The 72089-nt window shown below is 36.8% G+C and overlaps 2 protein-coding genes across 2 annotated transcripts in view; one reads left to right on the top strand and one right to left on the bottom strand.

Moving 5' to 3' along the window:
* The window catches only part of LOC120778789 (muscle M-line assembly protein unc-89), an 8003-nt gene extending 4078 nt beyond the window's left edge, over positions 1–3925 (bottom strand). The window contains exons 1-2 of the mRNA XM_040110788.1: positions 3373–3925; positions 1–1105 (exon numbers count right to left, since the gene is read on the bottom strand). The exon at positions 1–1105 is cut by the window's left edge and continues 1379 nt beyond it. Of these exons, the coding sequence (XP_039966722.1) occupies positions 1–1105; positions 3373–3451 (1184 nt within the window). The 5' untranslated portion in view covers positions 3452–3925. The remainder of the gene's footprint in view (positions 1106–3372) is intronic.
* Positions 3926–31364: 27439 nt separating this feature from the next.
* LOC120777078 (SEC14 domain and spectrin repeat-containing protein 1-B) lies at positions 31365–66046 on the top strand. The gene is made up of 9 exons (XM_040108207.1): positions 31365–31531; positions 36029–36224; positions 36448–36561; positions 38804–38978; positions 44036–44845; positions 48132–48496; positions 51826–52439; positions 62625–62937; positions 64792–66046. The coding sequence occupies exons 1-9, from the start codon at positions 31365–31367 to the stop codon at positions 65572–65574; spliced, it is 3537 nt and encodes a 1178-aa protein (XP_039964141.1). The 3' UTR covers positions 65575–66046.
* Positions 66047–72089: the final 6043 nt, after the last annotated feature.

Raw genomic sequence — 72089 nt, 5'->3', positions numbered from 1 at the left:
AATTTATACTCGGAACCTTCGATTAAGTCATGTAATGTGGTGCTGAGGGACCTGGTGGTGGCCGCTTTAAGCCAAACGTTCCAACCAACACGAAAATATTCGACAATATAATAGCCGATTTTGCAACCACCATCGTCGAGTGGCGATGTCCACGACAATGTCGCCGACTTGCCAAACGACATGTTGAGCTGTACTTTGCCCGGCGGATTCGGACGCGCGGTTACTGTGACCAGAAATGAGGTCACATCTTCGCCCAACCGATTCCACGCGCGCACACTGTACTCGCCACGATCATCGCGCTGTATACTGTCGATTTTAAGCAATGAATTACGGTCGGTGTTTGAAATTTCAAAGCGTCCACTATTAGGTACTACCTCGCCTTCATGCAACCATGTAACAGCCGGTGGTGGCTGCCCAGCCACGCCAACCTTCAAACGCAATACCTCACCCGACTCAACGATTAAACCATCTTCATAGGTGCGTGGTAGACGTATTTTCGGTGGTGCTTGCACCATTAGTTGAGACTTGGTGGCCACGTGGCCAGCTCGGTTTGTCGCCGTGCACTTGATTTCACCCTCATCGGTGAGCGCCACCTGGTGAATAATCAAGACACTGACGTCGTTGTCGTTTAAAATTTTCGTTCGTCGACTACTGAATATTTCGTAACCGTCTTTGAACCAATTGATTTCGGGTGCTGGTTGTCCAACTACACGCACACGAAATTCAATGCGTTCGTCTTCGACGGCCTGGCGATCTTGCAGCTCCTCGATAAAACTCGGTACACAGATGGCGGTGCGCTGAAGTGTGACAGTAAGTGCATCTGACAAATCACTGGGATCTGAGCGACCCACAATATTCTCGGCAAATACGCGAAATTGGTAACGCCAACCAGGCTCTAAACCGCTAATGGATACCTCGCATTGTGGCACTGCTACAGGTGTGGCGCGTACCCAATGTGGTGAACCCATACGACGATGTTCGACAACGTAGCCTGTAATAGGAGAACCGCCATCCAGCTTCGGACGCTCCCAGCGCAAGTTGACGACATCCGGTTGCTGTTCGGAAAGTGGTATTAGCACGGGACGTCCAGGTGGAGAGGGTCGTTCTGAAACAAAGTGTTGTATTAGTATATATAAAAAAATGTTTTATGGTGTCAGAGAAGAGTGTCAGACTAGCACAGATGTAAGTACGAAGACCTGCGTATTTTCGATCTGGAAAGTAAAATCTTTAATTGTTGGAAAAGAAGCTGATAAGTGAAAAGAAAGAAAAGAACATGTGAAACGCCCAGAAAATGTCTCTGGCATTAAAATTTGTAAGGCGAATAAAGAAGGGCATATATGTAGTATATCCCCTATGAAGCAAACTGTATGGGGAGCAATTAAAAAAAACTATGGATAAAAATCTACAATGTAAATGGTTACTTTAGAGAAAGCTAAAGGTATCTGGTAGATGTTATGAAAGAAATGGAAAGTTTATGTTCCAGTTACTTTCTGTTAGCTGGGCCCAAATATCGAAAACAATGAAGAAATTCCAGTGCTTATCTTTTAAAATGGCTATTATTGGGTTATGAACTTTTAAGGGGTTACAAACTGAATATAATTTTTTTCAATGGTGGATCTATGTATGTGGGAACTGTGATGAAAATATATAAAAATCAGATCGCACTGCCACAGTTGGGGTATAGGTCACTAACAAACCTCAGCTTCTTCAATGGTGGCCTGTAGTGAAACACATTCAGGTCTTGAGTCAAATCTCAAAAAGAAATTAGTTAGATAAGCCTGAAGAAAATCAGGATCTACTTCAGTCATATTAGCAACCCTTACATACGTGGGACTTCTTGTGCAGAAAACCTTAATTAGAAATGCCGCCTAAACGCTACAAAAATAATTAGTTTTTGCATTGGATTGTGATTGGTAATGGAAAATCATATGTGAAACCTGGCCAACCGACCTGAAGCGGCTCGACCTTCTCAAGCGACATCGTTTCACTCTATAAGCTCTTAAAAGTTCCAAAAAGATCCGATGGTTTCGAGCCAATAAAGAACGTTGAGGCCTATTTCCGGCTCAATAGGTGTGTAAACAAGCAAAATTGTCGCGTTTGGGACAAAGAGCAACTTGAAGAGAATTAAGAGCTGGTATTTAATACAGAAAAAATAAGGGTTTGGTGTGGTTTGTGCGCCGGTGGAATCTTCGGTCCATATTTCTTTAAAAATGAAGTCGGTGGGAACCATCAATGGCGATCGCTATCCCGACATGATAACCGATGCCTGAAATGGAAGTTGTTGAGCCCGACGAAATTTGGTTTCAACAAGACGGCCCATTTCCCACACATCGCAACAATCAATGCATTTATTGAGAGAACACTGCGATGAGCAGATAATTTCACGTTTTGGGCCTGTTGATTGGCCACCAAGACTACACCGTTAGACTTTGTCCTGTGGGAATATGTAAAGTCTAAAATCTATGCGGACAATCCCGCCTTGATTCAGGCCTTGGAGCAAAACATTACGCATGTCATTCGTTAGTTACTAGTCGAAACGCTTGACCGAGTCATCGAAAAATGTACTCAACGGATGGACCATCTGAGACGTAGTCTCGGAAAACTTTTGAAAAAAATAAGATTCAACAAATAAATGGCAAAGAATGATTTTTCGAAAAAAAAACTATAACAATGTCAAAGTACTTATCATCCAATTTGAAATATACGAAGTCCCTATTCGAAAATATTTTTCATTGAAGTCTCAGCAAATTTTTTGATACAAACATACATCGAAACAATTTGCAGCACTTAAACAAGCTTATTGCACTCATTGCCGTTACTTTTGCAAAATGCGCGTGCAACTTGTTGCACATCCGACACGGTCTCGTTACTTTTGAAACTCGTGTCCACTCGTGTCAAGCATCGGTTGGTTACTTTGTATTTTCACATTCTGAAGCGCCTTCAAACAATAGAATTCCTTTATTTTCGAAAAATATTCTGTGGCACCTTTTTGTGTTTGTACGCTTTATACACAATATAGGCTGTGGAAGAGCGCCACAAAGCAATAAAGCGCATTCATAAACACCCCAAAACGATGTCAACACAACCAAACATACATGCGTTACAGGCCGACGAATAAAGGAATTAGCCGAAAGAAAGCAGGCTGACAGGCAGCAAGCAACCAGCCAGCCAGCCAACCACTTGAGAATGAAATTTCTAAAAATAACCTCAATTCTAGCGCTCCCACCGTTTGACCCAAGACAAACCGACTGCTGTGCACAAATTTCTTTGCTATGTTATGTGGACTCTGTGCTAGGCTATTTTCTGTATCGAAATATTTTTTTGAAATTATTAAAATAATCGCATATTATTGTTAATTAAACGTTCACTCACCTGCTGATTTCCAAGTAACGACTTTTTTTGGTCTTCCGCTTTGATTTTGATTTTGTAATTTTCCCTGTTGATTGCCCATTTTTTGACTTTTCCGACTTTATTTGACAATTTCGTGGTTTTCCACGGCAGCAACACGCCTCGTAACACTAAATGCCGTTATATCTTGCGTGGAAATACTGATTTATTTTCGCAACGATTTGACGATGACGACGAATTCACGGAAATTGCCAACGCATCAGCATCAATTTTGCAACACCAACAACTATGCCACCGACACCAACACCGAAACGTTAGAGAACGGCTAGTTGAGCCACATCGATTGGAATTTGATTTTCTGCTTTTCAGAAACACCAATTTTCACGCACTTCAACTTTTGTAATGATTTCGCAACACTTGCACTTGCACTAGAGTTTTTAACGGTATTTTTTGTGGTAAGTAAAAAAATAATTTTCAAAGCCTATTATACACTGGACTAACGGCGCAGTCCATTTTCAACGTTAAATAATCCCGTCGAGCGGACATCGCGTACGTAATTCGTAATTGTAGTATCTGCTGTCCGGGATATGCTTCCGAGTAGAAGTGTATGAAAATTTTCAAATGCGACGAACAAATTTTGAAAGTAATTTTTCAAATTTTCTCCTTTGCTCAACACGTTCGTGACACGAATATCAACACGATCGCCTACAACAGCCCACGAGTCTCCGCAAGTGCTTCATACAAACGTAACAAGAGTACGCATTCTGTCACTTACGCTCAATTTTGGCTCTCATTTGCTTAGCATGCACTCATTTCAAATACTAATTCGTTGCGTCTACTCGCTCAGAAAGCTATTTTCAGCTAGGTGGGTGCAGATTAGGGTGTTTCGTGCATGCGGCGGCGACGGTGGGTGGTAAACCGTTATATATAGTATACATATACATACGTTTATAAGGAAAAAATGTAAGGAAAGGCAATAAAAATGCTTGTAATGAGAAAGACGCGAATAAATGTTGAGCAAAACAGAGAATTTGTAATAAAGATCGGTAAAGTTTTTAGGAGAAATGAGCAGAAGAAGATGATAATGTTTGAAATGCCGCTATTTAAAATGAGAGAGCACATACTTTTGTACCACGTGAGAGCGGTAAGCATAAAGTGTGAATTATAAAATGAATGAATGAAATTGAGGAGTGAAAACATTCATAGGAAGTTTATAGGTACATGTACTCATATACATACATACATATGTGTATTTATATGGGCAATATATATTTTTGTTTGCACAACAAATAAAGATTTTAAGAAATTTTAAAATCCTGAACAAAAGAAGAAGAAGAAGTATGATCGGTTTTCCGACTTTCATTTGAGAAGATAAGAAATTTAAATTAAATTTTTGTCAAGTGAAAAATATTTTCTATGATTTAAATTTCGTCTCAAGCAGAGGAATTTTCCATGTAATGTAGCATTACATGATCTCTTTAAAAAATCTAGGCTACACTACAGTTTAGAGACACTTGGGACTTTTTTTCTCGATAAGAAAATGGTCAACTAACATATTTAGTCAAAATAAACTCAATAATTAGTGCTTTCACGCACAATACCAATGTAGAAAAAAAACAGGAACAAGCAAGTAAAGGCTAAGGTCGGGTGTTAACGAACAAAGCCAGAGAAATAACTTCAAGTGCAGAAGGTTTGTAAGTTATATTTGGGGTCTAGGATAAGTTTTTACCTGATTTTATTCATTTTAGGCACAAAGAAAAACAGCTCTATAAATTTTATTAAGATAACTCATATATTGGCCAATATATGCGGTATAAAGTCAGCCGGAAGTTCGAAAATCTTTTTATTGGATATTTGACGGCTAAGTAAACTACAGAATCTATTCAACGAGTTCTAGACTTTCAGACATATTATTATCAGGAAAGGATTCTCTCGGAATTTGTATAGCATATCTCATAGATTGGCCAATATTCTCGATAAAATATTCGTAATTCGGACTTTAATCCACATATTCGGCAGATAGGGGCTTAAAAAGTTTTGGCTCGATTCGGACAAATTCACATACTTCAAAGGCACTGTTCAAATTTGTATTTCGTCATATAATTTCCTTCTTGTCTTTGTTGCCAGAAAGTGTAGAAAACCAGTAGAATTAAAAACTGATGTTCAGGAAGATGTCTTAGCAAACAAAAAAGTTGTCCAAACATAGACTTGATTTGGACCGGTCAACATGTATGGAAGCTATCTGCTGTGGTGATCCGACGATTTCAACAAATGACCAGCCTCTAGTGGAGCACAGGACAGACAGACACACTGACGGGCATGGCTAAATCGATACAGTTCATCATGCTGATCATTATGTATACACATGTTTATGGTTCTAGGTTTTTACAACGAATAGCTAACGACATGCGTATTAGTTATGGGAATGCTGAATGTTTAAAAAGAATTAAGCTTTTCAAACTGAAGAAGACATTAAGAGGGGTATTCTACTCTAGAATTTTGAAAAATTCGATTTTTTATTTAAAGTTTAGACCCTAAAGAACATATCCTCCAAGGGATTTTTAAAAATTAAAATTATTTTAAGAGCTACAGTTACTTTAGTGACGCAGTACCTAGCCCGGTTCGGCCGTATCGAATTTTTTAAACACGTTTTTCTCGAAACTACTTTTTTCCACACGGTACCGGCATTATCTTAAGTTCTATACAACCGATTTACCTGAAATTTTGTGAGAACCTTCTTTATATAATCCTTTATCGTTCCTACCAGCATCGTGTCAAATTTTTTGTTTTTAATATTTCAAAAAAATTTAGGAATTTCAAAAAAAAAGCGTAAAAATGATTTTTATTTTCAGGCAGTCGCCATTTTTCAAAAATTTTTTTTTCGTGTTCCCTGAAATAGGGACTATAACAGCATCCTTACTGATTAAGAATTTCTTTTGATCTTTTTTCAGACCACCAGGAGAGTCAGGATCATTGCCATCAGGATGCGCCATTTTTGTTTACACCTGACCACCGCCCCTTCCAATTCTTTTAATTTTTAATATTTTTTTGTAAATTTTTTTTTCTGTATTCTTAAAATATCAATAAAAACACCATAAAAAATTGATGGTAAAAATTTTAATTGCCTTTTTTTACGACAATTTAAAAATTACCTGAAATTCATGCTTCCAGAGTAGAATATCCCCTTAATTGAATAAACCTATAGAAAGATTCGAAGGAGATGATGCACGAGTCATCGAAAATTGGACTCAACGGATGGACCAGCTGAGACGTAGCCACGGACAACATTTGAAAGAGATAATGCCAAAGAATGTTCCTTCGAATCATAATAAACGTTTCCCATTAATTTTGAAGTTTCTGTGTTTTTTTCTTTATAAAAGTAGGGAACCTCGAAATGGGTTACCCTTTACACAAATATATCTAATAATTGAGACAAAAACTAATTACCAATTCTAACCTCAAATAACCTTATACTTAACATACATACATATATGTATATATATATATATATATATATATATATATATATGTGTGTGTATATATAAAGCATAGGGAAGGTGTAAATATTGATTACCGAAAGAATTCTTTCAATTAACCGTCGCAGTCAATTCAAAAATTATGATAATTTTCATAATCATTCTAACGGGTCTCTACAAATTAAGCTCACGCGAGAGCTTTGTAAGCCGGCTACTCAATTTTATTGTCATCTCAATAAAAGCGGCATCAAACGATTTTTACAGAAGAACGAATCAATTTGTAAATAAACTAAAAATACAAATCCAAGTGAAAATCCGTTGGCAAATGAAAAAGAAAAGCGTTTGGGAAGATTAAGCGTTTTGCATAAAAAAATAAATAAAGCGAAGAAAGAGTGGCTATGGAATAGCTATTGAAGAAATCGAAACATAAAGCACACACACATATATAGATATAAAAAAAAGGAACAAAACAATGCCGCTGATTTGGGTCACACCAAGGGCATCCACTTGCCCGGCCGCCCGTTCGCTAAGCGCAGATGAATCGCCGAGCTATTGAATGAGAGCCAAAGCCGTTGGCAGCAACAAGTGCACGCAAGAATTTGTCTGGTCTCAGGTTCGCTTGGCGCGAGCTGCTGCGCGTCTGCGGCTTGGTTAGGCGGCTAATCGCGATTGTATTATGGCATGGTTGGCAGCGTCGCGCAGTGAAATCGATTCTGGTTTTGTTTGCTTGGCTTTTTTTATTATTTAAACTTTTTTTCGCTTTTTTGTTTAACATAAGAGTCGTGAAAAGTAGGCTTTTCGGTTTTGTTTATTGAAAAGTCGGACCGGTATCTTCGGTTTTGTTTGTTCTCACTGTTTTTTTGGCTATTCGTGGCACTTGTTGTTTTTTTTATAGAAAGTGGGTGTGGTTCGTTCACACTTACAGTAGTAAGGTTTCACCGCAGGTGCTGCAATTAATTTTTATGCTATCATGGGTTTCATAAATATTAAATGACCTAGAGTTCAATATAATTAGATGAGTGTTTAAGATAGTGTCTACCTCGTCTTCTTCCATACAACTTATTGGACTTACAATCATAAAAAAAAATCTTCCAAAAAAGTTTGCGGATTTGACTCTCTCTGGCTTCATATTCTTATTATTCAAAAAGAAAAGTCTAAAGAGGCTCCGTCAGTAAAGATTTCTGGTGAATCTAGCTGAACGTATTGGCTTTGCAAGTCTTATAGAGACTAATCACAATTTTTGAGAAGTTTGATAGTTCCAGAAATACCATCAGAAGTTCTCCCAGTACTTTTATAAAAAAAAACTGATCACAGACAGATTTATTTGGATTTGTCCAATAGGAAGTCTGAAGATCAATTAAGGAAGACCCAAATCAGTCTCTCATACGTCGTTCTCAAGCGTTGGGCATCTCTGTGACTTCGTTGTAACGAATTTTGCGAAAAGATCTTGGCTTACATCCTTACAAGATCTAATTGAGGAAGGAACTGAAGCCGCTTGAGCAGCAGAATCGGCGTATGTTCGTGAATTGGGTTGAGCAACAGCTTGAAAATGATCCGTATTTTCATCGAAAAATCATCTTCAACGATGAGGCTCATTTCTGGCTGAATGGCTTCGTCAATAAGCAAAATATAAGTTATTGGTCAGGCAGCAATCCAAAAATTTAATTTAATTTTGCATCCCGAAAAATTTACAGCTTGGTCCGGTTTATAGATAACCGAATATTTTTGGCCCGAATTGGATGATGTGGATATGGAAAATATATGGTTCCAACAGGACGGCGCCACACGCCACACAGCGAATGTCACAATCGATTTATTGAAAATCAAGTTTGGTGAATGTGTTATCTCTCTAAAAAGTCCAGTCAATTGACCGCCTCGGTCGTACGATTTGACGCCGTTAGACTATTTCCTGTGGGACTACGTCAATGTCTATGGTCCATGCCAACAAGCCAATAACGATTGATGAACTTCGTACGAATATCGAACTTGAAATTGCAGCAGTATCGCTCAATTTTGCTTGAAATCCGTCGAAAATTGGGTTAAGTGTCTGGACTTCTGCAAGCGTGCCCGTGGTGGCCTCGCAAAAGAAATCAAGTTAAGTTCCATACATAATGGCATCGAATGTTCTTTCACAGGAATAAATAATTTCATTGATATCTCAAACCGTAGTCCTGGTTTTGCAAAACCCGTTATATGCATATATGTATATTTTATAGGATCGGGGGCTTACAAACTTAAAATACCCTGGATATAAAAAAAAATTCAGTTTGGATATTTTTGTAGTTTTCTTACTTTGTTTTTTAAGCCTCCAATATATACATTACTCACATAATGGCGCTAATTGATACTTGATTTCAAAATTAAATAAAAAAATATTAATAAACCGGTCTTAAAAGAAAGGCAAATACACTAATAAGCAAAAAAATTATGGATAACACGCATTCTACGTAATTATTGAGCAAATAATGTCACTACAATTACTGCGCCAGTATATCAAAATCGACGGCAATAGAGATTTGAATAATAAAATTGGCCACGGCATGCTCCAAGCGAGCGAGAGGCACTGTAGGTTGGTGGCGCATGCGCATACGAGGTGAGTAGGCGTATGAAGGTATTATTACATATGTATGCATAGATCTAGGTACATACATACATATATGTATATTCATTTATAATGAATGTTTGTTTTTCTTGGCGCGGGCTCAACTAGACGTGGCTTTGGTATGCGAAAAGTGCGCCAAATTACTGTAAGTATAGCTGAAAGCAATAACAAAACAAACTAGCAAACCTTCATAAATATATCTACATTTGTATATATGTACAAAAACACATAATATACATACGTATGTAGCTACAAGAGCGCATTGAAACCCGTATTGCATATGCGAAGGCGACATAAGCTGCGAGAAGGCAGAAAATCTGTGAAAAAAGCTGCTCAAAACAAATAGCTCGAGTGTAATTTCAGTGGAAATGTAAAAAATCAAAGCATGTTTGTGCACATGTGTGTGTAGCGACGTGATTATAGCAACGCTGTCGTCACCATAATGCCTATGTCAGCGCATAGCTTAGCCATATGTGGACACACCATAAAGGTGAATATGTATTGCAAATAAAGCACGTGCATTGTTTGCTAGCTCTGGAATGTTGCCTGCAATGCCAACAACAAAAGCGCACACTTTTATGCACCACATGTACATATGTATGTATGTGTGCAAGTGAGAGCAACAACTAACAGGCAAGACAACAGCAACAATATGCGATGACGAAGCGTCAGCGAGCAACTTTTAAGCGACCAAGGCAGTTGCCAGCAACAAATGTTCGATGAAGTGCAGCGGTGTTTTGGTTGCATGCAACATCGAACCATTGGAGCAGCACACACATACATACAAATGTATGTGTGTTATGCTGGCGCTGTTTGGCTGTCAAACTTGGCTTGGCGCATGGCCAACTGGCGGCGATCGCTCAGTCGTGTTTGAGACTCGGTGCGGTTTTGACGTGCTTTTCTGCTCTTCGTTGAACTCGCGCGAGTGTGTGTGATTTCAGAAAAAATTTCAAGTGTTTGCTGTTGTTGAAAAAAATCAATAAAAACAAAAAATATTTAGCAAAGAATTAAAAGAGTCAGCCTCTCAGTCTGCGCAGAAAACTTGTTACGAATGTCAAACAAGAATATCAAAAAAAAGTACAAAAATCAATTAGAATACAAAAATCAAATAAAATAAAGAAACAAAAATACAAAGTCTATAAAAATCAATAAACAAAAGGTAAAACAAAAAAATACAAAAACAAAAAAAATTTGAAAAATAATTTTAAATCTTACAACTGGTTAACGAAGCATTGCCAAATGCCAGCAAATAAAAGCTAGATGTGTTTGAAGTTGTGTGCGTGTGTGTGTGCGTAGGCAAATTCGGTGCCTTATTTTATCGTTTTTTGTTGCGTTTTGCTTCTACTATTTTATCAATTCAAGCTGCGTTATGATTTTTCACTGTTTGTGACTTAATTAACGCTCTGCGATTTGCATATGCAAAATTATGCGTAATTTCTGCCCATTAAGCATTCTAAATTACATAATTTGCTAATAAAAAAATCATAAAAAATAGAGCAAATTAAATAATAATTACATATATAATTAAGGTGAATGAAAATAAATAAAGTATGGCTAAGTGATTGTGCGTGCATTTTTGAAATTGAACAAAAATATAGAAAAGCATTCATATTCCTATATTAATTGCAGGTATGTTGTTGTAGAAAACAAGCTCAAGGTTCAAAAACCCGTTATTTTGTTGAAAATATTAAAACTTTGATTTTGTGTGTAATATTTTAGCTCTTGACTTTTTTAAGTGCTAACAAGTGCATGGCGAACTTTGAAATATTTCAAGGATAAGAAAAAAATAATATTCAGTGCTCATGCTAAAATATTGGAAAATATTTGTTTTTTATTTCTCGGAAACCGATTACGTTCATAGCTCAAATTATCAACAATTTCTTAAAATTTTAAATGGACTGATAAAACAGCAAAAAATGGTAACATCGGCTGCATCGAAGCTATAAAACCTTTCATAAATAAAAATGTAATAAAAATATTTCCCTACAAGATCGCTCAGTTTGTATGGCAGCTATTTGCTATAGTGATATGGTCTCAACAATTTCTTTGTGAATCATACCGTTTTTTTGTATAACGATGCCTGTGAAATTTCGTGAAGATAACGTCTCAAATAAAAAAGTTTTTCAAACAAGAACTTCATTCCGATCGTTAAGTTTGCTTGACAGCTATATGCTATAGTGTTCCGATATCGTCCATTCTAACAAATGCGCAGCTGTTTGGAGAGAAAAGAACGTGTGCAAAATTTCAGATGGATAGCTCGAAAACTGAGGGACTGTCATAGTTCGTGTATATACAAATAGACAGATGGAATTGACTCGTCACTTTGATCATTTACATACTACATATACTATATATTTTTTAAAGGGTCGCCGATATTTCGTTCTGGGTGTTACAAACTTCATAGCCAACTTAATATACCCTGTTTAGGTTATAAATAATGCCGCTTTAAGGTTTTTCAGTATCGTTCGCGAATTTCCTTCCCTGACGTTTATTATAGGCTATCTAGGGAACAGCTTATCTAATTTTGGAAACAGAAAAAGCCCACAGTGAACCGAATAATGTAAAAAATTTGACTGCTAGAATTTGGTTGGCATGCCTACTATACCTGATACATCTACTCGATGTCTTTTCGTTACAAAAATTTAGAAAGTCTAAAATATTTTGAATGAATCTCTAAGGACTCTTCAGACCTCTGCTATATTTCTGTTGCTGACATGACGATTTTTAATACAATTTCCTTCAATTTTTCTATGCTGTCGTGATGTTGTTGTTGTAAAGGTTACTTAGTACTTGTTAGGGTGCTAAGGCTCAGATAAGTTGTCGTTGCTGTTTCGATGTGGTCGGACGATAGGGAGAGGCTATCATTATTAACAGCGATGAACGCTGAACCATATTAAAAAATAAAGTCTCTCCTTAGAAAACTATCGTAATTGTTCCATAATGAAAACGACAACACTTCTAATAGACAAGTCGTGTAAGACTATATCAGATTTTTTTAACTAGTTAGATAATTTTTGAAAACAATAAAGTCATTGTAGGTTGACACCTATTGGAAACCAAAGCTAAATTACAAACATTAAAGGAAATATAATTAACGTGTTATCTGAGCTGGGGAAGAACAAGGGGAGGTTCGTGGTTGAATTTTTAAGGGTTAAGAATTAATCAAAGCACAAATTTTTTTCTTCACGAAAAAGATATTTTGATTTTGAATTCTAAAGTGGATTTACAGCTGGTTTCGCGTAAATATTTCAATTAAAAGCGATTATAAAAACATACGCTTACAATATACTTATGCAGGTATGTATGCATGTAAATACACCTATAAAGTTGTAGATGAAACCGGCTGCAAATGAAAAAATAATTAAATTTATAACCTTTTCTTAAAACATATGTTCATGCTGGTGTGCGTCAGAGACAACAGACAAAAAGACTTTTAAAAGCAAATTTCTGGAAATGACTTAGTGAAGATCACACCTGATTGAGTTAAATTTTTGCATGTGAAGTTTAAATTACCCGTAGATACTACTCCCTAATGCTTATGCATTTATTGATTTAAAGACGGTTAGAGAATATGTTGCTTTTTTGGTATGAGTTTCAAGAAGAAATAACAATCAAACAATATTTTAATGATTTGGTCAAGCATTTAGCTTTATTTTTCAGATAATGGTCGGCACTGGCTCCAATAAATTCCAGCCGAAGAGCTCTGTGCCAGAATAATGCACCGGATATTATCTCATTGAAAACCACACGACTTAATAATGTTCATATTCCCACAGGAAAAAGTCTAACGGTGTGATAAACAACGATATTGGTGGCCAATTGAGGGCCCAAAACACATATTATCTGCTCACTGATGTGTTCTCTCAATAATCCCATTGATTGATGCGATGTGTGGGAAGTGGCGTCATCTTGTTGAAACCAAATGTCCGCAAAATCACAAGCTTCAATTTCAGCATCAAATAGTTGGTTATCATGGCGCGACAATGGTCGCCATTGACAGTTATGTTCTCAACATTTTTGAAGAAATATTAACCGATGATTCCACCGGCCCACAAACCACACCAAACCGGTGTTTTTTCTGGATGAAGTAGCAGCCCTTGAATCTGTTCAGGTTGCTTTTCGTCCCAAATGCGGCAATTTTGATTGTTTACATATTCATTGGGTCTCATCGCTGAACAAAGTTTGGCTCGAAAACGTCGGATCTTCTTGGAACTCTTCAGGAGCCCATAAAGCAAAGCGATGTCGCTTGGGAAGGTTCTTGCACAAACTGTATTTTGTACGCTTTCAATTCAAGATCGCAACGTAAAATGCGCCAAGTCGATCCATACGAATCCGAGTTGCCGAATTGACTACCCACAGTCTTCGTGAACCCCTCAGCAACTGCTGCTATTTTTTTCACTGCATGCTGGACCTGGTCTATTCGGTCGGATATTATACAATAACGAATGCTGGGTCTCAAGATGGGTGATGGTGTTGCGAATAGAACGATCAGTAGGCCGATTATGTTCACCGTAAGTTGAGTGAAGCGCGCGAAACACATTCTTTACAGAACGTGCATTTTCGAAATAAAGTTGATAGATTTGTAAATGTTATTCACGCCGAAAAATATTGGACAAAAATTGACAGCTTTACACGGCTAACGTGATCTGTCAAAAACCGACGGATTAAACCCGGAATTTTATACAACCAAGGACAGACAGCGTCTACTGAATTCATTAGTGAATTAAGCAATTCGGTTATTATAATTTTCGCTAAAAGTTCTTGGTCATGTCCATTGCCAAAATTTGATTTTCTTTAAAATTGCCCAATTAAAATAGAAGAATAATGTTTACGCTCTCAAAATTCATACCAAAAAGTAACACTTCGATGACATGTAAGCTTCGAATATATATTGTTTCTAGTTGAAGGGAGACATTTCAATATTTTTGAAATGCAAACCTACAAGCTAATGAAAGTTACTGAAATTTTATAATTAAATTTCAACCTTGCGTCTTCTATATCAACTTTCCGTTTTCCAAGGAAGAATAAAATTTTTGGCCTAAATAACCTAAAAGTTTCACTAGAAGTACACCAAATGAATTTTTAAGATTGAATATGGCTCAAATAAGTATTATCGTCTTGTTGCGCCAAATGGACCGAAACAAATAGTGAAACGTGATTCTGTGATAATCACGAAATTAAGCGTAAGTTGGGAGTTTACTGGACAGTCCTAACAACCGATTGGAATGTTTTGGTGTAAAACGTGTGAAATTGCTCAAAAAACACGTACGACGCCAAGACGAACGATGTACGAAAATTCTGCTGAACTCTACACCTATAAATATACGTATGTATGTATGTACATATGCATATAGCCAGCGCGTGCAGTTTTTTTGGCTCGAGGCATGTTTCTTACCTGAAAACAGTATAAATCTACGATCGGCAATTTTGTTTCAGAAAACATTCCTTTTAGCTCTACGCACACATACAAACATATGTAACGTACATATATACATACAGGCAAAGAGTTGTGATTTTTTATAGTCAGTGGAAATTAGGTTAGGCGTGTGCTAGAAATAGGAGTTACTGAACCACAACAACACAAAACTAGCAATAACAACAATGAACAACCACAAACTGCATATTTTCAATATTTTAGTGCCGCACCAAACACGTCAACCGAGTAAGTACACACATACATGCATGCATGCATACAGCGGAGCTCGCTGATATGCAAACAAGCCGAATCGCAATAAAAGCCATCAAACCTCTAAACACAAACAACGAAGTTTGCCATAAAACCCACTTTTAATGAAAGTCAACCTACACACACATAAAAACATACATATTTACGTATACATTCATATATGTACATATGTATGCAGGCATCAACATATCGGCATATTCATTCGCGATTGTATTATGTTCTGTCAGTTCAACGGCTTCAACGTAGTGACATTTAACTAATTGAGCATGCGCGCAATTCTTCGGTTCTTGTTGTTTCTTATTCACCTTTTTTCCGACCATTTAATTTATTTGCGCGTAGGTAGTTGAAGTATCAGCGCAGCACAGCTTTTCAGTCAAACTGAAAAAAAAATGCCGTCAACGGTTTTATTGTAGACCTCTGTCTTCCAGACGATCATATTTGTTTGCGAGAAGGGCATGTGTGTTAGCGAGATGCGAAATCCAATAAAAATGTGTGAGTGAAAAGGCAGTAAAAATAGATGGGTGTGTGCCAAAAGCAGGCCGCAGGCGGTTTAAGTGGAAATCAACAAATAAATTTCAAATATCTTCATAAATTTACGATTAAATGAGATTAAGTTTTTTTTGTCAGCGGTTTTAGTGCTGGAAAAGGGTTAAGGTTTGAAACTTTGTATTAAGAATAACATTTGCACAAACAAGAACAACATTAAATGCGGATTACGAGGTTATCACTTTCAAAGCAATCTTCGGCTTTTAAGACAATCTGAGAAGATGTTTTTTAAGTTTATAAAGCGATCATCTAGTCAGTTCTCAGGGGGTTAAGAGCTGAGTGTGTGAGAGCCAATGTTGAGTAGTGAGTGCAATCAAAGGAATATTTATGGAGGCAATATATAGTATTTAACTTCGATTTTGTAAAAGCTGGATAAGGAAGAAGGAAGTGACTGGGTGTTTCCATCTAACTTTCTTCATACAACTTTCATAATGTGCGACCGACAGTATTTTCAGCATTATAGCATGAATGCTTAATGGACCATATGGAAAAAGAAATCTTACAATTGCGGCAGAATTAACTTTGGTAGGAGCAAGTAGTTCAGTAGATCTCATGCGTTCTACTATAGGTCAGCCGGATCTCGCAATCACACATGAGCCGATGATCGACCAATGACTACTAAGCTCACAAGTGGTTCATAGATCCAGTGCTAGAACGCAAGATGACAATGGAGATTCAACTCGTTCCCACAACGGTGTAAGTAGGCTAAGGGTACTCTTTCACACACAGCACAGTTTACGAGCTCAACTCTAGTATTTTCACTATGTTGTAGGAGTGAATGTTCCTTTCTGGTGCCGAAACATTCAGATTGTTGTATAAGGCCTCCGGTGATAATTGTTTGACGACAGCAAGTGGTTTTGATTGGTACAAATTATTCAAAGAGAATCATGTCCAAGACGGCTATCCATACTTCAAAAAAATCAAGGAATTGGTGCTTGAGGATCGACGATTAACAGTTAGAGATCTTACTGGCATAGTTGGAATATTCGAAGGATCAGTGAAAATCAGTTTGCAAGATCATTTGAGCCAAAGAGAAGCGAATGCACAACTAGTTCCAAAATCACTAATTTTTTTCGAAAAACAGTGTCTCGTAAACGACTGTGAAACAATGCCAGGATGTCACAAAACGTATTTTTACTAGCGATGGGCTTGGGATCTATGCTTATGACCCGCAAACAGATGATCAGTCGGCCGAATATCGTGGCACAGGTGAGCCGAAGCCAAAAAATCTACGCCAATGTAGGTCAAAAATTAAAGTTATGTTAACAGTTTTCTTCGAGTATCGAGGTGTGGTGCACTCCGAGTTCGGTCGGAAAGAGCAAGGGGAAGCGCGGTGGAGTTTTTGAGGGTGAAAACCCGTTTAACTTAGTGCTACAATTATGTTTCATTGTAAAATTAGTGATTAAATAGCCTTATTAAAAGTAATTTTGCGAAAGTCAAAAGCAAACTCGTACAAACAAAAGATTTTATTTAAGTTGCAAGGCAAATAATCTGGAGCTCTCCGCATTTAATACCTTGAATTATTTTTCTTTGCTGCCGTGATGACTTTCAAGTAATTTGCAGCAGTGCGCAGGCGCAGCTTTCCGTATAATTACCAGTAATGACAACAGATTATACGAATAACCGAACCTTATTAAATAGTCATAAATCAAAACAGAAAGTGTGGCAACAAACACTCCTGTTAGACGCGGATTTGAGAATATCATCATTTATAATTTAATTTTACATTTTTTTAAATGTATGTACATATATATATGTGTGTGTATAAGTATTTTTATGCATTGGTTAGCAATTACATAGGGGAACCATTTTTCATGCCTAATTAATACTTCATCATTTAATGTTACGGTCTGCGTGTGCATATCGGAAACAGTTCGTAGTTTTTTGAGCATTTCAGTGACAGATTTAACTTTGCTGTGCCCAGCGGCGAAGTGATGGTCGCGTGAAATGGCAAACAATTGAACAGGAAACGTCTTTGGTTGATCATGACAAATGACAGCAGGAAATGTGTTGGTGGCGAGCACTTTAATGCCGGCACTTACGGTTATGGATTGAACGCAGGTCAAACGGTGACTTAGTTGAAACACATATGAAAATATATACATACACATAAAATATATAAGTGGTGCGTATGCTTAAGACATAAATATATATTATATTTCAAAAGGAATATGTATATAAGGGAAGTGGGAGATTAAATTGCTTATTCTCCGCTATTTAGACCATGACGACATAAATTTCCTATTTTATTTCCTGTTCCACGTATATTTGTTTGAGTTTGCCGCTTATAAAAGTAGCTTTGCTGCTATCAGTTACTGCTAGCAAACTACTAACACAGATTGTATGAATTATCCTAACTAAATTTATTTTAAGTACTATCAATTTCGCCGACGTACTAGCGCTGAACTTACGAACCTCGCGTGAGCTTATCAGGCGTTGGACGATGACCGGTTCCTGTGCGACTGCGAGATCCGTCTAGCTTGGAGTAGATCGCAAGAAATCTACTGAGCTATTTGCTGTAGGCAAAGTTGCAATCTTCGCAGTTCTTATTAAGCAATATCAATCCCCCAGACCGGCAGGCGGCAGAATTTGCCCGCGGTAAGGTAAGCCTGTCGTAAGAGGCGACTAAGATCCAATATGCACTATGTCTGTTTTTTAGCTTGCCTCGAAAGCAAAGTCTTGTTAGAAATAGTGCTATAATAGTAATCAAAAGACATTTGAAGCTCAAGGTACAAATGTCACCAGGTTTGACCTGACGGCCCAAATTGCCAAAAATTGTATGGAGAAAAGTGAGGCAGAAATACTCAAGCACTTTCTTCTCCAGTGTCCAGTTTTTGCAGGACTGAGGTGGAAACATCTCGGCAGTCATACTTTGGGTAAATCAGGAGAGCTGATATTTGCTACCTCAAAAAATTTTAGGGTTTAGGTGTCACAACGGACCGACCTTATAGGGTATCCCTGTTGTAAAATGTTCGAAAACATTTTAAAATACGACTCTTGAAAGCACAGAACACACACACACATTTCTAGAGCTTGAAAAATCTAAACTGAAGTAGCATAAACATATATAATACGAATATTTTAACGTGTAATGAACATTTCTCAATTTTCGTACTCTCAACTTAAAATAGATGTTCGATATTAATATCAAATAGTTCTGCAAACTAATACGGCTGTTTAAACTGACGTTCAGCAATACGAAAAGCAATACGAGGTTTGATACAAGACGACTTCCTAGCGTGTGACTTCTTCAATATACTGCTGTAGAGCTGGATAGAGAAGGTACAGTCTTCAATAAGAGTGTACAACTGCTTGCTTTCGCTGATCGCGTCGATATCATTGGCCATATCAACCGCGCCGTGAGTTCTGCTTTCTCCAGGTTGGGCGAAACAAATGGGTCTGATAGTGAATGAGAGCAAGACGAAAACTCTCCTGGCATCAAACAATCAGTCGTCGTATTGGCGACTTGGCTCCCACGTCACTGTTGATAGTCATAACTTCGAAGTCGTAGATAATTTCGCCTATCTTGAAACAGCATTAACACCAACAACAAAGTTAGTCTCGAAATCCAACGTAGAATATTCTTGCCAACAGTAGCTACTTCGGACTGAATAGGCAATTGAGAAGTGCAGTCCTCTCTCTACAAACAAAGACCAAATTCTACATGTATGACGAGTGACTGATCCGTCCATCTATGTATATGGTGCAGTGGCATGGACGATGACAACATCTGACGAGTTGGCGTTACGATTTTTCGAGAGATAGATTCTACGGAAGACTTATGGTCCTTTATACAGTGGCAACGGTGAATACCGCTGGCGACAGAACGATGAGATGCACGAGATGTACGACGACATTGACATAATTCAGCGCTCTAAGAGACATCGGCTACGCTGGCTAGGTCATGTAGTCTGAATGGATGAAGAAACTCTAGTTCGGAGAGTATTCGACGCAGTACAGGCCGGGGGAAGCAGAGGAAGACTTCCACTCCGTTGGAAAAACCAGATGTAGAAGGATCTGGCTATACTTGGAACCTCCAAATGATGCCAAACAGCGAAAAGGAAGAACGACTGGTGCGCTGCTATGGCTCGCATATAACCGGGTATGAAATGAGGATGAAATAGTCGCTATAATATGCACTTAGAGATATTGTATATGTTTTCTTCAACAAAATATTGACTTTAAATCTCCACCTTAGTACTTTTAGTGGCCATAAATGGCGCAGACAAACCCAAATGCTACCCGACAGTCAAGTGAGTTTGGTTTTTAGATAACCTAGAAGATCGTCGTTTAGTTTCAAAGAAATGAAGGAAGAATGTCAACCGCAACGAATTACTTGTCTCCAGCAATACTTCGTTGCAATAATACACTAGCCACACGCACATACAGTTTGGGGCGCAAGTATAGCTGCAAGTGAAATGCATAATTGTAATCCAATACGGAAGCAATGGATATGTTCGCACGCGCTTACGCACACTTCGCTCTAATAGACACACACACACATACAAACATACTAGACTGCTGGCCGCACTGGTATGCAGTAGGCCCGTTGCAAGCTAAAACCGCTAACCGTCAACTCGTTTTGCCTGCTATTTGTCCATTAAACTGACAAGCCGAGTGCGCACAGCTGGACAATGCCGAAGCTGTGGTTCGCTGGCAATGCCAACTGGAGTGTTTGAGTGCATGTGTGTGTGTGTGGAAAAAATGGTAATAATGAAAAAACCAAGGAAAAACAACAACAGCTTGCTTAGCCAGTGTAGTACCCGCGTACATTGGCCCCGCTTCATCCCGTCGCCAGCGCAAAAAACTCGAGTCATCGCTACGCGGCTTTTATAGTCAATTGACAATTATTACATGTTTTTCATGGTTCGATCTTCTCGGCCAACTTGCCGCACTGGCTGCCATGCACCGGGGCAGCTTGCTTTTTGTATGCTTTTGCAGTAGCCATACACTTGGACGGGCTTTTTGTCTCTACTGCAGCTAGTACTCCATATATGTATGTGTTGTTGTCGCTGTGGCAGCTGACTCGCTGTTGCCCTCTTTTATACGCGCTGCTGCCACATTGCATACTTGCCAGGCACATTCCAATCACTTTGCCTTTAACCACTTTGCTCACTGAATTTCTTTCTTATCATTTACGGTTTTTGCAGCCACCACAATTCATCAAAGTCTGTCCATATGCGCTGGTGTGCCGTTTTTGTTGTTAGCTGTCTGATACGTAATTCCATAAATGTAGTAACTGCTTCTATTGGCATGCACTTCTGCGCATTAGGGCGGATTTTATTTGCCTTTATTTCTGGTAAACCGATTTCTCACGCCTTATAAGTTCCATAAGTCGGAATTTTGGTAATAAATTAGTTGGCTAAAGGACAGAATCAATTAGTCTAGAAGGACTGACGATAGCAGCCTATTATATATTATATAGTTATATTTAGCAGGAACTGGGAATCAATTATAAAGTGTTTACCTACACATTTTCCATTCGTCTGGAGTTGAACATCGAACCCTCTGAGTAACCACTAAACTAACTTTTATATTTCCAATTGTATACTTTCCAAGGATCTTAAGGCTAGGCTTCCTTTCATATTTGAAGCTCTGAATGAATGTTATTACTATAATTTTAATTACCACTTCGTTTATCGTGTGAATGCATTTCTACATGGATTGATGGCTGTCTCTAGATCGAAAGTTCTTTTATCATACACGTAATAATAGTTGAAATACTTTTAACTCTGTGTGAGGATAATTCAATCTGAATAAAGATTAAGAAGGAAAGTTTTTGCGTTATAGACGTATGGTAAGTACCTGACTCGTCGAATAAGATTAGCAAATACTCTCTCATCAAAACTTCTTCTTCTTTACTGGCGTAGACACTGCTTATGCGATTAGGATTATTACCGAGTTAACAACAGCGTGCCAGTCATTATACCTTTTCGCTGTTTGGGTTCAATTAGAGATTCCAAGCGAAGCCAGTTTCTTTCACACCTGGTCTTTCCAACTTGTTGAGGTCTTCCTGTTTTCCCCGGCGGGTACTGCGTCGAATACTCTCACAGCTTGAGGCGAACGTAGCCGCTATTTCTTAATTCGCTGAAATATGTCAATGTTGTTGTATATCTTGTGCAGCTCATTGTTCCAAAGACTGCGATATTCGCCGTTATCAATGCACAAAGGACCACAAATCTTCCGCACAGCTTTCTCTCACAAACTCGTAGCTCCGACTCATCGGATGTTATCATCGTCCATGCCTCTGCACCATATAGCAGGACGAGGATGATGTGTGACCTGTAGTGTTTGGTCTTTGTTCATCGAACTTTACTTTTTAATTGTCCTACTGTCAAGTTCTAAGATAGACGAAATTATGACTGCTAAGTGTGACATGGGAGCAAAGTTGCGAGTTCGACGTCAGTTTGTTAGCAATTACCTCAATATTTTCCTTTCACATAATTTAATTGATCTTCGTATAGCCCATCGTTCCATCGATTGCGATTAGAACTACCTTAACTTAATAACAGAACTTTAAATTATATGTAGTACCGTGAATGATTGAAAAACTTTCAATTTAAATATATTGGGTAGTCGAAAAAGTCGTTTCGTATTTTTAATCAAACTTCAACTTTTTTTTATATTTATACTGCAAATAACTAAACAAATATGTACCATTTTCGTCGACCAATTTTGCCATTTTTTCGATAAAGACATTATTCCATCAGTGTAAATCCAAATTTCGCAAACTTTCGTGGCTCGATGCGATGGTGCATTATCTTAGTATAAATCCATAAATTGTTCTTCCAAATTCCGGCCGTTTTCGACGGGTGGTCTCACAAAACGGCTCAATGCGGCCAAATAGAGCTCGTTATTGACCATCTGGCTGTCTGGAACAAATTCGTGATGCACCAAATCACGAATATCGAAAAAAACAATAAGCATCGCCTTGATTTTTCAGCGGCTTTGGCGGAGTTTTTGGGTTTCATAAGCAGAGAATGCATATTTTGTATGAAAATTGAGAATAAAACTTTTTTCATGGGAACGTGGCAACTCTTGCCGCTATCAGGGGAAGCAAGAGACTAGAAATGCTGTCCACCTTTGAATAATTATCGAGCCTTGGAAAATGTTTTTATACAAAAATTTCAAAATATAGGAATTTCTTCATTATTTTCACTCATTTTTGAATAGCTGTAACTTTTTTTCAACTTCCCCGAATTTAATTTTTCTTTGGTTAAATGAAGCTTAAAGTCTCACCTTTCCAACACTATCTGGTATGACACAATGTGATTAGCAGCACTGGAGATATACGACTGCAAGAACATCTATCGAGAAAATATGAAACGACTTTTTCGACTACCCAATATTGAAAGAAATAAGCGTTATGGGATACCCTTGAAATATCGTTCCTAAAATCGAATTGTGATCATATGTATATATGTATATTTATACATTAGTCTACATTAAGGTTGTCGCCTTAGAAATAGTCACAATTTGCTATTATGTACTATTGCCAGCGTTTTTCCAATCGTCGAAACAGTTCTCAAATTCGATTTTTGGGACAGATTTCTGCTCTTTCAGCTATTATAATCAATCTTGTACAAAGAATGTCCTTTAAGGTTCTCTCTATTTTGGAAATAAGAAAAAGTCACATAGAGCCATGTCTGGCGAAGGCATCGCTATAGTATTTGAGCAAGAATTTGAATATTTGAGCAAGAATTCACGAATAGGCAACGAAGTGCCATACTTCAGAGACATGTATGAATATTAATATAATAAAACATAATTTAGACAATTGGGCTATCCAAAGCCGCGAAATTTCAAATTTAAAAATTCCCATTATTTCTCGAATAATCTACAAGGTCTAACAAAAAGAGATCCATTATTTATTTAGCATCTTTGGAATGAACCGATTTAATTCAAATGTAGAACGTTTTGTTCGATAACTTGTAACATATTTTGAAGGTAATTTATTTTTACTACACATAATATTAAAAATTACCTATTGTTATGAAAGGTATAAAAATTTTAATGTTTGTTTTTTACAACATTTGACACGCGACCAGTTTATGTTCCAGCGTTCATTTTTCGTGGAGTGCAGTCAAATTCCACTTTTCTGCTAACTCAAGTTTATTTTTTCACTTTTTTATTTTCACTCATTTTTTTCAATTTAGCGCGTTGTACACATACAAAAAAGCGATGAATATGCCCACCATAATTCTAAATAGCACACGCTTGCCGCTGAGACTTGACTTGACTTACAGTTACATATATGTACGTACTTAAGTGCAAACTAACCAACTGACAAACATTTTACAAGTGCTTAGCACCGAAAACAACAAATCGTTGGTTTGGTGAGCAAACAAGTATGTATGTATGTAGACGATACTCAAAAGTGTGGCAGAAGGAAATTGTTTAAGCAACGTTGTTGCAGTAGCTGCAGGAGCGCTTAACGGCTTTCAAGCCGAATGGGCTGACCGCTCCAACGAACGAGTCAGCGCACAAATAAACAAACAGCAAAATAACATGCTAAACTGACAGCCCATAATCTTAAAGCAAAACATGAAAGTAACAACAACAACAAACAGTAACGACTACCGAAAACTGCATTTTAATTGAAGTCAAAGCGGCCCACTTAAATACCCTGACCGATGGCCACCGACCGACCGGGCACCGACCAAACGTACAATCCTCCGACCGACCAGTGATGGGTTGCCGGCCTGACATTGCATATACATACATGCATACAAACATACCATAGGTAGACTTGCAGCGTGTAGATGGATTGTGGCACTTTGCAGCTCAAATGGCGGCGAGTTCCAGCTTGACTGCCCAGAGCTGTTCTATTTTACTACGTGATTTGTATTTGTAAAAATGTACTATTTTTAATTTCGACTTGCAACACATTGAGGAATATGTGGAACTATGCAACGTTGTGATATAAAAAGTTATACATATATGTTTGTATGTGTGCCTGCCTGCATTATGCCCCGAATAATTAAAAGCTTTGTTAGCTTCGCCTTATATATTTGCCTTTCTCCGAGGTTGTAATGGATTTTCTCGTAATGCTTTATATGAAATCGTTCGGTATTCTAGGTGCGTTGTTAAAGGGGTCCGGCTGTCAGTCACTTTGACGTTAGAAATGAGTTAATAATGCTTTAAGTAGAAAACAAACAAAGCCTGACTTTTTCGTGCTAATTTGCTTACAGATTAATAAACACTGTGATAATGTGAGAAATAATTTTCAATTTTTTTTTGAGTGCCTAATATGTAATATTTATAGAGCCTGTGAATGTGCTTATAGGACCTTGAGTTTTTGCGGTTAGAACTTCGGCTTAAAAGTAACTAAAAAAGGTAGAGAAGCGGTTTAATATTCATTATTAATATGAACAAAACAATCACCGTTACTACTCAATCGGTGCCCCCAATGAAAATGTGATCAGTTAAAAGTTACATCGAAAATAAGAAAAAGCCTTAACTTCCGCCATAATACCCTTCTGTTAAGGGCATTTTTATAGCATTAAAGGGTATAAGAAATTCTTTATCTGATCTTTATGGCGATCGGTCAGCTTGAATGATAGCAATATGCTATGGTAGTTCGATCTACCTTGGACAATATCCCATGCATAATTTCGTGAAAATATCATGTCAAATTAAAAATTTAAAGCAATCTATACCATATGTAATACACTTATGCCAACGATTTTTCCAGTCCACGAAATACTTTGAGAAAGCCTATATCTCCTTAAGCGAATTCTATTTTATCTCTTCGATCGACTGAAAACGGGTTGTACGGAGCGGAAATTTCATTTTGGGGAACAAGAAAAAATCACACGGAGCTAAATTTGATGACAACGTTTGTTGATCGATGGTATTTAATTCGTTTTTGGCTTAAAATTCGGCCTGAATCGTGGCTCGATGCGATGGTGCATTATCTTAGTGTAAATCCATTAATTGTTCTTCCAAAATTCCGGCCGTTTTCGACGGATATTCTCACGCAAACGGCTCAATGCAGCTAAAAAGAACTCGTTATTGACCGTCTGTCTCTCCGGAATAAATTCGTGAAGCACTAAATCACGAATATCGAACAATGAGCATCGCCTTGATTTTTCAGCGGCTTTGGTTTTTGGGTTTCATAAACATATAAAGCATACATTGTAACTGAGTGTTGTTATCATGTTTTCGTATAACACCGTCTTAAGGGCGATTATGCAGTACCAATCTCCTCAGACTACCAAGGAAAGGGGGTAACAAGTGTCTACATGTCTAAGTTTTTATTCATATTATGATTCGCAGACAGATATTTGGATTATATCCATATTATCATCCTAATTATACGGTGAATTTCGATTAGTTTTTGATGTTATATGCAGAATTTAGGTCAACAAAACAATTATACTGTATGCAGCATGTGGCGAGAGCATAAAAATTCACATCCTTATAGCAATTGCTTCTAAAGCTTACGAACTGCTTAATTAAATATGTATATATTTGGAATAATACTTCACTTACCCCTTAAGAGCTTCCGGTGGATGGTTTCATAGTAGTATAGTTCAGATGATTCTGATATACTCGTCGAATATTGACTTTGTATTCAAGCCGATCTGAAAAAAATTTATTACTTTTAATAAATTTTTTAAGAAACAAAAATAAGACATATATTTGGTAAAGTTATTGTATTATGATCTGAACCACCTAAACCACAGCCTCGTAAATATTATAATTATAGCCGTTATTATCCAAAGAAAAACCGAAATCGGACATATTCACAAAACCAGAAGTATTTGAGGTATATGTAAACAAAGTCACTAATGGAAACGCAGCTTCTTTTTCAAATGTCTAGGTGACTTATATGTAGTCTGAAACATTACTATATTCTAGAGGATATAGAACTAAAGCTAAAGAGAGTCAGACTCGACCATTTCCTCTTCATCAACATTAAATTTCTTTCCAGCGATCATTCTCTTTAGGTCTGAGAAATGAAAAAAGTCTCTGGAGCCAGATTTGGGTAATACAGTAGATGCGTAAGTGAATTGAAGCAAAAGTTCATATATTCGAAATAAGTGCCCATCACGGTCTTTTGATAATTTTAGAGCATTAACCATGTGGTTGATCAGTCATCCGAAATCACCCAAGGGATTTTTTTATGTTTCCATCCATAACAAGCACGGCTAGCTTCATCATGTTCGGTGATCATAAATACTATATCCCATGAATCCATAGAGCGACTGCTTTAGGGTTTATAGCATACACGTCTAGTTGAGAACATATGGACATATGTATTCGATTTTAGTGGTTTTCAAAAATATGAGACGCACTTTTCATCCAAAGTATATAAAGATTTAGAGTTGATCTCCAGCAGGCCATATATCTTCCTAGCTTAAATTGGTTTAACAATTATTAACAGCTTTCACAGTACCTTTAAGAGTGCAATGACGAAAAAGCTACAAAAATCGGTTTGGTCGGGGGAAACTCACAGTTCTAAAGTGTCAGATACAGCGAGCCCATGTCCTTTCTAACAAATAAAAAGTTGGCCTGAACGAGTGACAGTTTATCATGATAATTACTGTATTAAGTTTCACTAAAATGAATTCCAGAGAGCGTCAAAAACGTTAGAAGTTTAGATTTCAGTTCTTTAAGTGGTATATATGCCTATAGAAGGTCTTATATTATATATTCACATATATATTATGTAGATAGAAATCTCGAATTATCGAGGGCTAATCGAATAATCAATAATAAACAAACAATTATCCCAACCATTGTAAAAACAATTGGATTTTCATACCACATGGCAACTCTATTTTCGCTGATCAACTATCGCGTCGATAAACGGGAAAAATGCAATAAAATAGAGAATTAACCAAATATATGTGTCAAATGCAATTTGCATACGCTCCCAAAAGCACAAAAGAAGAAAAACAATAACAACATGTGCAGCTGTTAGGTCATTAAATAGAAAGCTGGAAATGCAAGCGGCAAGGCAACAAGTGGAAAAAGTTGTAAATGAAAATCAGACGCGCGCTCGGGCGCATTTCTTCAATGCAGTCACAGACGCGCAGTGAACTTGTCCGACGAGTTTCATGTCAACACAAGCGCTTACAACAAAAGCAATACAACAATATGATAAGAAAAAAGTGCCGCGCGATTGCAGCGGAGTTGGTGCGAATGCAATTGACAGCGACAAAGTGTGGCGCGCCTGCGCGTATAACTGTGTATGGTAGTCGGATGACTTGCGTATTGACAACTACTATGTGCGTGTGTATAACTTTGTGGTGTGAGAGTATTGAAAATAGGTCTGTACAATATGCATAAATATGTTAATGTGCTTTCATAATACTTTTTGTCGCTTTGATCGCTGGTTTCCAGACTCTTTTCTTATTTATTATTTTTATACCCTGAACAGGGTGTATCAAGTTTTCCACAAAGAAATGTTGGAGGTCTTAAAAAGTATATATGTATGTATACTATACTTATACTATAATATACTGCCTGCCGGTATATGCGAACTCGTTTTTTGGGATATCAGTCTGAAAATTTTCACACGTTGCTTTTGCCCTGCTCATTTGCCGAAATTTGCGTCTATATCGTACCACTATAAGATGTAGCTGTCATACAAACTAAGTAACCAGTCAAAATGAGTTTTTGGTATAGAAAACTTTTTATTTGGCGAGATATTTGCATGAAATATTTCTTGGATAATTCTCCGAGGCAGCGATAAAGTTGTCAACCAAATTATTCAGATCGAACAAGTAGAGCTTATAACTGTCATATAAAGATATCGATCAAAATATATCCATATAATAATATCCTTATGTGGAAAACTTTTGAATTTACGAGATATTTTCACGAAATTTGCCATAAGATTTTATGAAAAGTAGCGCCACAATATCCGAACAAATCAATCAAACCACTAAATCATATAGGTTAGGTTAGGTTAGTGTGGCCGCATGCCTGCCCAGCATACTACTGGCTCATAGAGCAGAATTCGTCTTACTATAGCTGTGTGGCACTAGTGCATAAGAGAGGGAGAGAGCCCCAAGTGTTGAACCCCCAGCTATTGAACATCTGCCTACACGCTTATAAAGGCAGTTTGCTGTCCAAGACTACCCTAAGGTATTTGGTGCGGTCCTTGGGAGAGAGTTGATTTCCATTTATCTATAGACGAATTTTGTACTTTCTTGTGAATAAAAGCAGATCCATTTTCTCCGGGTTCCCAATACAATGGTATGTAGACACCTACCCGTTATTAAGATGGCATAGCTAGGACTTACCGAGCCCTTAAAGCCTGGATAGTACATACTAAGTCTTCTAATGAGTACTGGCAGTTGTCCGTCCACTCTCCGCTACTCTTACGAATAAGACTCGGTGAAGCGTTGCTTTTGTATAATAATATCCTGACTCTCGCCACCTCGTTTGTCTTTTCAAAGTTACTACAAAAGTTCTTCGCCCAGCTGGGCCCAGTTTACAGGGTTTGTCCGGAAAGTAATAGGACTGAGTCGAAAAAATTTATTGAACCAATCGTTACAATCCTTTAAAATAACTAATGTAAAATAAAAAATGGGCTACTCCTACACCGATGCAGCCCCGCCAGCGCGATTTCCAAGCCTTGAGAGCCGAGGTGCATGCTGCTTGGATCCCCTCTGTCGTCTCAAAATACCTCTTTCTCTCGGGATCATACTTAAAGATCCATGACTCATCACCTGTGATTACGATATTTAAAATTTGACACATTTTCTTGGCACACTTCCACTCACCGCACTGTCTGGTAGACAGTTAGCACTTTTGGGACCATCTTCGCGCATATCTTGCGCATGTTCAAGTGCTCCGTCACAATGTCATGTACCAGGACTTGTAATAAATTCAACATCTGAGCAATTAGACGAATACTTAGTCGACGGTCTGAGTGTAAAACTTTGCGCACGCGAGTCACATTGTCGGTGTTTATCGAAGTCCAGGTCTCCCAGCACCGTCTTCATCAGCGACCTCTTTCCGGCCCTCCAAAAAGGCCTGGTGTCGCCGAAGCACACCACTTCTTGCTACAGCAACATCTATGTAGGTGAGCCTGTTTGATCATATCAAACGTCTTTGTCGCAGATTTACAGAGTTTAACACAGAATTTAATCGCCCTTTACCGGATCCACTTGGTGCCCGCACGCTTCGAAGTACAGTCGCCGCGGAAGAAAGCGGTCCTATTACTATCCGGATAAACCCTGAAAACATTCCTGTACTCTGCGTCTGCAAGACCCAAACTCCTTATTTCACCAAGGGGGCTTCGTTTAGTGCTTGAGTCGTAGCGTAGTGAAGAGTTGTATTAAAGGCATTCGTCAATACAGTATTGCCTTTTTCATGCTCTTTATGTGAGTTATACACGCAAGGTCTAAATCTCTTGCCTAATAGTAACTGCCTCTAGAGATCTCAGTTCGTATTTCTGGGCTTTCTCCAAACCTCGTCTCTGATTTTTGCACATACATATATTGCATTACATACAAACCGACCGACCTAAATCAAGTCCTTGAACGGAAAGCGTATTAATTTGACGAGAGATCTTAACAGAATTTGATTATTGAACAAAGGAACCCTATAATCTCCGAACAAATATTTCACATCGAACCAGTGTAGAATATAGCTGCCATACAAACTGACCGTTCAAAATCAAGTTCTTGTATTGAAATTTTATTATTTGTGAAGTGTATTTTATATTGTACCATATGTTTGTGTATATATTTATATGCGGATATGCAATATGCATTTCTAATAGATTTTTTTTTAACTATTCCCATTTTTCTCATCACACCACTTGTATTACTTGAATTTTCTAGCTCAACTTCTCAAAGTGGGCAACGCTGGCTGGACGCGGTCATATGAAGTAACATACACACACACATACAAACAAACACTTGTGACATTGCAGGAGAAATTAATAAACACAACAACAATAACAGCAATAACACCGAGAACAGCATGCAGCACATGGCTGCGCTGGAAAAAATTTAACGATGCCACATATTGTTGCAATTGTTGCAGAATGTGGAATCTGGAATAAAAATGCGCGCATAAATTACCGCGACAACGGCAGACATTGAAAAAAGAGCAATAAATTTGTACGCTGGAATTTGCAGCGACTACCAAATTGAGCGAACTGTGCAGCAAAGAAAAAAAGATAAAATAAAAAGCAACAACAACACATTAAAGTGCACTGCCAACCGCGATATTGCCGCAAGTTGCCACGCATTTAGCATTGGAATGCTAGCCGTTTGCGTCAGCAGCTGTTGCTCTTGCGTTTGTTGTTGTTGTGGCAGTGACTTTTCTGCAGTGCGGCAGTTAAGGTGCGTGGCGCGCATTCGCCATTGACCGGAAAATCAACGTCAACATTATTGACGTGCGCAACATTAAATGGCAGCACTGCAAGCAAACGCCAGCACACACATACATAAACATACATACTATGTGTAACGTCAGCTGCCGGTAGACGTGGCTGAGAGCGTGTCTTTTCGCCAGCCTGGGAACCAGCGTTAAGTGCGCTATGCTGCCCGGAACCAAAGTCACAGCCATAAGCTACGCAAGACGCATGAAAATAAAGCAAAGCAGCAAGCAATAACAAGAAACAGCGAAGAAATAAAAAAAAACTTGTAAACTTGTATGTTTGGAAATCGAATTGTAAAATCAGCAGTTAAGTGCGTCGTCGCGCCTCCCCCACATCAACGCAACCGCCTTCGCCGCGATGGAGGAGGATGTCTTAAATGCGCTGCAGACGCGCACGGCCTACTTGCCCGGCGGCTACGATCGCGCCGGCAAAATTATCGTCGTTGTTAACATCATCAATGATTTACAATTGTGGAATCGCCGTTGTTTGGAGCTATCGATTGCCTACTTAAAAAGTGCGTTGAGGTGAGTGATTTGCGTCTTCTTCTTAATTCTTCAGTTGAAAAATGTTCCCATATCAATTTGGTTTGTATATACATTTATATGTATAAGCACATACATACATATACAAAATAGTAGACATGAATTTTAAGTTGTGATAATACTTGAAAATTGTGAGACTCTTGAAGTGTTTGTTTAAAAGTTTCTCTCTCGAAAAGATGAGAAAAAAGAAAGTTTTGTGTTTTAAGCTTATTCAGGTGTTTAACAAATTTTTATTCAGAGGTTTTATTTATGTAAAAAAATCCTTTATTAGCAGAATATAGCTTCAGCTCTTTTCTAATCCAAGAAATGTTAAATTTTTATACTCTCGCAACAATGTTGCTAACGAGAGTATTATAGTTTTGTTCACATAACGGTTGTTTGTAAGTCCTAAAACTAAAGGAGTCAGATATAGGGTTATGTATACCAAAGTGATCAGGGTGACGAGTAGAGTTGAAATCCGGATGTCTGTCTGTCCGTCCGTCCGTCTGTCCGTCCGTCCGTGCAAGCTGTAACTTGAGTAAAAATTGAGATATCATGATGAAACTTGGTACACGTATTCCTTGGTTCCATAAGAAGGTTAAGTTCGAAGATGGGCAAAATCGGCCTACTGCCACGCCCACAAAATAGCGGAAACCGAAAACCTATAAAGTGTCATAACTAAGCCATAAATAAAGATATTAAAGTGAAATTTGGCACAAAGGATCGCATTACGGAGGGGCATATTTGGACGTAATTTTTTTGGAAAAGTGGGCGTGGTCCCGCCCCCTACTAAGTTTTTGTACATATCTCGGAAACTACTATTGCTATGTCAACCAAAGTCTACAAAGTCGTTTTCTTCAGGCACTTCCATATACAGTTTAAAAATGGAAGAAATCGGATAATAACCACGCCCACCTCCCATACAAAGGTTATGTTCAAAATCACTAAAAGTGCGTTAACCGACTAACAAAAAACGTCAGAAACACTAAATTTTACGGAAGAAATGGCAGCAGGAAGCTGCACCCATGCTTTTTTTAAAAATTGAAAATGGGCGTGGCCTCGCCCACTTATGGACCAAAAACCATATCTCAGGAGTTACTCGACCGATTTCAATGAAATTCGGTATATAATATTTTCTTAACACCCTGATGACATACACGAAATATGGGTGAAATCGGTTCACAACCACGCCTTCTTCCAATATAAAGCTATTTTGAATTCCATCTGATGCCTTCTCTGTATAATATATACATTAGGAACCAATGATGATAGCGGAATAAAACTTTACACAAATACGGTATTGGAAAAATATGTAAATGACGGATAATGAAATCTCGATTATCACTTTACCATGCGAGAGTATAAAATGTTCGGTGACACCCGAACTTAGCCCTTCCTTACTTGTTTTTAATCAAGCGGTCTTTAATCGAAGTGAAAGCATTTAAAAGCTACGCTGCGGTATTTTATTGTTAAGAAAAATGTCTAGAAAGTAGTAAAAAAGGTAAGGAAAAGCGGGTGTAACCGAACATTTTATACTCTTGCAACTTGCAGGCATCAAAGCTGGCGGAAGTCCTTCAGGTGCTGACAAATCTTTGTACATTGCTCGATGAAATCGTGAAAAATAACAATAAAATTTGCTATCTTCTTGATTTATATTGTAGGGCATTAACTTGGTCTTAATTTTATTGCTATATTTTAGTTCGCGTCAGCAAACATTATACTAAAAACAAATGAAGTATATGTATGTAATATAAACTTGACCGAAGAGGCTAAATTTAAAAGCAATTGAGTTAATGTGGAAAACGTCAACCAGAGGATCGGAATTCATTATATTAGGGATATGAGCCAAGGTATATACCAATTCCTTTCTAATTTAGCGCTAAATCATATAATTTTTAAGAAAACTTGTCCATTGAGTTTCATTTAAAATATCTCGCATTTTGACCAAAGTGAACGGTTAAATACAGATGGAAAGGCGAAAATCTTTATATGGCGTATAATGAGGGGAGAGAAAGAGACAAGTTGATTACATTAGACTGAACATTGCTCAGGTATAAGTACTTGAGAACATATTTTGAAGCAATTTTTTTTAATACATAACTAATACACTGGAAATAACGGGCGATATAAGTAGAGGTACTTTTTTCAATAGCCTATTCCGATGTTTTCGAGCTACATTTTGTTCAGCGATGAGGCCCATTTCTGGTTCTATGGGTACATTGCATTTGGAACGAAAAGCTAGCTGAAGAGATTCATGAACTTATATTTCATGCAGAAAAAACATACAAAGGTTGGAAGTGGCGATGATTCCACCGGCTCACTTTTCTTCAAAAATTATGTCGGTGAGAACCTAATCGTTAATGGCGAGCGTTTTCGCGCCATGATAACCGATTATTTGATGGCTGGAATTGAAGCTCCTGATATCGGCGACATTTTGTTTCAACAAGACGATGGCACTTCCCACACATCGCATCAACCAATGGATTTATTGAGAGAATACTTCGGTGAGAAGATAATTTCACGCTTTGTGCCGATCAGTTGGCTATCAAGATCGTGTGATATCACACCATTAGACTTTTTCCTGTAAGGATATGACTGTCTTAAATCTAGGCGGACAATCCTGCTTCGATTCAGGTCTTGAAGCAAAATATCACGCGTGACTTGAACGAGTCATTGAAAATTGGACTCAACGGATGGACCATCTGAGACATAGCCGCGGCCAGTATTTGAAAGAGATAATCTTAAAAAAATAAATGCCACAGAATGTTTTTTTGAAAGTTAAGAAAACATTCTCGATATAAATTGAAGTTTTTGTGGAGTTTTAAAAAAGTAGGGAACCTCGAAATGGTTCAGCTTTTATATGGTCACAAGTACTGCTTTTAGCATTAATGCCAAGCCTAATGTTAAAGAAACATTTTGTTTATAGCAGTTCCCTTGAATAGAGAATATTTTTTGGAATTTTTAAACAATTAATAAAATGCTACCTAACAATTCCGTATCAGTAACTTCTGTTTAAGGGGTCAGTAGGGTAATCTGGCCCATTTTTCTTTTCATAGAAATTTTTATTCCACAAGAGAACTTTATTAACATATTATGAAGTATATTGTGGAGTGTATAAACAAATTTTTTCGGATTTTTTGATGACATCTGTCGGAGATAGGGCTGAGTGAATGAGATGCGTGTTTTCACTGGCGGACACGATTTCTCATGTTTGGATCATCTGAAACACAAAAAACCCCATTATTCTTAAAAGGCACGTGAATGGTTATCGTCCCTAATAGAATCATGAAAAAATTTTGATAAATAAAAAAGCAATTAACGTTTTTATTTTTTTATTTTTCTCAATTTTTTTTACATAAATTTTGTCTTAACATTGTCAATAAATTATAAAAATTGTAGGGACGAAAGCCAGACGTTTTGTGAAGATTTAGAAGAAAAAATTAAGCATTATCGATTGAGTAGTTCGACCGGAATCATGTCCGCCAGTTTAATAAAGTGTGTTTTGAGAAAAACGCGTTGAAAGTTTAAGGTGTGCACTTGCAGCGCTCAGAACGTCGAACGGTATTATTATTTTTGGACCTTTTTCGAAACCTTCCAATAGTAAAGTGGGTTTAAACATTAATTCTAATGGTATAAGGAAACAGAAAATGCAAGAAAAAATTTTTTTTGAAAGAGATTACCCTACTGACCCCTTAACAACTTAAATATAACGTTTTGTAAACATTTTCGTTAATTTGGTGTTGCCGGTTGGTTGAAGATAGAAATGAATCGGCTAATGATTTCAATAAGAATTGTCTCATTTGGGATTTTTGGCTAACCTCTCAAACAAATAAAAGTGTACGTAAATTCGGAGCAAACCTATTTCTTGACGAGTCGGGGTTTAAAATCACGTTAAGATATTTTTTGATGAAACAGAAAGCAGAAAAAACAAATTCAGTTGTTCAGAATGATCCTTAGAACATTTCCCGCATACGAAATTCTTTCGTTTTTTTTGCTCGCAGTAAATCGACCCGCTCTAATGTGCATATCTAGCGATGATTAATCAATTTGATGAGTTCTTATGAATTTTGCTGATTCTAATTGATTGATTTGCGCAACATGTAAACCTATTTTTGGCATTAAAGCGTTGAAGTCTTGCTTGTTCTTGACTTTCAAACTCGAGAACAGCTTTAGAAATAAAATCGACGATAATTGCAAAACTCGCAACGATTTAACGGTTTAAAAATATACAAATCTCAAGACTGACTAATTTTCATTATCCAAGTAGTTGTTGCTGTAGCAGCTAATTATGATAAATATTTTTTTGTTTTAGACTTTACAGAATTATTGTTGCTTTTCTTAACTTTCAATAAGTAAATTGACAACCAGAAGACTCTAATTAAACTTCCAGCAAAGTAACACCAAACAGTAGTGAATTTTGATAAAAAAAAATAAAAATTAAGCACCTCATTCTTGACTTCACTACTAACTGAACACTTTCCACTTGTCTTTTGCTTGCAGCGCCGTCACTTTGCAGCGCGGCGTCACCGTTATCGTGGACGCGCAGAAGAGCACGACACGCATTACACGCACGCATGCGCGCATCATTTACGCGCTCTTCGATGAGATCACAGTCAATTTATTTCTAGTCAGAGCGGAGGGCTTCTGGGAGAAGCATGTGGACACCTGCACGAGCAAGTCGCAGGCGAAGGGCGAGGTGAGCGCAAGCGATTTAGTGTGAGAATAAAAAGCGTTTTAACAATTGGAGAAAGTAGCTTAAAGCGCCAATAAAATGTTTTGAATAATTCTAATGCGCTTAATTTCCCAAGCTTTAATGAAATTATGTGTATACAAGGTTTTTAATTGCATAATTAATATTATGTAAATTTTTATTATTTCAGTTTAATGTAATTTGTGTTTTTTGCTTCACACATTTCCAGCCCATTGTGCTCTCGAAGGCGCGTTTGATAAAATACTTCGACCTGTCGCAGTTGCCAGAGGAGCTGGGCGGCACTTTGTCATTTAACTATGATTTATGGCTGCAACAAAGAAAGGTACAACAGAAATTATGGTGTGTCGCTAAAAATTAATTTAATATTAATTTATGTGCTTTAAATGTATTTGTTATATTTTTTGTGGCAATAATTTACTGAAAATTTAGTTACAAAATGCAAGTTTAAAATTTATGAGGTCAACCCTATTTGTGTATTATGTAAATGGAATGATAAATCATTTCTATTTTAATTGCCTTATATTATGGAACTGTATATACATTAGAGTACATAAAATTTTTGTGAATAAAAAAAAATGTTAAATGCCAATCAAATAGTTTTGAGAGAAAAAACATTTAATATCATATGGCAACTCTGAAACTACATACATTATACATAAGCGTGCATCCATTTTTTGGAAAAAAAATTTAAAAATAGTTTTGACAGAAAAAAGATTTTAATAATATATGGCAGCTCTGAAATTATAACCTGACACACCAATAAAATTATCATAATTTTTAGTAACAAAAATTAATTTTAAAAGATTTTTCGATTTATTACGCATTATAGTGCGAAGTATAATGCTTTTTTCAATAGGGACACTGCAAAAGTAGACCGAAAGGGACAGCAAATGACGCTATATTTTTCCGCTCTTTTGCCATTTTTCTTCCATATGGTCTGTCATTTCATCATGGAAAGATATACGATCCAACAACGTGTCGAAATTATTTGAATTTGCTGCCGAAATTCGAAGGCAGTGGCTTAAACTTTAAGATCGCCACGTCCAATTAATGGTCGTCATAATCGTCCTGTCAAATCAACAATTGAGCGTCTAGTAGAAAAATTTGAATCTACAGGCACAAAACAAAAGATTCCCATCCCAGTGAGACAAAGAAGTGCCCGCAGTGTCGTAAGTTCGTGAATTGGGCTGAGGAACAACTTGAGGCTCATTTCTGGCTGAATGGCTTCGGCAATAACTAAAATATGCGTTACTGCTCAGGTAGCAATCCACACGTACTCTATGAGTCACAGTTTGTTAAAAAAAAAAATAACGGTTTGAAGCAGTTCAAGGACTGGGGGCTTCATGGGCCGTACTTCTTTCTTGATGGCTCAATGATAACTTAATATTTTTGATCCGAATTGGATGATTTGGGCTTGGACAATGGGTGGTTCCAACAATACGGCGCCACAAGCCACACAGCGAATGTCACAATCGATTTATTGAAAATCAAAAATTATCTCACGAAATGGCTCAGTCAATTGGCCACCTCGGTCGTGCGATTAGACTATATCCTGTGGGACTACGTCAAGTCTATGGTCCATGCCAACAAGTCAGCGACGATTGATGAACTTTGTACGAATATCAAACGTGAAATTGCACCGGTGTCGTCCAAATTATGCTTGAAAACCGTCGATAATTGGGGTCAGCGTCTGGACTTCTGGAAGTTCTGGAATCGATTTCCATACATAACTTTTACAACGCTTTTGTAGACATGAGGAGCTGACTAAGTCATATCCGACTGTCTATACGTCGGCCTGTCTGTATATACGGGAACTAGTTTCTCAATTTTGAAATTCCGATCTGAAATTTTGCACACTTCCATTTCTCCCCAAGAAGCTGCTTATTTGTTGAAACCTACGATATCGGACTACCCTAGCATATAGCTGCCATATAAATTGAACGGTCGGCATCTAGTGCTTGTATGGAAAACTTTTTTTATTTGACGAGATGTATTTGCGAAATTTAGCTAAAATTATGGTTTAAAGCAATCTCCCAGAGAATTGTTCAGAGCTGCCATAAAAACTGAACCTTCAAAATCAAGTTCTTATTTCCATGCCAGTTAACTTTTTTCTGATCTTTTTACAAATTGAACCCCGAATATGTAATTTTTCCAAGCAAATAGCAGAGAACTAAAAATGGTAAATATAGTATTTCATCCAGTTGTTAGTTGGCTTGACTCGATGTAAAGTTTATCAAAAGGAGCCTTAATGAAAGACGCTTCTTTTGGCGTTGATATGTACATATCTCGTGTAGTTCTCATGAAAGATTTTGATACTGAAATTAATTTAGATTCTATAATTTATTCAGTGCATTGCAACTTATGTTAATTTGATTAGAAATTCTTACAAAAAGAAATTCTTACAAAAAGTCTATAGGTTTTATATATTGTAAAATTATGGTAATTTGTTATCTAAGATAGGCATATGCCTTTAATTTAAAAGCATCACATTTAACCATATTCCCAGCTATTTATGTATGTAAAAATGAATAACTGATTTTCCTTTTACTTATTTTCTCACGCAGGCCATTGATGAGTTCCAAAAGACTTTCGATTCGACGCTGAGTAGCATGGAGAATCTGCACGTGGTGCTGCTGAATAATAAATCATTGCGGCCAACGGAAGCGGATGTTGAGTTGAAGAAGTGTGCACAGCTGCATACGAGCGTACAACAACAAATCGAAGTGGTCATCGAGTTGGGTAAGCTGATAAGAAGAGGTTTCAGTAATGGGCTATAAGCTCAAAAAATAAGATGAACGCTTAATTTTTGCTTTTTATGTATTTACGAGCGAGTAAAGCGCTTAAATTAAGACATCAACTACGCCGCACATAATGTAATTTAACATAAATGTAACATAAAATACATGTCTTACACAGTTGGCTATGCGTGTGCGTGAGTTAAAATTTGAGATAAAGATTATGCGGCAATTAAAAATTCAAAACAGAGAAGAGATAAAACAAAAAAAATAAGAAAATAAAAAAAAATAAAACTTATAAGAAAAACAAGTGCTGACGCATTAACACTGGCCGGTTGAAGGTCCAAGTTTGCAGCTTAAGTCTTTTGTTTCGGCAAGCAAAAGCCTTAATGCTTGATTAAAAATGCTGTTTTTGAGTTTGAAGTATATTTCTATTAATTAATGTAAAAATATTAATAGTCAATTTAATCTTTTTTTAATTTGAGCTGTAGAAGGGTCTTAAGTTTTATGAATGAAAAATTGTGCGAGGAAAAACTTGAAATTTCGACTTTGAAATCATAATAACGCGCAGTTTAGATGAAGAAGAGATTGTCATAAAGATGCATAAATGAATATATCTATTTGCCAAATTTATGAACACTTTTGCATAATGATGTAATAAATTAGTGATTTGATGCGGTAGGTCTTTGAAGTTTATGTACATATGTACATACTGCTATGAGCAAAAAATAGTAAGACATGTTTATAATGTTATAGATATGTTTATAATTTTGAAATTCTTTTTTGAAAGACAAGATTTAAGCTAATGGACCAAAAAAAAAAATACTTCGAAGAATGAGTTTTTGAGCGAAATTTAATTGAAAAAGTCTTACTATTTTTTGCCCACAGTAATTGTCGTATTTTTTGTTCAAACCATGTATATTATACAATACATATGTGCCGCCCTTGCTGTATATTTTTTCTATCCACCTTGAATCTAGTTAGTGAAATTAAATGCATGTTATTCGCTCATTGCCAATTAACACTCGTTTTGTATGACAAACACGCTTGTGGTAACAATGAGTTTTTACGAATTCAAAGTGTAAAGTGTTAATATGCAAAATTAGTAAGCATTGAATGAAATTGAAAGTATGTATTTTCATTTCTTAACTTTTTGTTTGTACTATTTTTTTTGTAAGAAAATTATTTATTAGGGATTTAATGTCAGTAATATTTGGCTCTATAACATTCTTTTGCTTGAAATTGCTTTTTTTGAGAATTTTCATGAACAAATTTGTTTGAAAAATGCATTTAAAACAAAAAATCGTGTTAGTTTAAAATATGAAGATCTTCACATTTACTATGAATTATATTAATTGGTATAAATATGATTTTCTATTGCATATAATTATATTAACTTGAGAAAACTTAACACAGTACGTTCGGTACTAAAATCAGATCTCCTTTGGCATATCCAACACCAGATAGTTCACTTAGATCGTTAAGTGATTGTTAATATGCCTGTTCTCACAAAATCTGCTTTTGCCTATAAAGCAGGCCTAAGATGATTTTTCTTCACTATGTTCCAAAAAACTTCACCATTAACTTTAACACATGAATACCAACAAGTTAGTGACGAACGTATTAGTAGATTAAGATGAATTTTACTGAGCGCAAGAAGGCTTACTAATATCGGCTCTGCTTGGAGCTTTCAAGAAGCTCGCTTAACAGTCCAAGAGTGGACTATAAAGAACTAAGAAAGCACCATCGGCTTCTAGTCTAGTAATATACAAGCAAAGGTGGCTTTATCATTATCTTTATATCATCAGAATTATATTATAGTTTTCACCGCTTTAAGATTTATAACTAATACTGTAAATTTGAGTATCAGTGAAAAAACCCTGTTATAATAGCGAATAATGCTTCTATGAATAGTACAAGGTGGGTTCCAAAGTAAACAGGACTTTTTGAATCTAGCGCCCCCTGGTTGCGCCATCTATATGTCGGCTGGTGCATTAGAATCTGCTATCGTTATGCAGTGAGATCGATTGTCCAGTGAGAATTTAATGATATTTCATGGGTTGGAAGTGAAGTAATTGCGTTTAAAGTGTCGGTATGTTTGTGCTATCGGTGCGAAAATGAGCTTCGAACAAAGAGCCAACATTAAATTTTGTTTTAAAATTGATAAAACTTTTACCGAAACATTTCAATTGATAAAACAAGTTTATGGCGATGACTGCCTATCCAGTAGCTGAGTGGACGAGTGTTTTCAATATTTTCAAAGTGGTCGTGAGAACATAAATGAAGATCAACATGTAGGCCAATCAAAATCGTGAATTCATCAAAAATCAGCCGAAATCATCTTTGAAATTCATGGAAATGGAATTGAAAATCTCCAAAACATCGATTTATCGCATTTGACCATTTGGGCTTACAAAAGGTGTGTAAACGGTTTGTTCCGCACAAATTCACTGACGACCAAAAATTGCTCAGAATTCACTATTCGAAGGACATCTTGTGACCGATTATTTGACCAAAAATCACGTTTTAACCATTAACCACTCCTCGTATTCCCCTCATATGGCACCGTGGGACTTCTTCCTTTTCGGAAAAATGCATTTGCCCATGAAAGGAAAGCGTTATGCAAACGTAGAGGCCATTCAAAGACTTGCACCGGCATACTGGCGGCCATACCGGCCAACGAGGTAAAACACTCGTTCGACATGCTTTTGGGCCGTGTAAAAAGCTGTATTGAAGCAGGGGACTTTTTTGAATAAAATAAATTGATTTTGCCGAAAAAACCATTTGTTCTGTTTTTTTTTTTAAGTTCTGTTTACTTTGGAACACACCTTGTACATAGTAGAAATGAGCTACTACATAAAATGTGCCTTGAAGAATAACGTTTACGGAAGAATTAGCAAGAACAACTTATTTAGAAACAGCTCGATACAATCCAAAGTGAGCTTCAGCAGAAAGTAGAAATAATGGGTTGTCAAAAAAGTCTTGCGGTATTTTTATTGAATTTTTTTTGTTTTTTTTTATTGAAATTGAAATGAATTTTTGATGACTCATGCCCAGCTCTTGACCGATGCTACGGCTGCTACTATGCCAGTCTCTTTCGACCAATTCAGCGATTTTATCGCAATTTTCGACGACAGGCCTTCCGGAGCGTGGCGCATCTTCGACCACCTCTATATCAGAACGAAAACGTTGAAACCATCGTTGTGCGGTGGAAATGGAAACTGTATCGGGTCCATAAACTGCACAAATTTTATTGGCGGCTTGAGATGCATTTTTGCCTTTATCGTAGTAGTACTGTAAAATATGCCGTATTTTCTCTTTATTTTGCTCCATGTTTGCGACGCTATAACTCACGACCGACTTAAAAGAAACGACAATCAATCAAACATGTGTTAGCGCGTGAAATGAGCTTCCAAAAGGGTATAGCATGATTCGAAGCGACGAATAAAACTAGAACTACGCGCTTTCAGCGCCAACTAGCGAAAATACCGCAAGACTTTTTTCACAACCTATTATTTTAAGGAGCTTGCTAAAAACCGATTTTTTTAGAACTTAAATAAACTGATGTATCGATTGCTTAAAAATTTGATTAATAATTTTGGGAAATGGCTTAAATATATTTCGAATTACAAGCGCTACTCCGTGATTCCGTCCTTTTTCATTGAAGAAATCTAAAAAAAAAATTCTACCAAAAGATATTATCCACTCATTGTATAGAACGGTCGAAAATTTTAACCACCTGTACCTTAAAGTGTATACGAAATATTCATTTAAAATTATATCAATATTTTTTAAAGGTTTAGAAGCATGTTCAATATAAAAAATATTGCTTTCAAAATGTCATACTATGTGTGCCCGTGAGCAAGAACGCGTTTCATACCTAAAATATCCACCGAAATTATTCGAACGGACTCGCGCGAAATGTTAAACTCTCTTTTCATCTCTTTCACACGTGTCTAATGATTTTCAAGCACCATATCCATCACTTTTTTTTTAATATTTTCAACAGTTGAAGAGGTCGAAGGTCGTTCAGAACGAGGCACGTCTTCAACAATATCTTGACCGTCTTTGAAGACTTTGAACCACTTGTAGGCTTGTGTTTTTGATGAAACTTAATCACCGTAACCCTTTTACAACATTCGCAACGATTCCGCACAGGAAATTTGGTTAAAATTACGAAATTTGAGACAAGTATTTTTTTCAATATTTTTATCTAATTTAAAAATCGCAACGCACCACTAAGGTGTACCGACTTAAGCAGTTGCTGTAGTCAAACTGGTTGACAGATCACGCTCATATTTGGCACAGTAATTTCGGACAGTCCTAAAAACTTAGTAAAATACATTTTTTGAAATATCATTTACACGGGGACTTTTATTACAATTTTCGGCTGCTTTTTTGTCACAATATATATCGTGAAAATATAATACTTTCATGAATATCAAATGTTCAATTCATAAATATTTTTCTTAATTCATATACGAACAGCACCATGCCACGGAAATTGAATTTAGTTTGACTTATCTTTTTTAATTATTTCTAATTACTCAACCAAGTAATAACTTAACTTAATAATGATAATTTTAAATAGTCCAACGTTATTGAAAAATTAAATAATTAGCCAAAAATTTAAAAATTGTGTAATTTACATGAAATAGCTGTAGAGAAAACGGTAATGAATTGAAAAACAATTGAATTCACTTTACTAATCACCTCTACTTATGTACAAGAAAACTTTTACATAACCAAAAACCGAAAAGATTTCGATACACTTGATTGCAGCATTCAATTTGCTACCGCAATTCACCTTTCACCTGCGATTGAAGCGAAAAAGAAAGCGTTCAATGCTGAATAGACATTAATGCGTTTGAAAAGAGATAGAGTTTGAAGAAAGTGACCGCCGATGTGAAGTGTGGTTGCGAGACCGAAGTGAACACGTAGAAAATGAAGTGGCCACTTAGGCTGAGCAAATGAAAAAAAAAATAACTAATTCAATATTTCAAAATATTTTTAAAAAGCAACCATATATAGATTACAGTTTTTCTTTTCCCTCCTTTCCAGGTAATCGCGTGTTGAATCGGCTATCGGAAGCTTATGCGCCGCCCAGAGTGGCACCAGCGCCGCAAATATCCGCCACAACAAACGTCTTAACACCCGCTATCAACACCACCGCAACAATATCCTGCCATGAATCCCACAACAACAATAACAACAGTGTACAAACACAAACGAATTTCAACTGCGCCACAGCCAACACACCCGCCACACGTTTGCCACTGCCGCCGGATCTGCAATACGCACGCGCACGCATCGAACTGCTGCTGAACCAAATCGAACGCAAACAAACGGAAATACGTACCGCGTGGCTGGAACTCTTACAGAGCATACGCGAGGCACGCGAACTCACACATCTGGAAGAGGGTGTTGCCTTCGTCACGAACTGGATACTACAGACTGCCGAACAGATGCTCAGCCGACAGTATAGCATTGGCGGCGATGTGCACAGCTGTGAGACGCTGCGCGCCGCACACGATGTACTCGAACTGGAATGTCGCGAAACGTATGGCTTCTATGCGGAATTGTTGTATAAAATCGATGCATTCGCTGGGGTGAAGGACTCGCACGCATATAAGGATCTGATGTCACAATGTGATTTTATGCAATTTGTGTGTCGCTCATTCGCCACACGACTGGAGAGGCGTCGGAATGTGTTGATCACATCGTTGCGGTTTTTTCGACTCGTCAGCGAATATTTCGATCGGACAACTGCGGTTTTCGAAACACTAGTCATGGGTAATAAAATAGCCGAGGAGAATTTTGTGACGGCTGCGGAGACTTTGCAGCAGCTGAAGGAGAGTCAGCTGAGCTTGGGTGAGTGAGAGTGAGCGGGGTGATAGGGGAATGATCGTGCTGTATAGAGGTTGAAAAAAAGAGGTTGAATAGCATACAGGTGCTTGTTTTTAGTTTGTGGTTTGTGTGGGAAATGACATTGAGGAAATTTGATATAGTTGTAAAGCATATTTAGGTCTTGCCTAAGGCTTGCAGTTATAGGTTACTTATTTTTTCATACAAGGAAACAAAAATATTCATAAAATTCCACTGAATCGACATATAAAAATTATTATCACACATTAGTTTATGAGCTAAAATCAAAGATTAGCGATCCCATGTATTTGTTTGCCAGTTCCTTCAGAGAAATATGAGCCGAGTTAGTAGAGCAAATCCAAACTGTGGATCTCAACATATGCTATTATAGCAGTCTAATAAATACCAAATATTGGTATATTCAAAATCATAGCTGATGATTGATAGCTGAAGGATAGTTGGACCTTAAATTAGAAACTGCATTCCTATTTTGAAATTTTTTTCAGACTTGGGTATATGGATTATCAAATTTAATTATAATCCATTGTTAATCAGAAGTTCTCTCAAAAGAGCCGTACTTCTGGTGTTTTTACTTCAGCTCATCTTTTCATATCAAAGTAGAGTTCTTAATTTTGCCAAGATGGCGTAAAACAAGGGCTCGCATAATAACAAAACATTCCGAAACGAGAAGTTTAGTAGCAAATCCATACCCATCCTGCTCTAAAAAACATCTACCCTCACTCTGCAATTCCAATTAGACCGAAACTAACTACTATATATGAACATATGTATTATTCTAGTAAGAATTACACAGGTAGAGTTTTCAAGCATTGGTCTCGATAGATTTTTATTAGAACAGAGTGATATGTAACAAAAAAGCCACTAAAGAGTTCGAAAATAAGGAAAATATGAAGCCATTAAAAAGTAAGGGCCGTAGTAAGGAAACCGAGGCCAGAGGATGATTGTGTAAAATTTTTGGAGAAAATATTTGCAAGGCACCAGGTATCATGAGAACTCCGAGCCCGGGAGGAATTGTCATCGATCTTCCTCCTCTCAGTCACTGTTTGAGCAAGAGAAAAAACCAGCAAGTTCGGTGGAGGCTATCAAATAATAATATAAATAGTTATTTATAAAATATTCAGATATTTTCCCGAATTCACAAAGATTGAAACGATGAAATCAGTATTATGTTTAAAATGAATGGAAGCGTAAGCTATGGCAGTGATTTCGGCTTTTTTTTGGGAAAACAGTTGTCGAAAATTAGTGGTATATAGGCGCTAGGCTTTGTTTCGCTATCTTTTTTGTTAAACAGCGATATAATCAGAAAAAACAATGGTTAGTAAAAAAGGTGTCTTAAGAAAAGTGGGCGTGACTTTGGCATGATATTGCCATACCATACAAGAATAACACATAAACTGAGACTAGGAGTAGTAATTTAAACTTAGTGAGCTATGTCGTGCAAATAGTAATATTATTGAACTGAGACTATGTTTATATTATCGGTCCAACATATAATTCCGTCTACTTAACTCTTTTTTTTATTATTAGACCGAAATTCTTCGAACTTTAAGTTGTTTTGAAGAATATCGGTTATAACGGGTAATCCAAGTAGAGGTACCTTTTTCAATAGCCTTTTTTTGGCAGTCGATTCGGCACCGTTCGCAGCAGCTTTATGGTATCTTGAAAAATTCAAAAAAAATGCGTCGTTTTTCGAGCCAAATTTTGTTCAGCGATGAGGACCGTATCTGGCTCATTGGGTAGGTAAACAACGAAAAGCAACCTGAAAAGATTCAAGAGCTGCCATTTCATGTAGAAACAACAACGGTTTGTGGGCTGGTGGAATTATCGACCCAACTATTTCTTGCCAGACATTAAGCTCGTGATCTCTGAGACATTTGGTTTCAACAAGACGGCCCCAGTTCCCACACATCGCATCAATTAGTGGATTTATTGAGAGAACACTTCAGTGAGCAGATAATTTCATGTTTTGGGTCGGTCGATTAGACACCAAGATCATGTGATATCACACCGTTAGACTTTTTCCTGTGGTAAAATGAAAAGTCTAAAGTCTATGCAGACAACCTCGCTCGATTCAGTCCTTGGCACAAAACATCACTTGTGCCATTCGCCAGTTACCAGTCGAAATGCTCGAACGAGACACCAACTGTGAAGGTAGCTGGGGCGGCCCATATTTGAATGAAATAATTCTCAAAAAATAAAAACCATAGAATGTTCTTTCGAATGATAATAAACATTCCCCATTTAATTTGAAGTTTCTGGATTTTTTCTTTAAGAAAGTAGGGAACCTCGAAATAGATCCTTTATTTCGATTCAGACCAAACCAATTTGCCCAGAATGCCAAGAAATATGTATGTATAAGGGTGAATTAAAAACCAGCCTATCAAATTCATGGCTTCAAGCTTAATTTTAAGATGTGCTGATGAGCACAGAAAGTTCTCCATATACATAAATTACTCATAAAAAAAAATATATTTTCATTAAGAATATCATAACTTTTGAACCGTTTAGGATGAAATTTTTACACCGCGGATTTTTGATGAACATGAATTCCAATAAGATATCTACCTCATGGTAATCAGATCAAAAGACTTGTAAGTCATTGTATGGAGAACTATATATAGACCAACAGAAAAAGATGGTAGTGACCAGACCATTTGTTGCTGTTTCAAGGACAACTGGGTTAAAGATAAACTTATTCAGCCTATTGAACTAAGCGGCTACATTTTAGAAAGCTCTAATTTAAAAAGATTTTATTTTTAATTTTACACGAGGTGTGCTTTTAATATTTATCTACATATTCGTATATATTGTACATATACTATATTCGTATTATATTAAATTTCATTTTTCAATCAAAACTTCTTCACTACGTGAAACATATTGGAGAGATGAGCTCGAAAGCCTAAGCTTTCCTCCTTATTTAGTTAAATTACAGTGCACACTTGAGCATTAAGTAATTTCAAGTTTTCTCAAAATTCTTGAAATAAGGCCAAGTTGTAAAATTTTCTCCCTAAAAAAACCGTGACTTGAAACAAAACTCTCAATTTGCCGATAAGCATAAGTTGTACATAACTTTCTTAAGCATTTTTATGCGCACAAAATTTCACTAAAAATATGCATGTTACTTGCTTTTTTCTTTCATTTTCTTCTGCCCTTCAACCGTAAACATTTTTCAACACAACATTTCACCGGAATCCAATTAATCGCCCAATTGTGTTGAACACACAAAAAACGTAATTCACAAAATCGGCACAAACAAATCGGCTGGCAGGCAACCTGGAACGCGAACTCGTTAAGGAGGGCGAAAAGCTCAGCGATATGCTGGCGATGCCGGTGAAAGATGCGCTTGGCCGTGACCTACACATCGACTACAGCGAAGATATCGGCAATGTGCGCGATATTTTGGACACGACGTTGGCGCGCCGCAACATCTTCGGCGACAGCGTTGAACTGCAGAAACTCACCTTGGAACAAGTGACACACATTTACACATACGAAGCGGATGGCCGTATGGCCATTAAATGGATGGAGGATTTGTACAATGTCATGATCAAGTGCCATTCGCACGTCGGCTGTAATATACACGAGATACAGGTGCAGAAGGATGAATTGCAGACATTTCAAGAAACTGGAAAGGTAAGTCGACAACTATACTACTTACATGTATGTATGTGTGGAGATGTATGTTTGTGTGTGTGTGATAAGCACAGTGAATACAAAAAGCCATTCAGTCCAGTTGCTCATTGAGGGAATGTGGCTATGCATTTGTATATACGGCTGTATATGTGTAAGTGTGTTTATGTGTAGGCATGTATGTGTGTGTGTGGGTCCGCAAGTTGCCTGTGGGCAAGCTGTGTGGCAAGTTGCCGTTGGAGTTGGGAGTCACCGTGCGCTACTACCGCTGACTCGGTTTCGCTCTGTCGCTTTTTTGTTATAAAATTGTAGTTGTTGTTGCTATTGTTGTTGTTGCCGGCTTGCAGTTAGGTGTTGTTAATGGTCAGCCGTATGCAGGCGATTTATCACAGTTTGTAATCATGTTTTGCATCCTGAGTTTTTGGCATTGCTTTGTTTTTGTTTTTGTTATACTTGTTGTTTTTGTTGCTCTTGTTATTATTGTGGGTTTGCTATTGTTATGGTCAGTGAGTTAAAGCGGTCCAATTTCCGTTCATCACCGGTTTCTCCTCAGCCTTTTTTTGCCTTGCACACATTTGTTGTTGTTGTTATTATTACTTTTTTGCATTTATGTCCCTCTTATTATGCAGAACCTGTTCGACGTAATTCTGGTTCTACATGCACCGCATTGATATGGTGAATGGTGTAATTTAGCGCAACAAAATAATTTGCCGTTTTCGCATTTTGCTGTCGCCAATTTGATGCAGGGAGACGACGATGCGGCCGCTTAGTTGTGACAGGGGTAGGTGGTATAACTGGCTTAGGTTAGTACCGTTATTTGTTTGTTAACCGCAACCGCACACCTGTTACAGTTGATTTAACAATGTGCATAATCTAAAGATGAAAATTCTAAATAATTTTGTCGATTTAATGGAAATTTAACAATTTAGGTGTTAGTGATCTCGGAAGTGAGGTTAGATGTTGCTAGAAACGTGAGACAGTTTGGTGATCATGAGATGATTAGTAAAGTACTATGACTACAATGTAAATTAAGACTCAATATGATTATTAATATTTGTTATGAAAGCCTCTTAGGATATTAAGTGTATATGAAAATTTGTGAATTATGGTTCAATCCCATATCATCCAATTGAAAAAATTGTGGCCACTGACTCCGAATTTCGGTAGTAAATTTTAATATTTTCAAATCATTGTTGTATCGTATATCTTTCCATGATGAAATGGCAAACCTTACTGAAGAGAAATGTCAAAAAAGCGGGGAAAATATGGCGTTGTTTGCTGTCCCTATCGGTCTACTTTTGTAGTGCCCTACTGAAAAACCCTATATTTTGAAAATAGTCCTTAAAAAAATTATTTCGGATAGTTATGGAAAATACTGATACTACCAAGAAGTTTTTTGACATTAACCAGAATATATAAGTATATACTGGCCTGGTTAAGTTCTATGCTAAGCAATAGACAAATATATACGAAGAGGAAGATAAAAAAACGTTCACCAACAAAGGCTCTGAGGGTTATCCACGATATCCGATATCCAATACATACTCAAGTGAAGTATGATGCGGCCGCCGGCTCATGAATTTAGGCCATTGAAGTTCGACTTGGTGTCAATAGCGATCTTGTTAATGAACTCACGGTAAATTAGCAATCATAGAAGAGCAGATAAGTGGTTCTATGATCTACAGTTTCAACGGCGGCCATATTCACTAACGAATCAAATTGTGAAATAGGAATAGGAGCGGACTTTTTCTGTTTCAAAGTAAAATTCTATAATTCAGCCTTTCATTCGGAGATTGTTGGCATAACAGAAGGTTCCAAGTAGTTTTCTACTCTAACCAAATAATCTATAAACCTTCTAGTGGACACCCAAGCGGCCAAAAGGGCTATCAGCGCTAGATTATGCACATTGGCAACAAATATACTCTCAATAGATAAATCGGTGTATAAAATTTCCCTAAGCTGTACCAGACCATTCAGCTCCTTCAGAGCTTGTCTGAAGCAACCACAAGACTTGAAACACAACAACACGTGGCAAACTATACCACAAAGTCACTTTGTTAGCTAGTTAGGGAACATTACAGGGCTCCTACCCTTAAGATACTACTTTTAGAATATTGAAAAAGTGGAAGCGGTGGACTGTAGAACATGCGTGGAGGATGATAAGACATTATGTTTGCGAGAGCCCGGCATTCAGCCAGAAGAGGCGAGATATATACCACAGCTCCCAATGTACCAACTAAGGAATATAGGGCAATAGGGAGAGGGGAAAATCAGTTTTTTTTTTTAGCTCATGTTACCTCATTGAAGCAAAATGGGTCAAATGATGGTTTAAATGTGGCTGCTTGAGGTCTACCGCTTCAGCGTCTCCTTTTAAACCAACCGGCCAAAAAGTAGCTTGCTATTTGTTGTCCGGAACTTAAGCAAGGCAAAATAACCATTCGGTACTGTTTTGCGAAAATCTGTACCGATTTTATAAGCAGCGACAAAAATTTATAAAGATTGTCAGTCCGTCATCTGATCGAGATGATAGGAACCTCTAGTTAACGACCAATTGGTGATGCAATAACTGAGCCTCAATCGGATATGACACTTAGATCGTTTTCAGCATGTCATTTGTGAAGACATAATGTCTGAAACGAAGAAACTTATGTATCAATGAAATATTCTAAAACCGTTATAAAACTGCTAAGGGTTTAGACATCCTAGATAGTTGAGGAGGTGAAATGTGCTTTCCCAGAAAACTTCCGAAACTTTCCTACAGAAAAAAATAAAACTGTTTAACCTTATTGCACGGATGTCAATCAAGCAGTGAGTACTTAAAAGCCCTAGTTCTAGATAAAGATATGTGTTTCTAATAATGAAGCAAAGACACGGAACCCGTATGAGCCTCAGTGGAAAAATTACGATGCAAATGTGAGGTTAGAAAGTAGTTCACTAATTAAATGCGAATGATAAGCGAGATGTAAAGCAAGTGCTTACATTTATGAATTACTCTTACATATTTGTTCATTAATTATATTTCTTGTTCTTAGTTTAGTTCCTCATTCCCATTACTGTCTGATAAGAAGAAACTGTTCCACCTGCCATTGAGTCGACTCATTTGTTCGCTTGTTACTGCTTCGCCTTCTCTTTTTTGAAATCACCTGTTCAACTCCGTGTGCAAGAATTTATGTTAAGGAAGTCTATCTATCTATATACATAGATTTATATAGATGTATACATATACTATACACATGTTCTTCTCTACATTCATACATACATATATACAATTTACATATCCCCTAACTATTTATCACCCCAATAAACACACATACATGCATTCCACATTGCAGAGCATCTACAACTACGGCTGTCAATTACTGGAAGCTTCACAGGCGCTGCGCATTTCCTGTCGCCTCGATGCCGAAGCAATACCACAACGCATGTCACAGCAATTGCAGCACACTTGGCACCGATTGCAGGCCGTAAGTCAGGAACATATGACACGCTTGCGCGTCTCGGCCGTCTTTCATCGCAGCGTCGAGGAGTACTGCCAACAGCTGCAGGAGCTGCGCTTATCGGTGCGTAATCTGAAGCAGACGCCGAACAGCAGCAGCGGCATCAGCAGCGAATCGGACACACGCGCATCGCCGCCAATCATCATCGGCGGTAGAGAAACAGTAGACGAGACGGTAGAAAGAAGCAGCCGCGATGGCGCAGAAGAAGTGGGAACTACACACATCATTGGTGGCTATGCGGACAAGTCGACTACGACGAGTGTCGCGACGACGACGACGACGAAGGGGGGCGCAAGCGGTGCGGCGGCGCTGCTGCGTGATCAGCTGCGTAAACATTTGGTGGTGCGCGAACAGCTGCTGCTCGAAGTGGGTCGCATGGTGCGGTTGGGCCGACTGTTGAAAACCCGTTTGAAAGAACCATTCGTCTTGGATGCCGTTACGGGGATGAGGTGCGTATAAAAAAGAGTTTAATTTTATCTTCAAATATCTCCATGTATGTTTGTTGCTATGTTGGTTGGTGGCTTCAGCTTCAGGGAAGTTCGTTGGTGCGTTAAGTTTTAGTTGTAATGTTGAAACAGCTGTTGCAAATCGGGTTAGCGCGGCGTTTCTACTAGTTTTAACGGGTTTGAGTGTGAATTGTGACACTTTTTATTACACTGCCTTCTTGGTACACACATATTTCGGAGATGCTGAGCTTTTATGAGGATAAAGTGCATGAAAAACCGTTTTATGCGCTGCTTATCGCAAGGGCGATTACTTAGTATAGGAACTAATTTCACGCCTCATTTCTTAGCACTCAAACTAACCAAAATTCTACAAGCGTTTTTTATAGCATTTCAACAAGAGGTTCTCATTCTTGTCATGACAACCGGTTTCAACTAGTACCTCGTATGTCGTACATACATACGTACGGGTAAAGCTATTAAAAGTGGTCGTGAGTGAGTAGTCACAGTGTTGCCGCATGTTTGTGCCACCCACGGCGCGTGTTAAAGACAATTGACCGTCGGCTAAGTTAACTACTTCGTTTGTTGTTATTGACGCGTGCTCAAATCGCTACCGTTCGCATGTAGCTCGCTGACGTAGGGCGTGTCATTTTTGAAAATTAATCATCATTTCAGTTTCCTGGGCTATGCAAGGAGATGTATGAAGAAAGTAACTGCAGCTGCCTCTCAATATTTTAATAATGCAACAACTGGTTTTCAAATCTCGTGTTAATTAACTTCGTTTGAAATGTAGAACGACCGCTATTATCAGAAAAAAACAGGAAAAATTTGCTGAAGATTTGCAGAAAACATCTTAAATGTACCACTGGGAATGAATTAGTTCCCAACACATATATTTAGGACATAATGATAGATAGACGAATCTGTTTAGGTTATAATTGGAAATCGTTTAAACTAAACTGAATGATTAGTTTTAGAACTTCCAGTACTATGAAATTAGACCAGTTCGTAAAAGCTTCGGGTACAAATAGTCTAAAATTATATCTTTCTGTATATCCTCAAGCTTAGATTTAAAATGTCCTTCTCGATCCTTTTTGCCAGTTTTTTAAAAAACTCCACTGATTTGGGTTACTAATTTTTCGTATGTATAGTTGATAACTCTTGTGGAATCCCTAGAGGTGATCTAGTGACTGATGCTCAGAGTATACTGAAACTATGGTGGTGACACTTCTCCTGCTTGTTGAATGGCAGTGAAAGTATAACGTCAGGAGAAGGCGAACCCGATTCCCCAATCTTTGACGATGCAGCAGACGTTCCATTGCCTGACCATGAAGAAGTTCGAATAGCAATTATCCGTCTGAAGTTGAACAAAGCGACGGGGGCCGATGGATTGCCGGCTGAGCTATTCAAATACGGCGACGAAGAACTGATAAGGAGCATGCATCAGCTACTCAGAAAGCATGCCCGGCGATTGGAATTTCAATGTGCTCTGCCCAATCCAAAAAAAGGGAAACACTTCAATCTGCGCCAACTACCATGGGGTAAACCTCCTCAACATTGCTTATACGGTTCTATCGAGTAGACTGTGTGAAAGATTAAAGCCCACCATCAAGAATGGACGTTATCAGTGTGACTTTAGGCCTGCAAAATCAAAAACTGACCAGATATTCACCATGCGCTACCATGTGATCTTAGAAATGACCCGTGAAAATCGAATCGACACGCATCACCTCTTCGTCCATTTCTAAACTGGTTTTGACAGCAAGTAAAGAAGTTGCCTTTATGCCGCGAAGTCTGAATATGGTATTCTCGCAAAATTAATATGACTATGTAGACTGACGTGGAGCAATACCAAAAGCTCCGTTAGGCAGGTCAGACAAGGCGACTCCCTATCGGGTCACTTCTTCAATTAATTTCAGCTTTGAACTCCTTTTGCCAACAGGTACTACTTCGGACTGAGTAGGAGATTGAAAAGCAAAATCCCGTCTCGACGAACAAAGGCCAAACTTGTACAAGTATTTCATCATTCCGTCCTGCTATATGGTGCAATATCTGATGGGTGGGCCTTAGAAGTGAAGAATTATGGTCCTTTGCACATTGGTAAAGCCGATTATCGCAGTTTATGGAACGAATTTTTTCAGATTGGACTATCAAAGCATATAGCTGTTATGCAAATTGATCGATAAAAATCAGAATAAAAATTTTCATAAATGATTTTTGTTTCTTATTCAATAACTTTAATTCGGTTTGAAGTATTTTCATAAGGTAGGATGCAAAAGCTTGGTCGGTTAATTTACCTAATAAACTACAATATTTTCTTATTGTGTTCTACATAGAATAGAGAAAAATGTTAGTGATCTGCTTTGAAGCGCCACAACAGCCATTCCTGTAACTATAAACAAAAGTGTTTGTATTAAATATTACTAATGCCTGACAAAAATTATGCTTTAACCCTCATCATCTCATTGGCGTCTTTAATGCAAATTGTAAAGACCACACACGGTCAATTGTTTGTCTCACATTCGACTTTTCTAAGCAAAGACAAATGAAATGCGTTCAAAACACCAATTCGATTTCGATTATTATCGCTTTAGACATCTTTGTCGGTGGCCTATCCAGCAAAGTGACATTTTTAGTGCCACATTTAACTTCACGTATACACACACATACATGCAGACCTAAATTTACATACATAAGCACTTGTGAGAGAATGCGCTCAATATGTGTCTACAATATGTCTGCTTCCGCATGTTCTTCCCACACGCGTGTGCATCATTTACATATTTACATGCTTTCTTTCTTTTACTTCCTTCACGCATTAAGTTCTGTTCCTCTTTTCCAGAACCTAAGTTAAAATTAGTGTTCGTCGCCGCACGCAAATGAATTAATTATGAAGATATTGCATAACTTTTGTAAAACCATGTGAAGGAACTAAAAGAAAAAAAAACATAAACATACCTTGTAGGAAATTAATGAATTGGCATGCAATTGATTTTTTTTTAAATTAAAATGATGTGCCGAATTGATTTTCTTGTTATTTTAATATCATGTGGTGGGTAGTATTTGGTTTCTCACAAAGTCTGTAACAGCCAAAAGAAAAGCCGTAGACCATATGAAGTATATACTTGTGTATGTATATACCTAGGTAAATAATCACCGTGAGAGCTGAGTAAATTTAACAACCATGACCATCTGTTTATCAGCCTACATACATATACGCGAACTACTGTGCGACTACTTTTGAAATTTTGCACACATTCTTTTCTCCGCAAAAAAACTGCTTATTTTTCGGAACCACTGATATCGGCCAAATAACTGTCATACCAACTAATCGATCAAAATCAAGTTATTGAGTGGGAAATATTTTTATTTAACTAGATATCTTTCCGCAATTTGGCGTAGATTATTGCCAAATACAGATCGACAATGGCCCAAGAAATTTTTCCAATCGAGCAACAATTGTATTAGACAACCATTCACACAAACTGACCGATTAAAATCAAGTTAAAAATCTTAAAGAAATACCTCTATAAAGGGTACCTTTGAGACATTCATAATAGTAAAACTGATCTAAAGTATGGGAAAGAAAACTTGGTAGCACTGAATATAGCGACTGTACCTCTTTAATGAGGTATTCAAGGTATACTCTCTTATACGAGATCCACTCGATAGCTTTGTTATTGCTTATATGTATATATATATGTGACCTGGTCTACGAAAAGGGAGCAAACGTGCGAAAACTAGTTTTCTGGGAAAAGCTGTTAAAAATAATCGTCAGTTTCTCGTTATCTCATTAATTGTTCTCCTTTTTTTTGACACCTAAGCCCCCTTTCCGTAGACCAGGTCACATATATTTTTTTGACAGAAAGCAGAAACGAGCAGAGTAATGGCGAATCGAAGATACTATAGATTATTTTAGAGTATTAAGGGTTATCACTGCTATATTGGTGTATTGATTATAGAGACCCTAATAATTCGACAAAGCTCTTTGAGCCCATCACAAATTTCTTAAGACGCCTAATATCCCTTTCAATCTCTCTGGGTTTACTGAATGTATGACTGCAGATAAAATCTGAACAAGGGCAGCATAGTGCTTTGAAATAATTAATACTTTCATTTGAGCAAAAAATAGTAAGACTTTTAATTTAAAATCCAAGCGAAAATCCATTCTTTGAAGACTTTTTTTCATATCAAAATAATCATTAGTTTTGTACGCGGAATCAAATTTCTGATGCCGAAATGTTCAGAATGTTGGAAAAGGTGATAATTGTTTGTCGAGAGAAAGTGTTTTTGATTGGCACAAATTATTTAAAGATAATCGAGCGATGAGTCTTGGATCTATGCTTACGACCCAGAAACAAAAGATCAATCGTCCGAATATTGTGGAAAATGTGAGGTGAAGTCGAAAGAATTACCTCAAAGCAGGTGAAAATCAAGGTTATTTTATCAAGGTTCGATTATCGAGGTGTAGTGCGCTCCGAATTCCTTCCGAGCGACCAAAGCGTCATCAAGAAATAATGTATGGGTGTTAAGGGCGAAGTTATTCGTGAAAAGAGTCCGGAATTATTGGCCGGAAACTCTTAGTTTTTGCGCCATAATAATGCATTATCACATATTGCATTGATTCTTCGTGCGGTTTTCGCCAAATTTAAAACCAATACCGTGCCGCAACCAGCACGTTTTGGTCCCGTGAGACTTCTTACTATTCAAAAAACTCAAACGACCGCTCCGAGAAAAACGTTTTGAGTCAACTGAAGCCATTAAACGTGAATAGCTACGCATTTTGAAGGCTATTCCAGAAGTTGACTTTAACAACTGTTTCAAGAGTTGGAAAAAACGTTGTCACAAGTGTATTGCTGCCAAGAGGGATAACTTTGAGGGCGACGACATAGATTTTGAAGAATAAAGTAAGAATTTTAATATTATGAAAAAAGTCTTACTACTTTTTGCTCAGAGTTGTATTTAAATTATTATATAAAACTGTTTTAAGAGATCTTTCGTTCTAATGGTTCCACATACCAATATTTAGATTGTTATCGAAGTTTAAACTAGCCTCAAGTTAAATGAATCGCTTAGCACTTCGATGTTATATGTAATTGTCAAAAGGGGTGAAAGCTGTGACTTTTTTGTGATATCATTTACTCTTCGACTCTGAAAAAAATAAAGTTGCGAATTTTAATTTTCTATCTCAGTGAGTAATTCAGAAAATTTTCTGACATAAAACTGACTTAAAGACTCTTTTTCCTACAAGCACACATAGTTCTGTCCTTATAAAACAGTGGACATAGCATATTTCCTACTAAACCTTCGTTTATGTTGTCTCTTCTGAGTGTTGTTGTTGTGGTTGCGCATTAGTAAACCATGCATACAACACTTTAAGCATTAATTTGCGTTTATTGCACTTTTACGATGAGTTTCCACCAACACCACCAGAATGTAAATAAACACTACTACAAACATATAATATGTATGTATGTGTATATGTTTGTGATAGAACAGTAGCCAGTCTGTCTGTAGGCTGAGGTTATTGACTACCTTTCAGACGCCAAACTGTTGATTATAGCGAAATTATGCTACGTGTACTGTAAATGTAATTAAATAGAGTTACGTGATTCGAAGCTATCTTTTGATTGAGTGTGAGAATGGTTCTAAATTTAATATTTATGAGCAATTAATAAACAGTAATGTGTTGGGTATAATTATGGGTGGGACAAGGCTGAGCAAACAACAGTCGGGAAAGTCCCATATGAGGTGCTTAGAAATGAGAATGTCACTTTGCTGGCAATAAGTTTGAAAGCAAAGACAAACATAAGCAAAATGTTGGTGAGCGTTGTTTTCGTTTGTAAATATTTAAAAGGAATTTGCAACGAGAAAAAAATAAAAATCCCACATTAAAGACCGCATCACACTTTGGCAAGCACTCATAAAGCACGACACCCCTGTAAGCGAAGGAAACTGCTAGCAAATTTGGCGCACTTTTTTCAGTCTTAACCCCTGCAGAAGTTTCCATTGGGATGATTGAGCTTTGGTTTCCATATTATAACCATAAACCCTGATTCGTCACCAGTTATGATATGTACTCTAGTCATTGCGGACTTTGTCGAACATCTCATGAGCAATGTCAACACGGCGCTGTTTTCGAAAGTGAGCAATTTGGGCACAAATTTCGCGACTTGACTCACAGCCAAATCAGCGGTTAAAATCGAAAGGCACGTGAAAATCGATATGTTTGGTTCCTTCGCAATTCCTCGAATAGCGATTTGACAATGGGTCAACACACTTCGTTAATGTTGTCGTCTTTTCTTGAAATTTTCGGCCGTCCGGCGCGGTCTTCGTCTTTCATATCTTTTCGAGAACATTTTGTACCATAAAACGTTGCTTTTGTTCAAGGTAACTTCATCATATGCATTTTGTGGAATAAGCAACAATCGAACACGCGTCCAAGTGAAATAGCTGTCAACAATTAACTAAACATTGAAAATGGCCGACCTTGTCACCATAAGTTATGGATATGACGCAATAAAAAAATCGAAAATCGAGTACACGTGGCCCGGGAAATTTCAAAATTCGTAATACAAGTACTTTTTGTACAAACCTCGTACAGTCAAAAAGCGACAAGAACTATACCTCGCTAATGAATGAACGAAGTGAAACGCATACGTATGTATGTATGTATATATACCTACATATGTAATTCCAAAAAAAAAAAATTCATTTGAATCCCTGCAAGAACATCAAATATTTAAATTCACTCCACTGAGTCTATCTATCTACAGATATATTTAGGATTTAAGGAGACTAAAACATTCCGTAGATATTTTTTTAATATAGGGGCCTTCATTGGACAGTGAGGTACTAAGAAAGTGGAATAGTAATATATTAGGCAAAATTCTCAATAAAAAATAAAAAGTGTTTTTCCAGCTAAGGTCTGTGTTACATATGTATATACGGGGTATATTGCATATGGTATACTGCGGTCTAATTGATTTTCATTTATATCTGACGGCGACGTGTTCTCTTAAGGGGTTACATGAGTTTTCTCGTGTAAAAAACATCATCATTTCTAATTTTTTTTCACATGAAAATGAAATATTGTATTAGAATTTTTTAAGGTTAGAAACATATTAGCAAAGAAATTCTGAAATTTTTGGAAAAAGATATTTTAAACTCGGCCATTGCGACGCCATTTCCGATGACCCCTCGGAAAAAAATGCACACGAAACTAGGACTTAGGACAATATTCTAGAGGTGTTGTAGAATTTAATATGGCAATAAAAAATTCGATGTTTTGAATCCCGTCCTTCTACCTACCAGGTAGGGTCATACGTAGAGCCTCAATATGTAGAGTTGAAAGCTACTTTAGTGTGATGTATTTAGAATGCAAGGGAACTCATGTGTTGTTATGAGATACCTTCCATTTAATATTGAAATATATAATTCGGGTTAAAACGTTGGTAGTAATAATATTTTCAATTATGTGGCAACCCTAAATATTATCTTAGCAGCCAATTGTATACCATTTGTTTGATTTTAAGCCCATATTGCTCTATGGATATCCCGATTATATTTCTTATAATATCATAAAAAACAGGTGGCAGCTCTACATAAAAAAATTTGTCCGCAGAAACAACAGTTGGAAATTACTCAAAGTTAAAGACAGAGTCTTGACTTTTATATGAGTTACCGCACATTTAATACCGAAATAGCAATATTAAATTCAGACTGTCAATTTGTTGGAATTAATAATTTCAAACAGGTGGCAACCCCAAAAGAAACTTCAGCAATAATTTTCATATATTATGTTTACTAATTTAATAAAAAAATCAGGTGGCAACTCTACTTAAAATTTTTCTTCTATAATTCTTCTTAAACATCTTAAATTTTATTTGTTTTTCTAATGAAGCTCACACACTTATGTATGTATATTAATTTAACAAAGTGAAAATCAGATGGCAACCCTGCTCAAATTTTTCTTCTGTAATTCTTCTTAAGCAGCTTAAATTTGATTTTTTTTTATTAAAAAATCCAAAGTCTTTGTAATATTTTTGTTTCCTAGTGGGTCATTTTAATAATATATGTTTATATGTATGGCACGTGTGCTCAGAAATATTATATATATTAATGATCGAGTCATATATAACATTGGAGGAAACCGCAATTAGATAACATTATGCAAACATGAAAACATACACAGATAAATATAATATACTTATATGTATATAGTCTTAGATAAATACTATAGTTATAGTGCGTCAGTACGGATATTCTTGGTTGATCTCAATTGGCTAAAGTTTAGTGCAGCTGTTGGCAGCACCGACCAAAGAACAACAACAATAAATATAAACTTAAAACGATTTTGGCTTTGAGCGATGCTAAGTAAATACATAAATACATATATACATATATATATGTATATACATTATATATATTTATGCAACTAAAGGAAAGCGCCGGAAAACAACGCACAGGAAAATTGCTTTCACCCAAAATTCGCTTTTACTAAAATACAAAAACAAACACACAAGAACAAAAAATAAGATACTAAAAAAATTAAAAAAAACACGCAGAAGAAACGTCACATAATTTTAGCCATCCACGCGTCGCATCTACTCACGAACCAGCGAAAAAAATACAAAACTCAAATAAAATAGCAACAAAAATGCCACCGCATTCACTACCAGCCAGGAATACGCGTTTAATAATAAATATTTTTGAAAAATTTAGAGCTCGCCGAGGAGCAGTCTGACAGACAGACACAATAGGCAAGTTAGTATATTTTAGTGCGCGATCCAGCGTGGTTCTTCAATTCGTAATTACGTACGGGAATAAATATTTACCGTTGTGTCGTGGCGTACGACGTATAACCAGGCCGTTGGAAGGTTATAGAAAAACGAGCGGGAGCGTGAGCGCGAGCGTGGCGAGGTTAAGCTTTAAAAGAGTGCGGGTTGCATAAAACTGCATTGCTTACTTTCAAAAGAAAGGAGCTACCGGTGAAAATTTGTGTTTCGAAAAATTAAAAAATAAAATATCTCAAAGAGCTTGAGAGCAGTGGCGCTGAAAACGCATGCACCATAATAAATATTCCGAATATTTAGTTAAAAATAGAAACGTTTTAATGCTCTTAAAAATATTTCGCACAATTGTCAGTTAAAGAAAGCACATTTGGCAAGTAATATATTAATGCATAACACGAGTGAATAACAGCAGACGAGCGAGCTAAGAACGCTTGGAGCACACTTACGAAACGCGCTAACCAAAACTAACGACTTTTGGAACGAAAGAAAAATAACTGAAATTATAAAAAAAAAATTTAAACCAAAAAATTTAAATTTTTTAAACGAAAATGTTTTCGCGATTTCGTAATTTATTTGCGAAAGCAAAAAGCGAAGAATCGCCCGAACCGGAAACGGAAACGGTAACTACGGAAAATGAAAACACGCAGACGAACGGCGGTACCGAACAAACGAAAACTGAAAACCACTTTGAAGACAAACCTGAAAATGCAGAAAATACCGTTAGCGTGGCCGAAAAAAATTCAAAATCCGAGACCGAAGAGCAAGTTGCAGCGATCGAGCAAAAAAGCGCGTTGGACGAAAAAGTAGAGCTCGCGCAAATTACCCAGCCAAATGGGCTTCAAAGTAATGGCAACGTGGTACACAAATTAAGTACCGTAACACTTGAAAATAGCTCCACGACGGCAACGGAAGGCACTCTGAATGAGTGTGACAACAAAAATGAAGCGGGAGAATCTATAAATACGAATGAGAGTGAAAAGATAGTGGCAGATGTTGAAACGAGCGCCAAGAACGATAGGGAGGCGGATGAAAGTGTAGAGGATAACACAAATAACGGGAATGGGGTAGAAGCATTTGACAACGTTGACGAGCAGCAAATTGAGGTCAACACTCAACCAGCTGAAGTTGTCCAAAAGCCAAATGAGACTGCAACTGCAGTTGATGAGAGTGTAAATGTGGTGAAGGTGGGGCAAATTAGCGCAGTTTCAGAGGAGACTAATGAGTTAGGGCAGGTGACAGCTGATACTTCACTAATTAACGCTAATGACAGCGATAAGAATGGAGTTGAAGCACCAACTGTTGTAGCAAATGGAGATATTTTAGTCGAAACTTTAGTAGAACCAACTTTGAACACGTCTAATGTGGTTGCTAATGAAAATGTTGAAACTGCTTCTAGCATTACAGTTGATGAACTGGCAACGGATGCTTCCAGTTCGGCCGGCGATACGCAAACACAGGCGTCGTCCAGTCCAGTTGGTACAGTCGATAGCGCCAGCACCGCCGATTCCAATACTATTGTTATAAAACCGACGGGAAATAATGATATTGCTTGTGCAGCGATCTCACATAAGTTGCAGGAGATCGCTGAGGTGGCAGAATCGCTGGATGCTGCGATACGCGACGTGCAACAGGATGCGGAAGCGTTGGAGGTGAATGCGACAAGCAGCGCTGAGAAGAAGCGCGAGGCTATGCGGAGTTACAGTAGTGAGGTGAGTTGAATGTAGTTCATATTTAATAATATTAAGTTGAGTAAAGTGGGATTTAAAAAAATTTTAGGAATAATTCGAGTTCGAGGTATTCGAAAAAGTTTTTCACCGACATGTTTTTCTCAACCTTTGTCGTGAAATCGGTATAGTACCACTATTTGGAGGTTATTTTCGCCATTACCATTCTTTTTTATGGATATATGATCCCCTTATATTTTATAGGAAACTATTACTGTGAACTTTGATGAGGTTTTAACCTCCAATATACATTTTTTTAGGTCGGTTTTACTGAAACAGGAGTTTTAAAAGACTCTTGTTCGAGAATACTAAATACTAGTCACCGATTCAAACAGGGTTAGTTTTCCGAAATAACAGCCCTTGGCCATATTGATCCACTAACATACAACCGGCTGTTTTGTGAAATGCTTATTCGAGGACCAAGATTGACGGTTTCTTATCTATCATATTAATCGGGGAATAATATGTGAAGGTGCTTCAATAACCAGCAAACCACTGACATATTTTCTCTGCTTCACGCACAAGTACGACAATGCTGGAGTGTGGATAGGCAAATAGGGATGAGAAATAACGAAAACGAGAGTGCAAATAAACAAGAGAATAAATGGTCCTGTCCTACCATAGTAAACACACATTTTTTTGGCAAAATTAGTTTTTTTCAACAAAGTTCCGTTGAAAGAAATTTATAGTGACTCTCCAACTGTTGATACCATTTTTGTAGTACGATTTGTGCTTTGCTTCCAAATAAGACACAGTTTCGCCGATCTCCTCTTCATTCAAAGAAAATTTCTTCCCAGTGAGAATTTTTTGAGATCTAAGAACAAGAAATTGTCGCTAGGGCTCTGATGATGGAGTATATGGTAAACGCGGGAGCAAGGTTTTTCGAAATAACCTAATTTGTCATTATTCCAAAATCCTTGTTCAAGCAATGCGTTTATCCAGAAAAAGACAAAGTTCTCTAAAGATTGCCAAAAATCATGCCAATCTTAAAAAATTTAAAACAAATGAAGTCAAATGAAGGTTTTATTAAAAATAATAATTAAAACTGAATATAGTATCCAGGATGAAATATTAAGCGAGAAAACACTCAGATATGATCTCATTCCATCTGATCAAAAATGACCCGGACTAACAAAAGAAACCATTTTCACATATTTCAATAGAAATTTCAATTGAAACTGACTTAGAATATACCATTCAGGATGAAATATTAAGCGAGAAAATACATATATATGATTTTATACCATATGATCAAAATTGACCCGGACTGACAGAAGAAAATATTTTCACATATTTTAACACACACTTTTATTATACCCTTCCTGCTGGTAATGCCAATTTTCCGCACACTTGTTATAAGCCTCGGCTAAGATGCCCAGTGCCTTCGGTGAATTTTGTTTTTGTTTTCGACTTCGGCTCAGTGTTGGAGCGCCATTCGTTAGATTGTTGTATAATAAATGTTCAATAGGGTTCACAGCGTTGTCAAGTATTTTTTGCGACGTTTTTGCAAAAGATTCGGGGCTTTTGATACTAATTAACACGAGAGAGATCTCACTTCACGCGAAAAAAAAATGTTTGTATTTATCAACGTAGGAAAACAATTTTTACCGATTCGGTTTGCGCGTGCAGTTTGAATGGACCAGGATCAAATGAATCCGGGTGAAATTTGATCAGATGATATACTATGTAAGATTTAGCTGTCGTACTAAGCTTTGCAACTTGTGAGTCTCGAAAAAAAATACGTATGCCGTTTCCAAAATTATAAGCTATTTAGTATAAAACAATGCTCCGAAAAGCACTTTCAACAAAAATAATATAAATTCTCCTATCCTTCTCCAGGACTGGCACTCACGCTCCACCGAAGATGACTCCTTCGTTACCGCATCCGAGGGCAATTTCACGCCACACTCGCATTCGTCGTCATACCAAACGGCGTCCGGACGCACTTCCTCGTTCATTAGTTGCGATAAAAGCTCATTTGATGTGAGCGAAGCCGATGACTCCACCTTCGCATCGACATTTGAAATACCCGCGGACATTAATATGTCCTACGACGGTACCGAACACAGTTTTGCATCCGCACAACAGCAAGACTCCACACCCTCACCACAACAACAAGAACTACACCAACAACAAAACACAAATGATTCACCAAGTGATGGTGGCGCCTATGCTTTACCACCCACCCAAAGCGACGACGGCGACGGCAGCAGCGTCGCCGACATTGAGGAGCTACACAGCCAAAGCGTGACACCGACACCGGGTGACGGCGATGTAGAGCACTATAACTACCAAAGCATACCAATCGAGTCGGAGTCCGACTTGGAGTCAAGCTGTATAGCAGATTCGCCATCGCTGCAGGTGCTAACGGAGGAGGTGCCGGTCACATCGGTGACGCCGGAGGTGAGCACGTGTTCAAGTACTGAGCCACAGCAAATGCAAAAGCAAAAGCAACAGCTACAGCAGCAACCGCAAACCAATTATAACAATAACAATAACAGCAATACTAACAACAACAACAACACTAGCAATACGAGTAGTAATCAAAAACCGAATGCGGCCTGGCGTCGCAGCAAATATTATGAGAACATAACCAAGCAAACCATCAAGGGCTTTCTATAGGTGAAATGCGTGAGTGCATGCGGGGGCGTTGGTGGCGTCCGCAAAGCGACAATGCCAACACCAACGCCAACGCTGGTTGCGCTCAATATACAACAACAGCGCTTTGCATGCACACACACCCACACAAATATACATATTTTAAGTGTGTATGTATGTCGAAATGTGTGAACACAATATCCGAGCATATTTTCGAAAATTTATTTGCTTTGGCTAAATTAGTTTGCTATTTATTTGCTGATAGGCAGCAACTAACCATGAACTTAACCGCACTTTATTGTTGCCTTGGCGCGCTCGAGCAGTCGGAAATGACTACTGAGTAAATAAGCAGTTGTTTGTATGTATGTATGTATTTTTTGTTTTTATATACGTTTTTGTTTTTGTTTTTTTGTAAAGTAGCTTAATCATAAATTTTCGTAAATGACTGCGGCAAAATCATTGAAGAAATTTACATAAATATTTTTGTTTATGTGCATAAAATATATAAGTATGTTTCTAGAAAACTTATAATTTATTTATTTTGGAAATTTTAAGCAAATACAAGTGCCAAATACATGCCTGGTTGGCTTTTGGCGTCATTTGGCAGTACCAAAGCGCTCAAATGTAGAAATTGTGCTGTGGGCAAAAAATAGTAAGACTTAAGCTCCTTATCAATCCTGGCTATAATTCCTGAAATTGATTTTAACAACTGTTTCGAGGATTAGAAAAACGTTTACACAAGTGTATTAGCGCCAAAAGGCATTACTTTGAGTAGGACGCCATAGATTTTGAAAAATATCTTTTTGATTTTTAAAATTATGAACAAAGTCTTACTATTTTTTGCCCAAAGTGGTCAGCCCATGCATACAAACAAAATATATATGAAAACAAAAACAAAAAAATTAAAAACAAAAATAAAAAAAAACAAAAAATAATCAAAAAATAGCTACAAACACTTTTGACCAAGAAATGCCTGCGAATGCAATTTTAATGCAACTAATTTCTGCTGATTACTTTACAGTTTAATTTGCTGATTATTTCGACTTTCGCATTTGCTAAATTTACCTTTTGATTCCTTATCTATATATTAATGCCGGAGAATTACGAAATTTTATTTAGCAAAAACAACAAATATGTATAAATGTTATGCCGTTACATACTCTAGTGATAATTATTTATATAACATTACTTCTAAAATAATTACTACTATTTTAATTTATTATATTAACTAATTATTAATTTAATAAATTACTTAAAATTATGACAGCTACAACTACACATATTTATGTATATAAATACATATGTATTTGATAAAACTTAGTCAATTTTTATTTAAGAAATATGCTTACACAACATACATATTGTTATATAATAATAAAAGTAAAATAATTCAAATAAACACTTTTAATTATGCATGAAACAAATACAAAATTATACTAAATAAATTTAGAAAACTTGAAAATTTTAAAAATTTACTACCCATACTTTTGCTAATTTTATTTAGCACATCTCTAAGGAATTTCAGCATATAATCGTTGGGACTGCTTTATAACTGTATAGTGTCTGTTTTTGCAGTGTGCAATTTTAAGGTGACTAAATAAAAACATATCAGCAGTTCAAATGTGATAACAATTTATCAAATTTAGATGCTTTTAGTCGATTAATCGAATATTAATTCGATAATTCTTTAGTGTTGCTAGAAAATTTTTTTATTTTTGACGACAATTAAAATTTTATATGTTTTTAATTTGAAGGATCAACTTTTAGAAGATTTTAGTCGATTAATGGAACATGAAATCGATTATTTTCGATAAATTTATAATATTGATATTGGAAATATTTTGATGTCATTTTTAAAGCCAGGCATTTAACGCAAGAAATCAACATTTAGAGGATTTTAGTCGATTAATCGAATAGCAATTCGATAATTCTTTAGTATTATTACAAAACTATTTTATTGACGACAATTAAAATTTTGTATGTATTTAACTTAAAACATAAACATCTCGAAGATTTTAGTCGATTAATAGAACATGAAATCGATTATTTTCGATAATTTCTTAATATTGATATTGGAAATATGCTGATATCATCTTTAAAATTGTGCATTTAACACAATATATCGATTATTTTCGATATTTTTTTTAAATTGATGTTAGAAATATTCTAATGACGGTATTTAAAATTTTAAATTACATTAAAAAAGTACATTATTTGAAAAAAGAAGATCGATAACTTTCGATATTTTATTTTTTATTGAAAGGCAATTTAATTATTCATAATATCAAAATATATGGGAAAAGTTTTGGATTTTCGATAATCTATCCCTGAGTTGTAGTAGTACTCCCTTTTGGATTCCATTTTTCAAATTGAACTAGAATACAGAACAGGTGTTGAAATGAAAATAAATTGATTCCGAGGTTCAGAATTTTAAATCTATGACATTTTTAAGTTTACTTGATAACAAGTCCATCTTTCTTCAAATCAACACTTAGAAAATTTTAGTCGATTAATAGAAAATTAAATCGATTATTTTCGATAGTTTCTCAATATTGATAGTAGAAATATTCTAAAGGCGGTATTGAAAAATATAGTACAATTAAATTTAAAAATTGCATTATTTGAAAATTTAATTTAAAACAATAGTAAAAAGCTAAAACTTGACAAGCCAGATACCACTGTACACTAGAAGGCACCACTGGGTTAGTTGTTGCCTTAGAACTAGTTGAATTTAAGTCAACATGTTATAATACTTTGCTAACTGGAGTCAGGTTGGCACTGTGATGAAATATATATGTATATAAAAATATTCTATATTCTACAAGAAAGTGTCATAAAACTTAGAAAATCCTCAATTCCTGAAAGGAGATTTCAATTAGAAATATGTGTGACTTAAAACAGCAAAGAATCAAATGGCTTTTACGACTTACATAAGTTAACTTCAACACTGCATTAATGTATCACACCAAATTGGCTTAGAATAACTAATATTCCTCCTCAACGTTAATATGTAGCATCTAAAGCGTCTGGTTTCATTAATATCCGATAATTTCCTTCTTTTAACATCGTGTCTCAGTGTCTGGTTAGCAGTTATTTGTTAAGTTATGGTTAAAACAAAGGCTCTATAAAGGAAAGAAGAATTTTGGCTAAGTTAACCAGGACTTAACTGAAATCTGGCTGCTAATCAGACATTGAGATCTGGCCCCTAAGATCTTACGTTTTATACAACTTCCTGTTATTTTAGTTGAACATTTTTACTTTGTATCTGCCCATTAATGTGTGCGTGAGTTGAAGTTGTGAGTTACAACGATCACTTTTTTCGTTGCATACCTTTAGGCGTTTCCAAAGTGAGACTGGCGATGTTTTTCGATGTTTCGATCGTTTTTGCAATGAACGCACAAACACCAATTTTCGATGTTATACGTTCATGGGTGCATATAAATTTAAGTAAGGATAGTGTTGTCAGTTTGTGAATAAAATATCTTATTTTAGGTTGAGAGAAAAAACTAATGAAAACATATACCTAAATTCGCGAGTATTTAATCGAAACTCGACATGTGAAGTCCATTTTATTGCCTTAGATACTGTGTCACTCGCCAAGGGGAAGGATTTAAGGCTAAAAAGAGATCACACAGCCTTGAGATATTCAGTATAATATTTAATTTATAGTCCTTGCCTTAATTATTACTGAACTGCCTCCGAAGCCTTCCTTTAGTCACCCTTCTCTCATCTTTCGTTGACACTTACAAGATCTGTTCTACATAAATAAAATACTTTTATATTACCAAACTTCCGCCGCTTCTATTAAAAAATTTTTGCGAGAATTATATATGAGTTAAGAGCTTATTCTTGGATGGTGACAATTATTTAAAAAAAGAATTAGCTATAAATCTTCTGAACCCAGTTTTGATATACTAGTTTGGTTTCAATACACCTTTATTAACTTTTATTTTCAAATATTTCCTATTTGATATTAAAATTTAAATTATTAATGTTTTTTCATTTATTTATTTTTTTCGAAAACAGTGGCAACACTTGCCGAAAAATGTCAAATATGAAATTTTCTTAAAATCTTTTACATACATATGTATGTTAACCGATTGAATGGAAAAAAATAACAGGTGGCAACATTTTATTACTTTCATGTATGTATATCTTACTGTGAATTCATTTATCTAGAAATTTTTTTGAAAAAAAAAAATTTGCAAACAATTTTTTTCAAAAAACTTTTAAATACGTGGCAACTCTTCACAAAAAAATTTTTAACTCTGAGCTTGCTTAACCTGAAATCAGTGTAACATTACCAATGGCGGCACCATGTACGGACGACGTGACGGAAATTCGTTGCGTTACACAACTCCGTTGCAGTCAATAACTTTTTTCCACTTTTAAACTCATGCTTTGTACTACAGTACTGCCGTCTTTCTTAGTTCTATTTGAATATCATTTCAAAACAACCTTTCTTAATTAATATACACGCCTCCACTGTACTTCATATTACAAATGACGCGTCAATGTTGCTGCACAATGATCGCTTTCAATACGGTTACTGTTGTTATAAAACCTCAAAGCTGCGGCATATTCGAGCGCCATGCGCCTCATATTATTCTACATATTTATTGTTGTTTTTGTTGTGCTGCCGCGTTGCAACACTTCGTGACTGTTGGATCGAAGCATAAAAGCATAAAATGCCAAGGAGTGATGACGATCGTCATTGTTGGCCAAAATAGCGGTGCAGCGGGTAGAGCGAGGATAATTTGAATGCATTATACATAAATATGTATATATGTATATATTTACATATATACTGCTATATACTATATATGCTGGTTCAACAGACATACTTATTAATAAGTACAAAGGAAGCACTTAAGTCACAACTAGAAGGCTAAGAAGGCATGCAAAAATATCGCCTCACGAGTCCACCAATGGCCTAACCATGCACCACGCGTCGTCAGTCGCGGTAACAACAAAAATCAGCCCATCATTAAAGGCTTAGAAATTCTGTTAACTGCACGTTTTGTTAACGCTTGGGAGCGGTGTGCGCGCGCTTATCATTTAGAGGGGCAGCCGTGGTGTGAAGAAAAGGTCTTAGCGCTGGAAATTTGCATACAAAGAGAAGGCTCATATGAGTGGCACTTGAGTGATGGGTCAAGTGATGAACAGCAGCAAACGTGTCTTTTGTTATTGTTGTTTTCCTTTTCGTTAAATATTAGCTACAGGTGTGAATGCATGGAAGAACATTATTTCTCTACTTATGTATACATATGTATATGTATGGATAAATTAATGCATATTCATATGTCTCGCAAAAATCGTGAGTGACTCGTTTTTTATAAACTAGTCACTTTAAAATTTTTGGTTTAGCCGAACACAAATTCTCCAAGCTTCAAGTCATCATCACATATTTGCCAAGACAAGCATAATATATGAGAAATATTGATTAAAGTCAAGATTGTCTAAAGTGGCTGCAAATTTCGAGTTAAGTCGAGGAGAAGAAACTAACACACATACTAATTTGACAATTAAAAGCCTTAAAATTTCGCTTACGTGACGTCAGAAAAGTCAATAACATAAGTTCTAAAATAAATTTAGATGGAATAATCCGATTAGTTGTTGCACCATACATTAGTCTACTTTGAGTCAAGAACGATTTTCATAGGTAAACATTTTCTTTAGCAGATCTTCTAGAAATTAGTCACAAATACGTAGGTTACCTTTTATATTTCGGGATTAGAGAACAAAAACAAATTTTAATCATCGAAAATCGCTTTATTGTCTCTCAAAATGTTCTCCGTTAAGATCTATATACCACTGCAGAAGTTTAAAGCAATTGTCGAAACTTTTTTGCTACTCTGAATGAGGTATCTTCAAAGCATGCGTTCTGAACCTAACAATCCCCGCTCCAGGGGTTGACCTATTAGTTTCTTCAATGTACGGGATTAAAAAGAAAGTCATTCGGAGCCAAGAACTACTCTGAGGATAACTCATTAAATCGATAATTTGAGTACTCAAAAACTCAGTTGTTTCAGTCGTTTTGTGAGAGTTTGCATAGTCTTGGTGAAGGATGCTCCGTTTTCGGGTTTGGTTTTCCTGGTTTCTTGAAAGACAACTGGCAAAGAGATGGTTGTGTATCACTCAAAATTTACTGTTCTGGTTTGTTCTAGAGATACGGCTGCGATGAAACACTCACGCAGTTGACTGATCTTTACTTTCGGACGCGTTAATCAACAATTTATCATCTCTCACAATTTCATAGACGTGTTTCTAAGCACTGTTATTGTATTTTTTTAACACTTCTCCCGACCAATCGAGCCTTTTTTTCAGCAATCGCGTTTTGTGTGCAATCTAACGTGAAAACAGCCAAAAGTCCATACAATATTGCATGTATGCTGGTCCCACCAATGCCCATAGTTGCTGCTATCTCACGATAGGTCACATGACGTTAAGCATCAAAAAGTTACTGTAAGCAACACAAATAGCGGTGGTATGTCAAAATGTTTTGAGTATGTGTACCTCAAAATATAAAAGGCAACTTA

Source organism: Bactrocera tryoni, chromosome 5, assembly GCF_016617805.1.
Source record: "Bactrocera tryoni isolate S06 chromosome 5, CSIRO_BtryS06_freeze2, whole genome shotgun sequence".
NCBI lineage: Eukaryota > Metazoa > Arthropoda > Insecta > Diptera > Tephritidae > Bactrocera > Bactrocera tryoni.
Note: the sequence above shows the minus strand (reverse complement) of the source record. Positions and strands in the feature narration are given on the sequence as shown.

Excerpts from the sequence above, each read along its gene's own strand:
- LOC120777078 (XM_040108207.1), top strand. The coding sequence starts at position 31,365 with ATGGAGGAGGATGTCTTAAATGCGCTGCAGACGCGCACGGCCTACTTG. Across the intron at positions 31,532-36,028 it reads TACTTAAAAAGTGCGTTGAG|CGCCGTCACTTTGCAGCGCG; the intron begins GTGAGTGATTTG and ends TTTTGCTTGCAG. Across the intron at positions 62,938-64,791 it reads TGCGGAGTTACAGTAGTGAG|GACTGGCACTCACGCTCCAC; the intron begins GTGAGTTGAATG and ends ATCCTTCTCCAG.